Source organism: Cottoperca gobio, chromosome 21 (assembly GCF_900634415.1).
Source record: "Cottoperca gobio chromosome 21, fCotGob3.1, whole genome shotgun sequence".
NCBI lineage: Eukaryota > Metazoa > Chordata > Actinopteri > Perciformes > Bovichtidae > Cottoperca > Cottoperca gobio.
In genome coordinates this window covers 1,077,926-1,144,136 of record NC_041375.1, presented here as the reverse complement: position 1 = coordinate 1,144,136, position 66,211 = coordinate 1,077,926, and the positions used below count along the sequence as shown (strand labels likewise).

Here is a 66,211-nt window from a genome sequence, read left to right as displayed (position 1 = left end):
GCACGCACTGCACACACTGCACGCACTGCACGCACACACTGCACGCACTGCACGCACTGCACCCACTGCACCCACTGCACGCACTGCACGCACTGCCTGCACTGCACGCACATACTGCACCCACTGCACACACTGCACGCACACACTGCATGCACACACTGCACACACTGCACGCACTGCACGCACTTCACGCACTGCACGCACACACTGCACCCACTGCACGCACTGCACGCACTGCATGCACTGCACGCGCACACTGCACACACTGCACACACTGCACCCACTGCACGCACTGCACACACTGCACACACTGTTCTCATGTGTAATATAAACTCTGACCTCCATCGGACACAAAGTGCGGTTTATTACTCATCCTGTGTAAACATGTACCGTCCTCTGTGGCATCATTAGCACATCATTAGTTTGGGATTAACAGCTCAGTGCTCAGATGATTACTATTTATTTTTGTACCTTTCTTAAAACCCGCTGGTTGTGAGTCCTCCATCTTTAAAGAAGTAAAATACTAAATTGATGGACTACACCTTTAATACGAGTTTTCGATATCTGTGAATACACTTCCACGCTGGTTTTATATTCACTGTAGTGGTGACTTTGGTGTGTATAGTATGCAGTGCCTTTTTATTTTTTTCATGCTTCATGATGAACAATAGATTATGTATATTGTAGTTTTTAGTTACTCTGGTTGAAGTTACTTTAATAATCTATATGCATCTGCTTTTCTGTCTGGCTGCTGTAATATGCACTCATATTATTACATTATATTAATGATTTTAAATTACTATGAATTACCGTCAACAAACACCTTATCATGTCTAATACTTACAGTAAAGATTTAACAATCATAATTATATATAATACATGCTGATTTAGGATTCAAGACTTTTATTTGCCATTTGGTCAGGTACAGTCAAGTAAAAATACAATACAAATAAATACAGTAAATATTATACACATGGAAATGATAATAATAATTAATAAATAATCATATTCCTTAATAATATTAGTTTCAATGTTGTCAGATAAAATGTATCATGTACAAATAAATGTTATCTGAGATGTAGTCTAGTAACTAGACTGTTATACTGTTATACTTCCTCCATCACTGTAGTTTAACTAGACTAGTTAAACTACAGTGATGGAGGAAGTATCCAGAGCCTTTACTTAAGTAAAATACCACAACGTGTAAAAATACAACCAAAGGTCCTGCAAAGTACATTTTAATTAAGCAAAAGTTTGTACAGCAGTTTTTAAAATGGCCCTTTTGATATTATTGATATTTAACATATAATTGATGTATTGTACTGTGTTAGCTGGTTGGAGAGGAGTTTATTTCTTACACTTTTGAGTTGAACATATCCCTCTGAAATGTACGTATTAGAAGTCTAAAGTTGCAGAAAACGTAACTACGTGACAGTCGTCACAGACCGAACACTGACCCACCTGTATCCCATAGGAGAGCCCCTGCAGTTGGTACTGCACTAGACGCATACAGTCTAGAATAATAACCATTTACAGACCGATTTAACAAACATTGTAGTCCTGTATGCTCCACTGCTGAGTAAGATATTCAAAACAATGGCTCCATACATCATTTAGCTATCATCACGGGTATAAAAGTGACAGTTTGGCTGTTTAAAGTACCAGTGCAATCAGGGATACAACTGAACTCCAAAATGGGCAGAGTAAGTGACCACATTAATGCTGTAATGAAGAATCATTGTTATATTTCAGATTATCTGCCGCAGAGGAATAGTTTTAAAAATGTATTTTGTTTTTCAGATCATCTTCTACGAGGACAAGAACTTCCAGGGTCGCTCCTATGAGACCAGCAGCGACTGCGCTGAGCTGACCTCCTACCTGAGCCGCTGCAACTCCTGCAGGGTGGAGAGCGGCTGCTTCATGGTGTACGAACGTCCCAACTTCATGGGCCACCAGACGCTGGCGAGGAGGGGAGAGTACCCTGACAACCAGCGCCTGATGGGAATGACCATGAGTGACTGCATCCGCTCCAGCCGCATGATCCCCACGGTATAAACGTTGTGTTGTTGACTCATGAGGTTAAAGATGGAAGATACAGAAGGAAACTTTTCTTATTATCTTCTGTCTCTTCACGTGTGGTTTTGCAGCACAGAGGTCAGTTCAGGATGAAGATCTACGAGAGGGAGAACTTCAGAGGTCAGATGAATGAGGTGCTGGACGACTGCGACTCCATCCAGGATCATTTCCGCATGTCCGACTGCCAGTCTGCTCACGTGATGGACGGACACTGGCTGATGTACGAGCAGCCCCAGTTCAGAGGCAGGATGCTCTACCTGAGGCCGGGGGAGTACAGGAGCATGAGAGACATGGGAACGGGTCCCATGGACATGAGGATCGGATCCATGCGACGTATCATGGACTCCTGTTGAAGAACACAACAGGCTCCAGACTTGAAAATGTAATCAACACATTTGTAATAAAGAATTTCATCAATTTGTCGAGCCGGGAGGGAATTTCGGGCACAAAATTAGAGAATAAATGGCATGAATTATCAGCATCCAACTGTCAAAGGACAGTTTGGGCTGTAGTGAGTGCTGTTAATAACTGTATCCCAGAGCCAGGTCAACACTTCTTCTTCTTCTGCCTATGAAATGTTCTGTCATATATGATGCTCGTGACATTAAAGATGAAGATGAAATGAAAATGGTCGCTGTGAGCTTGATTTTCTACACATTTCCATGAAATCACTGCAAACACAGCACATGAAGAAAGAAGTGTTAAAGAAAATACAGAAAATAAATAGAAATATGGTATACCAGTGTTCAATTTTAAATGGTTATGTTATTGGCCCTCTTTTACAGCATACAGGACACTTGTGAAGTAATGCGTTTTATTTTCATTAAAGAAAACAAAATAGTTTTATTGCATAATGTTCTAAGACAGATTCAGTTGTGAACCATTTCTTTAATGTTTTATCATTAATGTTTATGTTTTATTTATCTGTGCTTCTGCTGTTATGACCAGTCAACTTGTTTACTGCAATATTATAGAAGATGTAAATATAAGACCAACACAATTATAGAAGATGTAAATATAAGACCAACACAATTATGCGTAAGACGTTTGTCAGGGTCATAATATCAAACATATTCAACTAAAAATAGTTCTTAGTATAGTTACTGTGACGGCCCCTGCTTTACCTGTCTTGTGTCAGTCACTGTGTGGTATATCTTTAAGGTGTCAGTGGAGCTGATGGCAGTATCCCGTCAGATCTGGAGCACCTGGGCGCAGCGCTCCTCAGGACAAGGCCTCGCGATGCTGCTCTCTCTCCCTGCCTGAGCCAGGAAACCCCGTTGTTTTGCTTTGTCTTTTGTTTCATGATTTGCACCTTACACCACATTATCCACACACATCAACATGCACATTACTGATCACTGATTATCACGTCTCATATTTTAATTTACTTTGCAATTTATGTTCTTTCTGTAAATAAATCTCTCATATATTTTGGCATTTCGTGTCCTTCCCGTGTTTTGTTATGGCCTAGAGCCTGGGTTATGACAAATTGGGGGCTCGTTCCGTATTGTTCCCGTTTGCGCCAAGCAATCTAGTTAAAAACGTTTATGGAATGGTTCAAATGTGTGGGGTAGCTCTCTGGCATATAATAACTAGTTGCGTGGTTAGCGTTGTTTGGTTACGAATCGTGAATAGTCCGGTGGCGCATTGAAGCTCGATTTAATGTTAATTGTGAGAATGTGACCCGGCTAATTCTATTGTTTGCTGTTCCCGGTTGCGGTTGAGGATCTGAATAAAGAATAATAAAAAAAGAGGAAGAAATTAATTAAATCATCTGACTTTTATCAACGACATGAATGCACACTGACTTGAAAAAAAAAAATCCAAAAAGAGAGCAAAGGTCAAGTCATGTGACAATGTTACGAGTTTCACACAAATTTATTTCATAAATTTCATTTGTTACATTTCTTTATTTAACTGTACTTTTTCCTGTCTTTATGCAGCTGCAACATTAGGTTAGTTCAACAAAGGCTTATTTTATTTTATCTAATCTTATCTTATTTTATTTTATTTTATATTTTATTTTATTTTATCTAATCTTATCTTATTTTATTTTATCTTATTTTATTTTATTTTATCTTATCTTATCTGCATCACTGCTTCATGGTACAACAGCCCACAGCACGAGTCTCTCACATCTCTCACCATCATCCATCTTTGATTTAGGATCACAGCTCACAGCTACACTGACATCAAACATATGATTTGATTGAACGAATTAAACTTTTCTGTGTCAGACTAGCATTGGGTTCCAATAGCTGGTTCAAAGTTGGTAAAATAGCTCACAGTCTAACAAATATTATCAAAACGTTATTTATTTCAATAAGTCCTCCAAACCTAAATTACATATAATTGTTTTCTGATCCGCCACATCTAAAGTTAATATTTGGTTATAACTCAAACTACTGTTTGAGCTGCAGTGCACACTATAAACTCTAACTTCTGTTGTGGTTATTCATACCTTAAGCCACTATAACAGGTTATAAAAGGTTATTAAGGTTATAAAAGGTTATTAAGGTTATAAAAGGTTATTAAGGTTATAAAGGTTATTAAAGGTTATAAAGGTTATAAGGTTATTAAAGGTTATTAAAGGTTATTAAAGGTTATAAAAGGTTATTAAAGGTTATAAAGGTTATAAAGGTTATTAAAGGTTATAAAGGTTATAAAGGTTATAAAGGTTATAAAGGTTATTAAAGGTTATTAAAGGTTATAAAAGGTTATTAAAGGTTATAAAGGTTATTAAGGTTTATAAAAGGTTTTAAAAGGTTATAGGTTATTTTCATAACGGTTATTAGGTATAAAGGTATTAAGGTTATAAAAGGTTATTAAGGTTATAAAAGTTTTCAAGGTTTTAAAGGTTTAAGTTATACAGGTTATCCCGGTTCTAAAAGGTTCTTCACGGTTCTTCCGGTTCTCACCGGTTTCGGTTTTCCACGGTTCTTCCGGTTCTTCCCCGTTCTCAGTTCTACCGGTTCTCCCAGGTTCTTCCCGGTTCTCCCCGGTTCTTCCCGGTTCTCCCCGTGTTCTCCGGTTCTCCCCGGTTCTTCCGGTTCTCCCCGTTCTTCCGGTTTCCCCGGTTCTTAGGTCTACCCGGTTTTACAGGTTATCAAGGTTTTACGGTTTAACCGGTATCAAAGGTTCTTAACGGTTATCCGCTTATCACGTTTTCGGTTATAAAGGTCCTATCATCTATCTCCACTGTATGTATCCAGTTTTCGTTTGTTGCCGTCACTTCAGCATTAGAGTCCAATCCTTACATTTACATTGCTGCTTTGTGATCTGATATTTTAATGTAAATTGAGTATTAAATTATATGTGAAGAACATATTTCTAATCATTTGGTAAGTGAAATATCCAGTACACTGTGAGAGATAGAGATAGCAGGCATATTACAGTTGGAAGCTTCTCTTTATATGTTGGACAATACTGTCTGTGTACAGTACATGCATTTCCACCAGAGCGTTATAGTGCTAGATAATAACCCTTTAGCACCCTGACTGCTCAGTAGGCTTCTATGGCATGTTGCTGGCTCAGGGATTTTCACAATAGAAGCCCTACATACCTTTTTTTCACATTGAACAAGTATAAAAGTAACAGTTACCACCGACAGGAATACACAGCAGCCACAGCTCAGTCCTGAGGACCAACCAAATACAATCATGACCATGGGCAAGGTAGGTACTGGGGATGATGCATCCATTTAAACAATCCAATCTGTCATTTAAAAAATCCTTCATTCATTTGCATTGGACAGACATTAAAAAGTGTCTGTGATCTCACTGATAAATGGTGCCAACTAAGCATTGTTGTGCTTTCAGATCATCTTCTACGAGGACAGGAACTTCCAGGGTCGTCAATATGAGACCAGCAGTGACTGCCCTGAGCTGACCTCCTACCTGACCAAGTGTCACTCCTGCAGGGTGGAGAGCGGCTGCTTCATGGTGTATGACCGTCCCAACTACATGGGAAACCAGTACTTCATGAGGAGGGGCGAGTACGCCGACTACATGAGCATGATGGGAATGTCCGACTGCATCAGGTCTTGCCGTACTATCCCCATGGTAAAGAAAGATATCCATTCTCGACATAGTATTTCCTTTAGATGTCTTTGAATGGTTTTCTGATCTTGTGTTTTCTTTTCTCAAATATGTCCTCTACAGCACAGAGGATCCTACAAGATGAGGATCTACGAGAGGGAGAACTTCGGTGGTCAGATGAATGAGCTGATGGACGACTGCGACAACATCCAGGATCGTTACCGCATGTCCGACTGCCAGTCCTGCAACGTGATGGACGGACACTGGCTGATGTACGAGCAGCCCCACTTCAGAGGCAAGATGATGTACATGAGGCCCGGAGAGCACAAGAGCTTCAGGGACATGGGCATGAGCGGCCAGAGGTTCATGAGCATGAGGCGCATCACCGATTCCTGCAACTAAATATTCACTAAATTCCACTAAATAAAATCCATTCTTCTATTTTGACTTCTTGTTTCACTGGTTGTTTTTAGACCTGGGCTGTACAGGAGGGGATGTCAATTGGGATGAAATGGGCATCATGAGGCACATGCCCATATGTGGTCCACTTTCATGCATATAAGAACTGAAAGTAAAGATTAGAATTTGTGCAATTTGTTTCAAGACTCTTGTTACACATTTTTGGTAAACACTGCATCTGTATCACTGTTTAAATTTGATCTCTTTGACAAAAAATTAAAAAGTGGCTTCTGAGACAATGGACAATGGTGGAGATCAGTTTTGCTTTATATAATTTCACTCAACAGTTTGAATACATTTTGCATAAACTTGGTGATCTACAAAAACAATTATACGTTATAGGCAGTAGCATTTAAAAACAGCTGTGTCATATCACCTGAGGAGTTAAGTCCGTTAGGGCTTGCAGACCACAAATGTATTACAGAAAGCCAAATGAATATGCTGTTGACTTGCATTATAGGAATAGCAGGATGCAGGTAGACCGACACGAGATCCAAAGGTCAGGAAGATACAGCATCTCAGTCTATGATGCACCAATTTTGACCATAATTAAAAAATTAAGCGTGATTCTAAATAGATATAGTACTATTAATAATCCAAGCGGAAGCGGTGGGGCTAGGGGGGCCGCGGTCCGCGGAACCTTTGGAGTCTGATATAATATTTTCATGAATAACTGAATTCTGATTGTTTTTGAAACAATTAGGCCTATTGCATTTAACTATACACAAGGTTTGTAATTTACTTCAGTGTTTCCACCCCCTCGCACGGATCTCCGACAGCACCCCCATAGTGAGAGAGAGATAGTGAGAGAGACAGTGAGAGACAGTGAGAGAGATAGTGAGGGAGACAGTGAGAGATAGAGATAGTGAGGGAGACAGTGAGAGATAGAGATAGTGAGAGAGATAGTGAGAGGGAGATAGTGAGAGAGAGATAGTGAGAGAGACAGTGAGAGAGAGATAGTGAGAGAGATAGTGACAGAGACAGTGATAGAGATAGTGAGGGAGACAGTGAGAGATAGAGATAGTGAGGGAGACAGTGAGAGATAGAGACAGTGAGAGAGATAGTGAGGGAGACAGTGAGAGATAGAGATAGTGAGGGAGACAGTGAGAGATAGAGATAGTGAGAGAGATAGTGAGAGGGAGATAGTGAGAGAGAGATAGTGAGAGAGACAGTGAGAGAGAGATAGTGAGAGATAGTGACAGAGACAGTGATAGAGATAGTGAGAGAGATAGTGAGAGAGATAGTGACAAAGATTGTGAGAGAGCGATAGTGATAGAGATAGTGAGAGAGAGAGATAGTGACAGAGATAGTGAGAGAGAGATAGTGAGAGAGAGATAATGAGAGAGACAGTGAGAGAGAGATAGTGAGAGAGATAGTGACAGAGACAGTGATAGAGATAGTGAGAGAGAGATAGTGACAGAGATAGTGAGAGAGATAGTAAGAGAGAGCGCTGCAAGCTGCAAACAGCTGTATCTGTGCAACTTTGTCAAACTACGATTGACAAAGAATCGTTCATAATTTCTAAATATATTCAGCGCTCTGATAGTGCTCCTATGTGAGTGCTCTGATGAATAAATGTGTTCTTAGATGTTTAAACATTAGTCTGATGTTTAGCCTTTTTTTCTGAGACTATTGCATGGTTAAATCAATTAAGTTTATTTTATGAAAAAATTGCACCTTCACATTTTTAACAGTCCCTTCATCCTGGCACTTGGTTTTAAAGTTTCCTGTAACTACTCAATACTCAGACATCAGTAATTTAGGCCTATGACTTTTTCAATGCATATGCCACCTCCCCCTCTGCATGACTTGAAATTATGGCCCCCCCATTGTTCAATTGCGTTCCGCAGTCCATGGACAGGCAGACGGCTACAATGGGCCACAAGTCAAAATGTTCAACTGTCAACTGAATTTGATGCATTACTGCAACTGTACACAACACAGAGGTGATTCATGATACAGTCTTATTTTTAACGCAGCAGGCAACACAAATCAAAGCTGCTGTGTTTCACCATATATAACTGTAAACCATACAGTACTTATACATAGAATCAATGACGATTGATGCTTTGATTTATTGCACTCTTGCACAGTGAGAGCCGCAGGAGGGACCATAACAAACTACCAGCACATGAGAGGAACTAGAATCAGGCAGACTCTGCAGGTGGATGCTGGGGTGAATAAATTATGCTTTCTGTGAGGACTTAGCTGCTAAAATGGAGCAAGAGTGTGATTTACACTTATTTTTGTTAAAAATCTTAATTTTATGACGTCTGCATGGTTGAGTGTTGTTAATGAAATAAAACTGGCTCTGGTTGAACTAACTGTCATTAAGCTAATGTTCAGTTTCATTGTTCTGGGCTGCAGCTCGCTACTTTTCGAGCGTATAAAGCCTGTCAGAGCTGTTCACACGCAGTAAATGATGCATTTTCTGACATATTCGTAGTACCACTTAATTAAATAATCAGCAATGACTTGATTAATGGGCAGCAGTTGAATAGTCAAAGAATACAATGTCCTATGGGCCTCGATGGAAAACATAATGAGGTCAAGGAAAGATGTGAAGGAGAATTTTTAAGAACTTAGGAAAACATGACGAAGAGTCGGACCGCACTTACACCGGGCTACATAAATATGCAATCATAAATATTATTGTCGTCACTTTTAATGTTGCTCCCGCTAGGAATGGGATTGTATTAACTCATTTCATTTTGTAAACAATGATCCAGTTTATCCGATGCTAAAGGGGATAGGAAAGGAAGCATTGAACCACCTTTCCTTTGCATTTAGAGAGTTCAACCGGCTGTTATCATGGCTGCCTCTTAGATACTTGCGGGTCATTTCAGTAAGTTAAGATCCTTGCAAAGCAAACAAAACCCAATTCAAGCGTAGCCATTGTGTATGTTCAATTTTGCAAAAGCTGATTCAAATAAATCACAGGCAGAAAAGAAGCCAAAAAGTAACAAGACGTAAGAGACAATCAATGTTTTCTCCAACCATTTTCTTTCACTGACTCAAGGGCAGCGTGTTATTTAGTAGTTATTACCCTTTTCAGATGACAATAAAATGATGTGCTTACCCACAAATGATGGTTGTTTGGCTTTGGTAAAAACGTAAGCTTACTTCCTATTGTTTTAGGGGAATTAAAAAAGTGCATCCAAGCTATAATTGAAGTAATTGTGGTTTTTAACTAGCACGTTAATAGAATCAGTAGTTGTATTGTTGTGCACCTTCCAGCAACCATTTTTAAACTGTACATAGAATACACATATAACCAAAATCCTGAACCATTTTGTCTCCATTCTTGTTAAAGGAAAATTCTGTTTAGAGGTTTTGACTGTTGGTATACTGTTGAGCAACTCAAAACTATAGGCTTCTATAGGAGGTTGCTGGATCAGGGCTTTGAACAATAGAGGGACACACAGTCTTTGTGTCTGGCCAGGTATAAATGTCACTTGTTCAGACAGGCAGAGTATCAGTTTAAAAACATTTTCCTGAGAGATCAGCAACACCTCCGCAATCAACATGGGCAAGGTAAAAAAAAGAAAATGAAATCAATGTTAATTTGCCAATCAATTTGTAATTTTGACTTTGGTTTCAAACTCTTTAATACTTTTTCAGATCACTTTCTACGAGGAGAAGAACTTCCAGGGCCGCACCTATGAGTGCATGAGCGACTGCTCTGACATGACCTCCAACCTGAGCAGGTGCCAGTCCTGCAGGGTGGAGAGCGGCTGCTTCATGGTGTACGACCGTTCCAACTACATGGGTCAGCAGCACTTCATGAGGAGGGGCGAGTACTCTGACTTCATGAGCATGATGGGAATGAGCAATGGCATCAAGTCTTGCCGCATGATCCCCATGGTAGGTATAAGACGCACCTAAAAAGGTGATCTTTGAGTGATACTTTTAAACTCTGACTGATTGTACTACATTTCTTTGTTTTTATTCTCTCCAAAAAACAGCACAGAGGTCAGTTCAGGATGAGGATCTACGAGAGGGAGAACTTCGGTGGTCAGATGAATGAGCTGATGGAGGACAGTGACAACATCCAGGAGCGTTACCGCATGTCCGACTGCCAGTCCTGCAACGTGATGGAGGGACACTGGCTGTTGTACGAGCAGCCCCAGTTCAGAGGCAAGATGATGTACATGAGGCCCGGAGAGTACAGGAGCTTCAGGGACATGGGCATGAGCAACATGAGCTTCATGAGCATGAGGCGCATCACCGATATGTGCTAATTGTACATTTTGAGTGCAATAAATGATGTAACTTTCTAAACTGTTGTGTCTCGGTATCTAATTCAAATAGTATAACCCCTTGGAAAACATTTGGTCCATCCCACAAGGTGCTTTATATCAAACTTTAAAAATACAGCGAGATATCTTCTAGAAACACATTTACAAAGCCAAAATAAATACATAAATCACAATATACTGCATATACATCTACATCATTTCACGTAACATATGCTTATGTACATAATTTCAAATGAATTGTAGGCGAAATTGCAGAATAAAGAAACTATGCTAGCGGCATGGCTCTCGGGATGGCATTGTCAGTCAGTTGGGCGGTTGCTCTACCACTTTGATCCAGATGGAAATATATCAACAACTGTTGAATGGATTGGTGATCACCTGCTTATTGTCACCATCAGGACCACATTTCGATTTAGCCAATAGCCTACTTGCTTTATGACCAAATACTTGCAGAACTAATGACATTCCCATCAGCCTTAGCTGCAGTTTTTTGATCATTAAAAAATGTTAGAATGCCAACATAATAAACTAAGTCGGTTAACATGGTAAACGTTATACCTGCAAAACATTGACATAGAAAAACAAATAAAACCTATTTTCTATACCACGGCAATTCAACTTCATTAGCAAGTGGGCCGAATAGGAAAATCACTGGGGGTTTGTGGGCCACACAATACTTTGTCAATGAATCACTACAAATAACTTACAGTAGTGTTAATAGTTACTAATACATGAAATGAACTAGTCACGTGCATCCCCTTTTTTCACTTTATTTGTATCACCTTTCATTACAGAAAGCAACCAGTCCATTCAAAACAGTAGGAAAGCTGTGGCTACAAGGCTTCACAAAAGTGCAACATGTTGCATCTTTAAAACCAAGGAGACATGAGTTGTTTTCCCAACAGGTCCATGTCCACTAATAGAAAGAAAGATGAATATAATAAAACAGTATTCACCACATTACCAGTAAGTAGCCCTGTTTATAATATCCTCAACCCTTCCAAGCATACATAAGGTGCTTTGAAAACAAGTCCATATCCATAAAATGAAATACTAAATGCAAATAGAACATAGTAAAACAGTAGCATCAGACTCACAATAACATACATATCTTATACATTTTTACAATTTAACAGTAAGTAGGCTTATTTGAATCTGTCAAACATAGATCTGTCTTTGCGTTTACACTCTGAATGCATTACATTAAGTCAGGTGATGTACTCCTATAGAACTACAAACATATCAGACTTCTGTCATGTTGAGCCTGTTTGAGTCAGTGAGAGAAATTACACTTTTTATATTCAGAACTCAATTTTCACATTGAACATGTGCTTATTAAATTATATGTATCTTGTTTATGTGCACGTTTCCGTGTTTACCGCGTTACTTTGCGCGTTCACATTCTCTCCTCTGCTTCGCAGAAAAATCTGGCAAAAAACGAGCCGTGACTTGACTTGTAGTATTCTTTCATCACGGAAATACATTCGTTGCACAATAAACACACCAGTTCTTTACTTGTTGCGGCTGGCAAAGTAAATATATATGTGTCCGTCCATTCGCTCTGGAAGTGACGATTTTCAGAATCAACTCTAGGTTTCTTTGGCTTGGAGAGAGACATATTTAAGCGTGTTGTTAGCGTGCCGAGCTAAAGTAAGGGAGTTACTTTCTCTGTGGCCCGCCAACCCAGTGTGCAGCGTGAGCTTGACTGAGCCAATGGCATGTGCGGACAGAGTGCGGTTTTTCCCGGACGTGGCTGCAGCTCGGAGTGGAATGGAAACACCTGCGTTTTCTCCGCATTTGGTGTGAATCAGGCTTTAGTTTTATTTATGCCATATATGCCAGCCCGATTTGCGGGCCAGAAAAAAGGCCTGCTGTATACCATTGAGAGAGGGCAAGTCAGTTTTTAAGTCTCTCAGTAATACAAAGAAAACAATTGACCTCTCGCTGTCTGAAACAAGCCCGGAGGAAATGTGCCAGGCTTTGAAGACAGTTTCCATGGTGCCCAACCCATGGAATTACAACTTTCGGGTCCATCACATGATGCCATTGGGCCCAAAAAGACTTTCCCACAGACCTACACTTAACATTCAAATCCAGAGTTATTTGCCATGGTAGAATGAACTACCGTTGGGAGGAGCTAAAATATGATGACATTAAAAATTAGAATTGCCCTAAAAATAATAAATAATAATAATAATAATAATAATAAAGTAACCTAAGCTTTAGATAGTTCTGCACGTTATTACATGTTAAAAAAAATTACATTTTCCATTAGATTTTTCAATCCATTTATTTGAGCATGTTCAATAAGGCTCACAATAAGGTAATGCAGTAAAAAAAACAAAACAATAAGGGTCTTATAAATAAATAAAACCCAGTGTCTATCACATCTTACAGAGGTAGAGGCCCACCCTTGGAAATCTATTTATTTAAATTGTAATATATTTGCGTACATCATTTTAAGAAATAGTCTAATATCTTTCTACATTCTGAAAAGTTCAATATAACAGTGGAATGAGAGTAAATTAATTGAATAAATTAAATTTAATGCAGAAAAATAAGCCAATTTTAGCCAGCTCTACTCTAGCCTTGCCATCCAACTGGGTCTACATTGGGTCTACTTTTCAAAAACAATGCACTTTACTCTCAAATCATTAATTGCCAAATCCAGCGGTCCCACACCCTCCAACTCTAAACAGATACGTGATTCCCAAACGTCTCACCAGTGCAGCTAAGGCAATGTTCGAGTTGCTGGAATACGTAGAGTAAATTAAGCATGATTGGGACATGAAGTCAAATGGGAGAGCATAAGTATAGAGTTTATTTTCTCGCCTGATGAGGGAAAATAAAAAAATGTTTTAGATGAACTCTAGCTGTGAAACCATCCATCCATCCATCGTCTACCGCTTATCTGGGGTCAGGTCGTGGGGGCAGCAGCTCCAGTAGGGAACCCCAAACTTCCCTTTTCCAGGCCACATCCGCCGACTGGGGGATCCCGAGGTGTTCCCAGGCCAGTGAGGAGATATAATCTCTCCACCGAGTCCTGGGTCTTCCCCCAGCTGGACGTGCCTGGAACACCTCTCTAGGGAGGCGCCCAGGTGGCATCCTTACTAGATGCCCGAACCACCTCAGCTGGCTCCTTTCAACACAAAGGAGCAGCGCCTCTACTCCGAGTCTCTCACGGATGGCTGAGCTTCTCACCCTACTTCTAAGGGAGACGCCAGCCACCCGTCTGAGAAAACCCATTTTGGCCGCTTGTATCCACGATCTCGTTCTTTCGGTCATAACCCAGCCTTCATGACCATAGGTGAGGGTAGGTACGAAAATCGCCCGGAGTAGCGATGAGATCATCAGGCCACCGAACTGCAACCCCTCTCCGCCACGACTACGCCTCAATATCCTGTCCATGAATATCACAAACAGGATTGGTGATAAAGCGCAGCCCTGTCGGAGGCCAACATCCACTGGGAATGAGTCCGACTTACTGCCGAGTATCCGGACACAACTCTCGCTTTGGGCGTACAGGGATTGGATGGCCATCAGAAGTGACCTCCCACCCCATACTTCCGCAGCACCTCCCACAGTATCACCCGGGGTACCCGGTCATACTGGACTAACTGGATTTTGCTAGCTGTTTTTACTAGCTAGCAAAACAGCTTGCAGAAAACCCCAAGTTTACCCTGATACACCAACCAGGACAAACATTAAATTTAGCCTTGACCTCTTGACCCATCCTCATTAATTCATTGCAGAATAGAATGGCACCAGTGAGACAGGTACAAGTTCTTGCCGCCCAATTTTCAGAAGCCAATGGAATAAAAGACTTTGCCCCTAAAAAGGTCATTAATGGTTTCAAGGATTTCTAAAGAGAAAGTTAGACCAAAATCACAAGTGCAACAAATGAGTTACATGAGCTAAACAACTATACATATCCACAGTAATGACCATTTTGGGAGGGCTAAGCTAGGTGTAGCATAAAATTAACTAACTACATTGCTTGGTGGGGTTATGTTACAAAAATTACTAATCAGAAGTACTGTATATTAATAAATGCTTCAAATGTCCTTCTAGCACTTCTAACCCTAACCCATGAAAACAGCTGATTTACCTTTTTCGTTATTTTTTATGTTTACTATATATAAAGCTGGATAAACAAGTTTTGTTCCTACAAATGTTCATTATAGACGGGCATGGTAGACTATTGTGGTCAGATAAAATGAAACTCATATCTATAAATTGTCAACTTACCAATCAAAGGGGGCCATACAGTGTTTTCAAATTTGTAAAAAGAGACTATTGTTTGTTATTCTGTATTGTTACAAAAAAGCTCATTGTATTGACCTCCCTATGGAAAAATCTGTTCTAAAGTCTTCTAGGGGATCCAGTCACATGGAAATGGGACAAATGCCTCTGAGCACTCTATAGGCCTCTATACCATGTTGCTTGGTCAGGGATTTACACAATGGGAGCCACAGATTCAGTGGGTTTTGTCAGGTATAAAAGTAACAGTTAGAACAGGACCAACATCAGTTTACCAGCAGCATAGTTATCTGAACTACTAACACTACAATCATGACCATGGGAAAGGTAAGCAAACTCACCCCACCAATACTTTTTTGATTGATTATCAATTATATCAATATTATTTTTAGCTTAAATCTCTATTATTTATATTTTGGCATTTTTCAGATCACCTTCTACGAGGATAAGAACTTCCAGGGTCGCTCCTATGAGTGCATGAGCGACTGCTCTGACATGACCTCCAACCTGAGCAGGTGCCAGTCCTGCAGGGTGGAGAGCGGCTGCTTCATGGTGTACGACCGTCCCAACTACATGGGAAACCAGTACTTCATGAAGAGGGGCGAGTACTCCGACCACATGAGCATGATGGGAATGAGAGACTGCATCAAGTCTTGCCGTATGATCCCCATGGTAGGTGTAAAGCAGCATATTTCATAATATGATTACTACGAGTGACAACCCCCAGAAACTTTATATAAAGATATTGATTTATTGTTCTTCTCTCCAAAAAAAACAGCACAGAGGTCAGTTCAGGATGAAGATCTACGAGAGGGAGAACTTCGGTGGTCAGATGAATGAGCTGATGGACGACTGTGACAACATCCAGGACCGTTACCGCATGTCCGACTGCCAGTCCTGCAACGTGATGGACGGACACTGGCTGATGTACGAGCAGCCCCAGTTCAGAGGCAAGCAGATGTACATGAGGCCCGGAGAGTACAGGAACTTCAGGGACATGGGCATGAGTGGCCAGAGGTTCATGAGCATGAAGCGCATCACTGATATGTAAAAACAGTTGCGTACAATGTTTCTAAATAAGCCAAAATAATAAAACTTTTTCAACAAAAATGTTTCTACCTGTTATGTCATTTAATATGAATTAAGTACATGAGTGGGCAGCCATTCCCTCTTCGTGTGACGAGGGCATTTCAGTGATTTTTAGCACACACCACTGACACACTTGGCATGTTTATTTATCTTTAACATCAGAAAAAATCTGTGAAACCTTACAGAACAGTTGTTGTGATACTGTCCTTGCAGCACGCAGTACATACATAGAATAACAGGTTCCACATTTGCTGATTTCTAATGCTCAGCGAACTATAAATATCAGCAGAGTTCAAGGTAACAACAGTAGTAATAGTAATAAATGTAATTTTGATTTGCTCAAAGTAAAATAAATGATGATGATGAAAGACGGGTTTATAAAGGTCATTTTTGTTGTAATGACAGTAGGGTAGACCATAACATATTTTTGATTGGAAAAATTGACCCAACACTATTACATCACTTATCACTTATTACAATGAACGACAGGAGTATCATCATAAACTCAACCAGAAACTTAACCCTGTTCTAGACTAAAAAACATTTTGACATTTGTATTGTAATATTAGCCCATGATATAAAACTCTGGCAAATTATATCATCATGGAATATACAGATTAATGCTTTTAAAGATCTTACTTTTTTTGGACTTGATTCCAATGATTTTGAATTCCTCTTGACCTTTACTCTAGCGCCGTTGCCAGTTCAAAACTTGCATTTCACTAACACTTTATATTGTCCAGTGAATGAATCCAAAGGCTTTTGTTGACCCTGACCTTTGCTGACCTTTTCTCTGGCACCACAATCAGTCAACACAAAATATTAAAATCTAATTGGTTGAGTACAACTATGCAACCCTCGGGGATGAACATTTTCCAAATGTGTATTGAAGTCTTTAAACTAATTGACTAGTGGCTATGACATTTGCTGAGCACCTTTATGCTCCAATGGATATCAACCCTTTTAATTTTGAAAATTCTATTACCACTTTCAGGAAAACTTTCAACAATTGTGTTGTAATGTCTTGTTTGTAACATTGTACTTTGAAGAGGTATTTATAGCTTCATGAATTTCACTTACATTAAAAGCAAAACCCATCATCGCCTTTTCTGCATTTGGGTTTCCAGTATTAGCCACTGTTGTGTTCTTTGTATTTGCAGTACATTTTTAAATCCTGTGTACAGTATTCATTGGCAAGCTGTTCATTTTCCACTTGCTTTTGATGTCTCAATGTGTTTGAGTTCTCTCAAGGAGCAGGCTGGTTAGTTATTTGGCTCTATAGGCTGGTGTTTGTCTTCCTGGACCTAAGTGCCTATAGCTGATAGTCAGTTTGTATACAACTTTAGTTTTATTTCTCAGATATATAAACCCAAAAAACACACACTTAACATACTAACCAAACAAAAAACAAAAAACACATATTACAAAACAAACAAGCTCATTATCTTAAAGCAATAATTTGACATTTTGGGAATTATCCATTTGCTTTCTGGCTCCCAAGAGGGAATAAGTACATTTTATAAAATGTAAAACAATTCCTTTTATATCTCATTATTTTATTAATGTACATAATACAGTGACTCATTTATGTAGATTGTCATTGGTTGTCACACAAACAACAAAATGTATAAACAAATGTTGAGTTAATTTATTTGGAAATCAGTTTTTCTCAAGTTTAATGAAAATAGGTCCTTGGCAGTACACACATTGAAGTGATTGATATGTGACATATAATATGAAACATTTGTCATTTATGTTCATCTTAAACAGTATGTCTTTGCATTTTAATATTATAAATGTATTTCATAACATGTATCCTATGACTCCAAGTGAAATAAAAATCCTAACTTTGTACTATATTCATCTCTGTTGTATAATTTAATCATTTATCAAACAGAAAATAAAATCCAAAAGTTATAATAAAACAAGTTTCTGTGTCTGAATGTTTCATTGAAGAACAAACACATGCTGTATTTTGAGAACACAGATTTATTTTTAAGAGCAAGTTACTACAAGCACTTCACCATCACTACTATCAATTTAAAATATATAAAAGTGGCTGCTGAAAAGTTAAACCATATTCTCACTATAACCAAATACAGAAAAGATATGTAATATACAGTTCATACAGTTTTTACTAGTCACTTGGGGCACCCTATTCACAAGCTCTGTTGGGAATGCACAGTTGCTGAAAAAATGGACGTAACCTCTGCATTCTGTTGGTTTCAATAGTAACTTGCTGAGTAAGGGGGTTCTCTGAGGGGGAGGGGTCACTGATTCTTTGCATTGGTTCGGTATAAAAGCAAAGGGTTAAACCAGGTAGGAGCAACAAACACATCTACAGCCAACATGAGCAACACCGGCATGAACATGAGGGGCAAGGTACTTTAGAAATCTTCTACTATTAAGTATAAATTACTGTCTGTAAAATTAGATCACTATATTTAACTAGCTGCGTTATTTCTAACCATTACAATTCACTTCTTTCAGATCACCTTCTACGAGGAGAAGAACTTCCAGGGTCGCTCCTATGAGTGCATGAGCGACTGCTCTGACATGACCTCCAACCTGAACAGGTGCCAGTCCTGCAGGGTGGAGAGCGGCTGCTTCATGGTGTACGACCGTTCCAACTACATGGGAAACCAGTTCTTCATGAAGAGGGGCGAGTACTCCGACCACATGAGCATGATGGGAATGAGGGACTGCATCAAGTCTTGCCGCATGATCCCCATGGTAGGTGTAAAGCAGCATATGTCATAATATGATTACTATGGGTGACAACCCCCAGAAACTTTATATAAAGATATTGATTTATTGTTCTTCTCTCCAAAAAAAACAGCACAGAGGTCAGTTCAGGATGAAGATCTACGAGAGGGAGAACTTCGGTGGTCAGATGAACGAGCTGATGGACGACTGTGACAACATCCAGGACCGTTACCGCATGTCCGACTGCCAGTCCTGCAACGTGATGGAGGGACACTGGCTGATGTACGAGCAGCCCCAGTTCAGAGGCAAGCAGATGTACATGAGGCCCGGAGAGTACAGGAACTTCATGGACATGGGCATGAGTGGCCAGAGGTTCATGAGCATGAGGCGTATCAACGATTCCTGCAACTAAATGTTCATTGAATGTATCAAATGCTAATAAATAATTCCTGCACTATTTTAACTTCTGCGAAGCTTATTGTCCAACTTTCACAATGACATATTATGAAGTATTAAACCTAAAAAATATAAGTCATGAAATTAAATATATCTCTTTTTATTAAAAAGCAAGCTGCTGTTAGCGAGCAGATTTTCTTCCTAAAGTGTTTTAAATCTGATGAGAAATTTGACCCAACAGTCAAAGTCTTGAAATATTGAAATATTGAAATATTGAAATATTATTATTCTGGTTGTAACAATTCGCAGTCATTACAGGCTATGGATAAGCAAAAATGAAACATGGAAATTTGAAATAACGCTATTACATCTTCCAAGCAATGTAAAAATTGTATTTAGTATTACATAATCAACTGTGCACACATTAGGACAAACATTAATTTACGAAATAATCTATTTACAGGTGTTGCTAATAAATGCAAGTCGCTCCTTTATTATTCTGGCTAAAGTATTTATAGGTTTTAAACCTTACATCAACACTTGTACATCATATGAAACAAGTAAGGCACTCCAGACTTTAAAAACTATCTGATAGGAGGTGCAATCGCGGTCAGCCTGGGACGCAGTTAGCATATAGCCACTTAAGGTAGCTAATGTTAGCTAATCTTTGTTGTTTTTGCCACTTAGTAAGATTTGAGATTTGAATTATTACTTTAGTTATGCCTTGTTTCGCTGGTTAGTTCACTTAAATTCTGGGTAAATGTTAGATGAATTAAGCAATTATGGTTCAGTGTTTTGAATGTCGGCTGAGGCTCAAATGGGTATCAGTTATTTGGAGCCATTAACCAAACTAAACTGATGGAAATAACAAGCCTTCTCATTTGGAATCATTACAATGAATGTTCATAACACAAACCTATAGTATTGTTAAATCAACCAGGAGACTCTTTTGTTTCTATTTAGAACAAACATTGAGAATGTTATTTTTAAAAACGTCCCAAACCACCAGGCCTTCCTTTATTAACTTTGAAACTTCATAAGGTGGGGGGTTGCGTACACAAAATTACACTTCAACATTTACAGCAGCCTGTGGTCGCAGTTCGGTACCATGACATTGTTCCGGAGGCCCATTATTCCAGAACCCCAAAAGTCCCAAAAGATTTCCCATTCTACCGCAAGTCGATCTAATTTGTGCGACATTATCCTCAAAAATAACGCCTATTGTTTCGAAGACCCATTGCTCCGAAAATACACACTCTCCCTACAGCAAACAGAAGCACATGGCACATTGTTTTAAGGTCAATCTTTATTACTGTGGGGTTTTTTTAGCCTATGAATAAGTTTGATGAATTGTAGGTTTCCAGAATTATTATTTTTTTACGTTTTCTGATCTACTTCAATTTTTACGTTCAAACTACAGAATATAATCGTCTGTTAAATTGATCGATGTGTCAGATTAGGCGATTATAACGTGATAATATTCTTGCCGTGACTCGGCTAAGAGATATTGGCCCCAAAGCAATCATAGCTTTTAGTCTTTCACGACCTATGTGATATCATCAGACATGAGGTGCTAGGGACCAACTTCCGAGAACAATAATGTAAGCCAACAATTTAATCCAAAGCGCTCTGTTTGATACTGTGTGATGCTATCTTGTTTGGAAAAGTCTAAAAAAAGAAAGAAAAGATGACTGACCTTTCCTCTGTTTCACAGTTCCAACTAGCAACACCCACATAATTCCTCTTCTCCATGTATACAGTTCTGTGCTCCTATTGGTCAACGTCATGAAAGACATGGCATTTGTCATATTTTGAGAAAAAAGACAAAGAAAACACGAGTCTTTTTGTCAGTACGTCGTGAGACATCACAGATGCAGCGTCAGCTGTCGTCCACCACGTGGTAGGCCTACTCAGTCCCTGAAAAAATGTACGAAATCTCTGCATTCTGTTGGTTTCAATAGTAACTTGCTGAGTAAGGGGGGTTCTCTGAGGGGGAGGGGTCACTGATTCTTTGCGTTGGTCAGGTATAAAAGCAAAGGGTTGAACCAGGTAAGAGCAACAAACACATCTACAGCCAACATGAGCAACACCGGCATGAACATGAGGGGCAAGGTACTTTAGAAATCTTCTACTATTAAGTATAAATTACTGTCTGTAAAATTAGATCACTATATTTAACTAGCTGCGTTATTTCTAACCATTACAATTCACTTCTTTCAGATCACCTTCTACGAGGAGAAGAACTTCCAGGGTCGCTCCTATGAGTGCATGAGCGACTGCTCTGACATGACCTCCAACCTGAACAGGTGCCAGTCCTGCAGGGTGGAGAGCGGCTGCTTCATGGTGTACGACCGTTCCAACTACATGGGAAACCAGTACTTCATGAAGAGGGGCGAGTACTCCGACTACATGAGCATGATGGGAATGAGGGACTGCATCAAGTCTTGCCGCATGATCCCCATGGTAGGTGTAAAGCAGCATCAGTCATACTATGGTTCTACTATGGGTGACAACCCCAACAACACTCGATATTAGGAATTAATTTTCTTTTATTCTCCCAAAAAAAACAGCACAGAGGCCAGTTCAGGATGAAGATCTACGAGAGGGAGAACTTCGGTGGTCAGATGAATGAGCTGATGGACGACTGCGACAACATCCAGGAGCGTTACCGCATGTCCGACTGCCAGTCCTGCAACGTGATGGACGGACACTGGCTGATGTACGATCAGCCCCAGTTCAGAGGCAAGCAGATGTACATGAGGCCCGGAGAGTACAGGAACTTCAGGGACATGGGCATGAGCGGCCAGAGGTTCATGAGCATGAAGCGCATCAACGATTCCTGCAACTAAATGTTTACTGAATGTATCAAATGCTAATAAATAAATAATTTCTGCACTATATTAACTTTTGTCATGCTTATTGTTCAACTCTCACAATGAGATATTATCAAGTATTAAACCCAAAAATATCATGAGTTATGAAATTAAATATATATTTTTTTAAACAGGAAGCAGCTGTTGGCAAGCACATTTTTCATCCTATATTGTTTGAAATCTGATGAGAAATGTGACTATATATTTTATTGTTAAACCCAACAGTCACAGGCTCACCATTGATTTTGAAAGAAGGAATATTATTATAATATTCTGGTTACAACAATTCCTAAACATTACACGCTACGGATAAGCAAATATTAGACAAGGAAATCACAATGAGAGTATTACATTTTCAAAGCAAGGTAGAAAGTTATAGTTTGTATTAGGCTACATAATCAACTGTGTAGGCTGCACATTAGCTCACAGCCTATAGTAAATAACCTGCTTGCAGGTGTTGCTAATAAATTCAAGTCACTCCTTTATTATTCTGGTAAAAGTATTTACAGGTTTTAAACTTTACATCAACACTTGTACATCGTATGAAACAAGTAAGGCGCTCCAGACTTTAAAAAAATATCTGATCGGAGGTGCAATTGCAGTCGGCCTGTAACGCAGATAGCATATAGCCCCTTATGGTAGCTAATGTTAGCTAATCTTTGTTGCTTTTGCCGCTAAGTAATATTTGAGACGTAAATTATTACTTTAGTTATGCCTTGTCTCGCTGGTTAGTTCACTTAAATTGTGGATAAATGTTGGATGAATGACACAATTACGGTTCAGGGTTCTGAATGTTTGCTGAGGCTCAAGTGAGTATCAAAGTTATTTGGAGCTATTCACCAAACTAAACTGATGGGAAAAAATGGTCTTTTCGTTTCAAATCATTAAAATTGATGACCATAACATAAACTTGTAGTATTGTTAAATCACCCAGGAAACTCTGTTGTTTCCATAGAGAACGAACATTGAGCATATTATTTTATAAAAACGTCCGAAACCACCAGACCTTCCTTTACTAACATATAAACTGTATAAAGTCGGGGGGTTGCGTACACAAAATTAAAGTTCAACATTTACAGCAGTCTGGGTTGACAGTTCGGTGCCATGACATTGTTCCAACGGCCCAATATTCAGAAACCCCAACAGTCCCAAAAAGTGTCCAATTGTACCAAATGCCAATCCAATTTGTGCAACAGCCTGTTATCCCAAAAACAAGCGCCGATTGTAGCGGAGACCCACTGCTCCGAAAATACACACTCTCACCACAGAAGGAAATGGCAAGAAAATTTAGGTCAATCTTTATTACTTTATTTTATTAGCCTTTGAATACGTTTGATAAATTGTATGTTAACAGATTGTTTTTCGATCACTGTATCAGAATAGGCGATTATAGAGTAACAAAATTCTTGCGGTGACTTAGACATGACAGACTACATGTTGACCAATCATAGATTGCCGTCTTTTATGACCTACGTGATATCATCAACAATGAGGTAATAGGGACCGACTTCTGAAAACAAGAATGTAAACAAACAATTTAATCCAAAGCGGTCTGTTTGAAATTGACTATCTTGTTTGGAAAAGCCTAAAGAAATTAAGAAAAGATGACTGACCTTTTCTCTGTTTCACAGTTCCACTTAGCAACACCCACATAATTCCTCTTCTACGTGTTTACAGGTCTGTGCTCCTATTGGTCAACGTCACAAAACACATGGCATTTGTCATATTTAGCTAAAGAAAGGCAAATAAAACATTAGTCTTATTGTCAGTATGTCGAGACACGCCACAGATGCAGCGTCAGCTGTCGTCCACCACGTGGTGCCTAGTCCATGAATTTTTTTTCAAAATCTCTGCATTCTGTTGGTTTCAATAGTAACTTGCTGAGTAAGGGGGTTCTCTGAGGGGGAGGGGTCACTGATTCTTTGTGTTGGTCAGGTATAAAAGCAAAGGGTTGAACCAGGTAAGAGCAACAAACACATCTACAGCCAACATGAGCAACACCGGCATGAACATGAGGGGCAAGGTACTTTAAAAATCTTTTACTATTAAGTATAAATTACTGTCTGTAAAATGAGATCACCTATATTTAACTTAGCTGCGTTATTTCTAACCATTACAATTCACTTCTTTCAGATCACCTTCTACGAGGAGAAGAACTTCCAGGGTCGCTCCTATGAGTGCATGAGCGACTGCTCTGACATGACCTCCAACCTGAGCAGGTGCCAGTCCTGCAGGGTGGAGAGCGGCTGCTTCATGGTGTACGACCGTTCCAACTACATGGGAAACCAGTGCTTCATGAAGAGGGGCGAGTACTCCGACTACATGAGCATGATGGGAATGAGGGACTGCATCAAGTCTTGCCGCATGATCCCCATGGTAGGTGTAAAGCAGCATCAGTCATACTATGGTTCTACTACGGGTGACAACCCCAACAACACTCGATATTAGGAATTAATTTTTCTTTTATTCAACCAAAAAAAACAGCACAGAGGTCAGTTCAGGATGAAGATCTACGAGAGGGAGAACTTCGGTGGTCAGATGAATGAGCTGATGGACGACTGCGACAACATCCAGGAGCGTTACCGCATGTCCGACTGCCAGTCCTGCAACGTGATGGACGGACACTGGCTGATGTACGATCAGCCCCAGTTCAGAGGCAAGATGATGTACATGAGGCCCGGAGAGTACAGGAACTTCAGGGACATGGGCATGAACAACATGAGGTTCATGAGCATGAAGCGTATCAACGATTCCTGCAACTAAATGTTTACTGAATGTATCAAATGCTATTAAATAAATAATTTCTACACTATATTAACTTTTGTCATGCTTATTGTTCAACTCTCACAATGAGATATTATCAAGTATTAAACCCCAAAAAATATAAGACCTGAAATTGAATATATTTGATTATGTTTAGACAACAAGCAGCTGTTAGCAAGGATTTTCTTCTAAAATGTTTGAAATCTGATGAGAAATGTTGCTCTACATTTTACTATTAAGCCGATCAAAGGCTTACCATTGATCTTGGAAGAATTAATATGTTGGGTTAACAATTCCTGAATGTAATTTCAAAGCAAGGTAAAAATTGTATTTAGGAGCTATTACATGGTCCAATATGTACACATTAGCAAAAACATTATTTAGCCCAGAATCCTTATGCAGGTGTTTCTGGTAAATGCAAGTCGCTCCTTTAGTACTTAAAATACGGCTTAAGTATTGTGAAGTAAATAACTCCCGATTGTATTAATCCACACTTGATGACTATGTATTTGTCTACCTCAATCAATATGGATTTCTGCACAATATGTATAATGAGCACTATTAGATATGAATGTAAAACACATTAGGTACGCTTCTCCTTTAAGTGCGACAGGACAACAGCCGTCTCATCATAACGCTGCTCTCCAAGGGGCGTGTACTCGCCTGCCACGCCAACGTGGACCAATGAGTGAAGACTACGCCCTTAGAGAGTTGAACTAATCAAAATGTTTCCGAATGTGTCAACACACTTCTTCTGATCCAAAAGATAGTTAACCGGTTGAGTTCGGTCTGTGGCTTGGAGAGGGAGAAAGTGTCCTTGGCTAAGACGTATTATCAAATGCTGTTATTATCACTTTAAATAAATACTATACGAACATTCAGAAGTTTACTGGATTGATTTGTTGCAGTCATTACGTCCTCCACAACATTTAATACCAACAGTATTTACACATTTCAAAACTTGAGTGAACACCTGTACGTCATATGAATAACGCAGCTAACATATAGCCACTCAAGGTAGCGAACGTTAGCTAATGTTTGTTGTTTAAGACATTAATTATTACTCTAGTTAGGCCTTGTCTTGCTAGTCAGTTCACTTGAATTTTAGTAAAACGTTAGATGAATTAAGAAAATATGGTTTCGTGTTTTGTTCCTGACTACAATAATGAAGCATTGTGAATGTGCCATAACATTAGCTCTGATTCCTCTCACTGGCTCTGTCCATACAAATAACGGCTGAGGCTCATGTGGGTGTCAAAGTTATTTAGAGCCATTTGCTGTACTAACTTATTGTCTTTTGTAAAGCACTTTGTAACATTGTAAAGAAAAGTTCTTTATATAGTTTATATTATTATTATTATACTTAACTGAATCAAAAAACATATCTTCTCGTTTGAGATCTTTAAAATTAATGGCCATAACATAAACCAATAGTATTGTTAAATTATTCAGGAGACTCTTCTGTTTCTATGTCGAAGGAACATATCTTATTAACAGAAAATGTCAGAAACCACCGGGTCTTCCGTATTTAACTTGGATACTTTATATAGCTGGGATGTTTTGTACAGAAAATTACAGTTCAACATTTACTGCATCCTGAGTTCACAGTTTGGTGCCAAGACATTGTTCTAATATTGCCCATATTTCCGAATTCCAACAGTCAGTCCCGTTATCCCGAAAGCAAATGCCCATTGTTCCGAAAACACACTCTCTCTGCAACAAACATAAGCACCTGGCTAATTATATGAGGTCAATTTGTACTACTGTGTTTTATTAGTCTTTGAATAAATTGGATGAATTGGATGTTTGTTGAATAATTTCATTTCAGTTTTCCGGTCTACTTCAACTCTTACGTTCACACTATACAAGATGGTCACTGTCAGATTAGGCGATTAGTTTACAGAGTCATATATTCTTGCCTTGACTCAGACATGACAGAGTACATGTTGGCCCCAGAACAATCATAGCTTGCTGTCTTTCACGTAATGTCATCAAGATTGAGGTCCTAAGGAACAGCTTAGAAAAACAAGAATGTCACAAACAATTCTGTCCAAAGCGGTCTGTTGGATGTTGGCTATCTTTTGTTTGGAAAAGCCTAAAAAAAGAAAGACAAGATGACTGACCTTTCCTCTGTTTCACAGTCCCAACTAGAAACTTCCACACACTTCCTCTTCTACTGTTTACAGTTCTGTGCTCCTATTGATCAACGTCATGAAACACATGGAATTTGTCATATTTGGCAAAAAAAAAGAGGCAGAAAACAATTGTCTTTGTATCAGGACGCCGAGACACGTCACAGATGCAGCGTCAGTTGTCGTCCACTACAAGTACCTTGTCCCTGAAAGAATGAACAAAATCTCTGCATTCTGTTGGCTTCAATAGTAACTTGCTGAGTAAGGGGGTTCTCTGAGGGGGAGGGGTCACTGATTATTTACGTTGGTCAGGTATAAAAGCAAAGGGTAAAACCAGGTAGGAACAACAAACACATCTACAGCCAACATGAGCAACACCGGCATGAACATGAGGGGCAAGGTACTTTAACAATCATTTTGTAATAACTAGAAATTACTGTTTACAAAATGAGATCACCATATTTAACTTGCTGCGTTATTTCTAACCATTACAATTCACTTTTTTCAGATCACCTTCTACGAGGAGAAGAACTTCCAGGGTCGCTCCTATGAGTGCATGAGCGACTGCTCTGATATGACCTCCTCTCTGAACAGGTGCCAGTCCTGCAGGGTGGAGAGCGGCTGCTTCATGGTGTACGACCGTTCCAACTACATGGGAAACCAGTACTTCATGAGGAGGGGCGAGTACTCCGACTACATGAGCATGATGGGAATGAGGGACTGCATCAAGTCTTGCCGCATGATCCCCATGGTAGGTGTAAAGCAGCATCAGTCCCATTAGAGTATGTTTCTACTATGGTTGACATACTGGGACTGAACTCCAGACCAGGAATTTGAGATTTAAAGGCCCAATATACGAGTTCCCGAAGGGAGTGAGCCAAAACTTTTGGCAATAATTTTAACAATTATATCGATTTTGTGGTATAAAGAGAATCTGTTGATGCTGAAGACTTTAAGACAAATTAGGATGTTTTACTGACATCTGCCTCATCAGTTTGCATAAGCTCGTCACCACTGCACAGAATCAAAGCAAGACCTGCCAGGCAAGCCTAGATGAGCTGGAACACTAAGTCCCAGTATACTGCCAACTACTGCTAACTTCTATACCAAAAACTACAATGCCCTCACGATGAAAGTGACAGCTAATCAAATTTGAACAAAAAATGAGAATCATTCCAAATTCAGAGGATTCGCTCGTACCCCTCTTCAATATTAAAATAATTAGATTGGCCCAGTCAGACAGGCAGCTTTCCGCTTTGTGCTGTCTGCGGCTGTGAGGGCAAGGCTGACCGATGCCACGGCCAAGGACCATACAGTAACTATTAACATTAGAAATTAAAAGATAAAAAATGACTACCGGACGGTTCGGCCTGGAATGGATCGGCCATTCCGGAGTCTACCGGGACTACCCGATGGCCCGTCTGCCCCTGGTGACAACCCTCACAAAACTTGATACATAGACATTAATTTGTTTTTATTCTCTCCAAAAAAACAGCACAGAGGTCAGTTCAGGATGAAGATCTACGAGAGGGAGAACTTCGGTGGTCAGATGAATGAGCTGATGGACGACTGCGACAACATCCAGGATCGTTACCGCATGTCCGACTGCCAGTCCTGCAACGTGATGGACGGACACTGGCTGATGTACGAGCAGCCCCACTTCAGAGGCAAGATGATGTACATGAGGCCCGGAGAGTACAAGAGCTTCAGGGACATGGGCATGAGCGGCCAGAGGTTCATGAGCATGAGGCGTATCACCGATTCCTGCAACTAAATGTTCACTGAATGTATCAAATGTCACTAAATAAATAATTTCTCTCTAATTTAACTTTTGTCAAGCTTTTTGCGCAACTGCCACAATGACATATTATGCTATACCAAATATATATATATAATGGGTTATGTAATTTATTTGAATTGTAATTTGAAAACTACATTTTCATTCTTAAGTGTACTAAATCTGATGAGAAATTTGGCTCTACATTTTACCCAACAGACAAAGGCTTATTGATCTTGAAACTATTCATATTCTGGGTAATCAACAACGCTTCAATGCACTACGAATAATCACAAGTTTAACAATGAAATCAAAATAAGAGTTTATTTATTTTCAAAGCATGGACATTTTTATTTAATATTACATATTCTACTGTTTACAGGGGAGGCATCTAAATTGTCATAGTAAAAAATAAACGAACCAACGATAGCTACTTAAGATAGGTAATGTTAGCTAATGTTTATGCCACAAAGTTTTAGACAACAAATATTACTCTAATTTTGCCTTGTTTTGCTTCAATTTGTCAGTTTGTTCAGCTACAACTTCCAAAGACACCTTTTGTAAAACACATCAAATAACTCAGAGCCTAATTGTCCTCCACTAGCAGCAAGTGATTACAATTCAGTAATCTAAAACATTTAAAGTCAGTACACTTTAATTCTGGTTAAATGTTAGATGAGTTCAGCAATTAATGCCCAATGTTTTGTTCCACAATGATGAAGCACAATTAGCTCTGATGCACGTCTGTAACTGTCTCCTTCTGTGTATGAATGTTGTCTGAGACTCTTGAGTGTATTAAAGGGTCTATATTCATATTTGCCATATTAAACTGATGGAAAGAACATGATTCTCATTATTATGATATTGGATTATAATTATTGATGCATGAAGAAAACAAGAATGTAAGGAAAATGGTGGCTGAATTTTAAATTGTATGACTTGCATCTGTTCTTCATCTACATACTGTATGTATATGAAAATCATATATATGTGTAAGAGAATTTCCACCAATAAAGAATATTAAGCAAGAACAAAAAGCCTTGATGCATTAATGTCTTCATCACTTTATTCTTGGATCTGGTAAAGTAGGAGCTGTTTTCATTTATTTTTAGTAAACTGCTGAGTAGCTTGTCTGTTATACCAAATAATAATAATAATAATAATCTTTATTTGTATAGCACCTTTCATACAAGAATTGCAGCCCAAAGTGCTTCACAGCAAAAACATAACAATTAGTACAAGATTAGACAGAATAAGAGCATTTACAGTACAATAATCACAGTGTTGATGTAAATGAGTCTGAAGTACCATTATAACAATAGCAGATAAAATAGCAGAATTAAAATAGTAGATAAAATAGCAGATAAATGTGTCAACAAATGATCAATAAAGTTTATCTTAACCAATAATAACACATGATAAATTATTGGTTGATTATATTTTATATTATTAATCTAAATCTGAATTTTCTAAGTAACTAGATTTATCACAATAAAAGTACAATATTTTCTGAATTGTAGTGGAGGGAAGTATGAAGTAGCAGGAAATGGAAATACCCATTTACAAGTACCTCAAAAATGTATTTAAGGACAGTACTTGAGTAAATGTACATAGTGACTGTCCAACACTGTAGTTCAATATTTACTACAGTCACAGTCAACTTTAACTGTAATGTGCGGTGCAGATTACACACATTTTTTTGTCTATTAATATGGTCACTGTGTCAGATTATAGATTATAGAGTCATAAAATTCTTGTTGTGACTCAGCTAAGAGATATGACAGATAACACGTTGTCCCCAGAGCAATCATAGCTTGCCATTTTTCGCGACCTACTTGATGTCATCGGAATTAGGGTGCCACAATTTCCTCCGAATTAGTGTGTTTAAATATTGGCTATCTTGTGTTCAAAAAAGCCTAAAAATAAATTACAAAAAATGACTTTCCTCTGTTTCACAATTACACATAGCAGCATCAACAAAGACATTCTTCTTCACCATGTTTACAGTTCTGTGCTTGTATTGGTCAACGCCACGAAAAACGTGAAAATCTCTCGTACTAGCCGAGAGAAGACAAGAAAACACTTTATGTCGGTATGTCGTGAGGTGTCATGAATATAGTCAGGTGTCATCCACTGCAAGGTACGCAGTCCCTGAAAAATGAACATGACCTCTGTATTCTGTTGGCTTCAATAGTAAGTTGCTGAGTAGGCGGGTTCTCTGAGGGGGAGGGGTCACTGATTCTTTTCGTTGTTCAGGTATAAAAGGAAAGGGTTACCACGGAGAAAGCACGGTCAACACCAACAGCACATCTACAGTCAACATGAGCAACACCGGCATGAACATGAGGGGCAAGGTACTTTAAAAATCTTTTTGTAATAACTAGAAATTACTGTCTGTAAAATGAGATCACCATATTTACCTTGCTGCGTTATTTCTAACCATTACAATTTACTTTTTTCAGATCACCTTCTACTGAGGAGAAGAACTTCCAGGGTCGCTCCTATGAGTGCATGAGCGACTGCTCTGACATGACCTCCTACCTGAGCAGGTGCCAGTCCTGCAGGGTGGAGAGCGGCTGCTTCATGGTGTACGACCGTTCCAACTACATGGGAAACCAGTACTTCATGAAGAGGGGCGAGTACTCCGACCACATGAGCATGATGGGAATGAGGGACTGCATCAAGTCTTGCCGCATGATCCCCATGGTAGGTGTAAAGCAGCATATGTCATATACTGTGACAACCCCAACAAAACTCGATATTAGGAATTCATTTATTTATATTCTCCCAAAAAAACAGCACAGAGGCCAGTTCAGGATGAGGATCTACGAGAAGGAGAACTTCGGTGGTCAGATGAATGAGCTGATGGACGACTGCGAAAACATCCAGGAGCGTTACCGCATGTCCGACTGCATGTCCTGCAACGTGATGGACGGACACTGGCTGATGTACGAGCAGCCCCAGTACAGAGGCAAGCAGATGTACATGAGGCCCGGAGAGTACAGGAACTTCAGGGACATGGGCATGAACAACATGAGGTTCATGAGCATGAGGCACATCATGGACTCCTGCAACTAAATGTTCACTGAATGTATCAAATGCTATTAAATAAATAATTTCTGCACTACTTTAACTTTTGTCATTCTCATTACCTAACTTTCACAATGAAACATTATACAGTACTTTGTATCTTGAACATTTTACTGCTAAACCCAACAGCCAAATGCTTGCAATTGAACATGAAAAAAGGATTAATGCTCTGGTTATTTAACAACTTGTAATATTACAGGCTAATTCAAATTAGGCTGTTACATTTGCATTACATTATATTTTCAAAGCAAAGTACAAATTTAGTACCTTATTTAGTATTCTACACATTTACATACATTATTTGTACATGTGGAAAATAAATTGACATACTGTACAAATGAAGTATTAAATTGGTTATAAAAGGATCTTCTGGGAAGGAGTTCTGGTAAAGCTGAAGTTTATATACAAACGTGAACAAATAATAGCACAATAATTAATAAACTAACTAACCTGCTCACAGGTTTTGCTGATACATGGCAGTGACTCCTTTATGACTTACTGTAAGTGGCAGCAAAAGTAGTTAAAGGTTTCAAACCCTGAGTGAACATCTGTACAGTGTATGAAACGCAGAAGGTGCTTCTGACTTTAAAAAACATCTGATCAGAAGCAATTGCAGTCGACCCGTGATGTAGCTAACGGTACTAGCCACTTGAGCCTAGCTAATGTTAGCTAATGTTTCTTGTTTATGCCAAATAGAGTGGAAATATAACTCAATGACTTCTCTCGCTAGCCATTTGATGGTTTATATGGCTACAACTCCCAACAACAACTTTGGTAAAACACGTTTAAACACTGAGCTTAAAATTATGTTATGTGCACCGCTATCATCGTGAGCTAAAGTTTACTTTGTAGTGACCTTAAACAGTTAGCAGTTAAAGTCAGTTCACTTAAAGTTTGATTAAATGTTGAATGGATGCAGCAATTATATTTTGTTTTTTTTATTGATGATGCACATATATATAGGCTTAAACTTAAGTCTCATTCGCGCCTCTTACTGACTCCTTCAATGTTGGCTGAGGATCATGTCAACAAGAATGAAATCAAACAATGGCATCAAAGTGGTGTGTGTGACAGACCTACTGGGTGTCTTGTGTTTGGAACAACCTAAAAGAGAGAGAGAAAATCTATGACCTTTCCTTTGTTTCACGGTTCCACCTTGCAGCACAAACAACATCATTCCTCATTTGTTTCACCTTGTTTTGTTTTTTTGTAGGCATTTATTGCCTTTATTTGATAGTGATAGTCGAGAGAGACAGAATATGTGCGGAAAGAGAGTGTGCCATGTCCTTTTTTAGACGGCCCATTGTTCCGAAACCTCAATAGTCCAAAAAACCTCCCATTGAAGCGAAAGCCCATTTGTCTGAATGCCCATTATCCCAAAAACAAATGGCCATTGTTCCGATGGTCCATTGCTCCGAAAATACATACCCTCCGTGCAACAAACACAAGCATGTGGCTGATAATTATGCAGAATAACGTCATTGACCTTTACGCTCACAATATTTTAAACTAACCCTAACCGATCTCGCTCCTCATGCCTAAATTTAACCAACCAATCAACAAATACTAGCAAATCAGAGCCAGAGTATGTCTTCGTCATAGTAGAAAATATAGGTCCAATGATGTCATTCTACATAAGAGCCTGATTAATGGGCCTTTGGCCTTCTGGTTTTTGGAATAATGCACTGTCAGCCAAATAGGCTTTCGAACCAATGGGACATTTTTCGGACTATTGGAGTGTCTGAATAATGGGCTGTCTAAACAATGGGCAGACCCCAAAAAGGGTAGGGGTATGACCAGAGGTGGACAAAGTACTCAGATCATTTACTTAAGTAAAAGTAGTAATACTTCAGTGTACAAGTAAAAGTCATGCATTCAAAATCTTACTTAAAGTACCAAAAGTCCTCTTTCAGAATAATATATATGATAGTTCTGTAATATAATTATTGATGCATTACTGTGTTGCGGCTGGTAAAGGAAAAGCTTCTTCTTCTTCTATATATATATATATATATATATATATATATATATATATATATATATATATGTATACACACACTGCCAGGTAGCTTGTGAATTTCACCAATGGATCAAATATTACATGATAAATTATTTGTTGATTATATGTTGTAATCAGAATATTCAAAAAGTAATTTAAGTTAACAAGTAAATGTAGTAAAGTAAATCTGCCTAAAATTTAGTGGAATAGAAGTATAAAGTAGCAGGAAATGGAAATACTCAAGTAAAGAACAAGTAGCTCAATAGAGTACTTAAGTACAGTACTTGAGTAAATGTACCTAGTTACTGTGCACCACATGCGTATGACAGCAAAGGGTCTGGCCAGCCAGGAAACAAACTGGGGACTCGCTGCTCAGGCCATATGCCCATGTGGTATGCACCCTGACGCCTATTGTTGTGTTACCTGGTTGAAAGGGTAAAATTTCTAAAGTCTTCGACCGCCCAGTCATGTGATTATGAAACACAGTAACACAGGCCTGCGCACCATAATGTACCATGTTGCTGGGTCAGGGGTTTAAACAATGGAGGCCCACTAACTCTGTAGGGTTTGGTCAGGTATAAAAGCAAGCGTTACACCAAACAGGACAGCAGTAGCAACAGCAGCAGTTCATCTACAAGTATGACCACCACCGACATGAGCATGGGCAAGGTAAACTCCAGGATCATTTCAAACATAAAACACAAATATTGTAATTTATACAGAATATACAGCAGGTTTGCTAGATCAAATTATGTCTTACTGTCAACTCAAACTAAAAACTAAAAAGCCTTCTTGTTTTCAGATCACCTTCTACGAGGAGAAGAACTTCCAGGGGCGCTCCTATGAGTGCATGAGCGACTGCGCTGACATGACCTCCTACCTGACCAGGTGTCACTCCTGCAGGGTGGAGAGCGGCTGCTTCATGGTGTACGACCGTTCCAACTACATGGGAAATCAGTTCTTCATGAAGAGGGGCGAGTACTCCGACTACATGAACATGATGGGAATGAGCAATGGCATCAAGTCTTGCCGTATGATCCCCATGGTAGGTGTAAAGCAGCATCAGTCATACTATGGTTCTACTACGAGTGGCGATCCCCACAATACTTGATATTAATGCATTTTTATTCTCTCCAAAAAAACAGCACAGAGGTCAGTTCAGGATGAGGATCTACGAGAGGGAGAACTTCGGTGGTCAGATGAATGAGCTGATGGACGACTGCGACAACATCCAGGATCGTTACCGCATGTCCGACTGCCAGTCCTGCAACGTGATGGACGGACACTGGCTGATGTACGAGCAGCCCCAGTTCAGAGGCAAGCAGATGTACATGAGGCCCGGAGAGTACAGGAGCTTCAGGGACATGGGCATGAGTGGCATGAGGTTCATGAGCATGAGGCGTATCATGGACATGTGCTAGACTTTATCTTGAATAAAAAATGAAAGATAAAACAAAAACTTGAGCGTGTGATTTTCATTTCCTGTTTCATATCTACAATAAAATGTGGATTTTATGTAATACACTGAATAAACAATGAGGATTACTAATGACGATCAAGATATAAAGAGGTGCCCAAAAAATAAGAATTTTCACAACATCAATGTCATTTTCCCGTTGGATAACCATGAAGAGAATAACAAATAAATGACACCACATACCCAACACATTGCAAAAAAGCATACATTATCACATAAACATTGATAAGTAAATAAATTATTATTTGATGTGAAAAAATCCTGAACATTTAAAAAACAAACATTTGTTTACATGAAACCAAATTAAGCAAATCAGAATTACATTTCAGAGGCATCAGGAATGTCATTAAAAATGTTTATTTTATTTTATTTCTTTTTAATGTATTTTATTAATTTATTTTATTAATTTATAAAAATAAAAATGAATTATTGTAGTTTTTAAAATATTATTATTATATATATTTTATTTTATTTTATTATTATTATTTATTATTTTATTATTTTATTATTTTTTACCAAGTAAAAGTCTCAAAGTGACTGAAATTATAGTTTCAACTTATAGTTAGGGCTGGCTCAGGCTTGCCTTGGACCAAGCCCCTAGTTATGCTGCTATAGGCTTAGACTGCCGGGGGACACCTCCTGCTCTCCTCCTTCTCTTCCTCTCTCCTCCCCTCCCTCTCCCCTCCTTTCCCTCTCTATCTGTATGCATTTATGTAAATGTATGTTACTAACTCATCATCCGGGGCATCATCCCCAGAGTTTCTGTGTCTCATGTGGCAGGTTGTCACTGATAAAGTTTACGTCAGGATCAGTAATCGTGGCTGCGCCTGCTGCCCTGGTCCTACTGGACACCGGGAAGCCTTTTTGACATTATTCTGGATTCATCCAAACTTTCTCTTTTTCAACACAACATCATTTCTGTCAAATGTTGTATTGTATATAGTCTATATAGTAGATGAGATTTATGGGTGTCGACAGCTGAAAAATTGAAGCAGCGGATTTAGCCATCTTAACTGACATATTTGTTTGCAGTCATTGGTCCTGAAAGGTCCTGGGATGGGGGGGTGGGAGGGTTTATATATATATATATATATATATATTTTTTTTTCTTCCTTAGTTTTGTCCTTTTGTCTGATTGTTCTTATTGTTTGTTATTTCTGTATTTTTTGTAATTTGTGTTGTATCGGTTGTGATTGTACGTTGTATTTTTCTAAATGTGTATGAATAAAAAAAGGAAATGTGATCCAAAAAACAAAATGTTGTATTTGTACTATGTTGTTTATCCTGTACACACGACATCTGTGTCCTGGGAGAGGGATCCCTCCTCAGAGGGTCTAAGGACAGAGGGTCTAAGGACAGAGGGTCTAAGGACAGAGGGTGTAAGTACAGAGGGTCTAAGGACAGAGGGTGTAAGGACAGAGGGTCTAAGGACAGAGGGTCTGAGGACAGAGGGTGTAAGGACAGAGGGTCTAAGGACAGAGGGTCTAAAGACAGAGGGTCTAAGGACAGAGGGTCTGAGGACAGAGGGTCTAAGGACAGAGGGTCTAAGGACAGAGGGTCTGAGGACAGAGGGTCTAAGGACAGAGGGTCTAAGGACAGAGGGTGTCGTATCCTGTACAGTCTGTAAAGCACACTGAGACAAATGTATAATTTGTGATATTGGGCTATATATATAAATTTGATTTGATTTGATTTGATGTGATTTGATTTGATTTGAAAGTACTTAACAACACAGAGCTGGCCAAGAAGGCATCATACAATACAATACATGATATAAAGAGTATAAACAACAGTTAAGATGCATTAACAAATATGAGTCTCCATCTTAAATCAAATAAAAACAATACATTTAGATATAGTTCAGTATTTACTGGGTGTGTTTCTTTGTAGTGGTGTGTATGATTCCCCTACTACACTCAAATGATTCCACCATGTAATGTAAAAAGTATATTGAATCGCACTATAAATTGTAACCGCATTTAAGCATACAATGTTAAATAAGGTCAACTACTGTAATCATGCAGCTGATAACATGTCGATGTTGTGTGTGTATAAAACAATCAGATGATATGTTATAAAACAAATAGTGTTCATAAATCAAACAGGTATTTGCTTCATCCTTTATAGAATTAATGCAAACATTTACAAGCGGCAGCACCTTTGTATGAGCACTTGAGATGATTGACGTGCAAGGTATCATTATTGTTACAGTTTGTAGTTTTACTCCAGCATGAACTTCTGTGATAACACATTTTACACTATACCTTAAAAATGACTATTTTTTCAAATCTTTTTACTGTTACTTAATGTTACTTCTACACCAAAAAGAGTTGAATCATCCTGATAATATTTAAAGTAATCACGACTGTAAACGACAGATACAGAAGCTGTTTGATCTAGAATGATAGAGCCTGTGGGAGGATGCATAATAACTCTTTCCCATCAGCATTCACAAACAGAGGGTCCAACATCGCATGCTGCTGACTAGTGGATTCTATACAATGGTGCCATTGATTGTTGGGATGCCACGTTAGGTATAAAAAAGGTTTCAATCCAGTATAGGATTGCTATAGCATCACTCAGTGTATCAGCCACCATGCACGGAAAGGTGAGTGTATCATGGATACTCTACTAGAACTATTGCTCTTACGATGTTTGCACACTTTCAGTTCTTGTCTTTGCTTTTTTGTATTTATATGTTGTACAGTATTGTGCAAAGAAAGGCTACATCGTTATGACATCTTTATTTAAGGGTGGTCATACTGCCAAAAAGGATGCATCTACCTTTTTGGCAGTATGACCAACCTGAAATAAAGATGTCATAACGATAGCTGTTTACATCAGGGTGGACATCCGTTACCATCCGTCCTTATGTGTAATGCTGAACTTCTTCTGTTGGATTCTAGATAATCTTCTACGAGGACAAGAACTTCCAGGGTCGCTCCTATGAGACCAGCAGCGACTGCGCTGACATGGCCTCCCACCTGACCAGGTGTCACTCCTGCAAGGTGGAGAGCGGCTGCTTCATGGTGTACGACCGTCCCAACTACATGGGTCAGCAGCACTTCCTGAGGAGGGGCGAGTACTCCGACTACCAGCGCATGATGGGTTTCGGTGACTGCATCCGGTCCTGTCGTAATATCCCCCTGGTATGCTATCAAGAAATACTGCATATCTGAAATGACTGCTAACAGGAGTTTTCCTTCTAAATGACTCAATATGTATTTACTCTTAACAGCACAAAGGGTCCCACAAAGTGAGGATCTACGAGAGGGAGAACTTCGGTGGTCAGATGAACGAGGTGATGGAAGACTGCGACAACATCCAGGACCGTTACCGCATGTCCGACTGCCAGTCCTGCAACGTGATGGACGGACACTGGCTGATGTACGAGCAGCCCCAGTTCAGAGGCAAGATGATGTACATGAGGCCCGGAGAGCACAAGAGCTTCAGGGACATGGGATACGATGGAATGAGATTCAGCTCCATCAGACGCATCACTGACTCCTGTTAACTTTAATTCATCTGTTTTAGTTTGACAAAACTCAGAAATAAAACATTTTGAATATTCAACATGGCACACGTAATCTTTATTGTTGGTTCTCTATTAATTAGATTTAATTGTGTATATTGTATAACTTCAATGCAATATTTGAATACATAATAGAACGCATTGATTGGTTCTGTTATCTTCTATATCCTTCAGTTACAACCTCATATTTTCACCTAAAGAAATATTAATTATTAATTAATTAATTAATTATAATAATGGTTATTTTAAGTTAATGTATAAATGCTTTTGAAAAAGTATATATTACATATAAGAAAAAAAGGATGAGCAAAAGATTTATTGTTGACATAGTTGTTACTGATTTTAAGAATAAATAAGTATAGCTTGGAGTATTAAACCATGAGATTAAAGAGGTTAGAGGTTTAACATAAAGTATCACATACTGTGAGTAAATAATTCAGCACAGTTTCTGTTATATAGCATTTCACCATTTGACTGATTCTTTTGTTTGAAGCACAATCACTGAGTGGTGCAGCACACATTCCCACACAACAGCAGAGACCACACAGACATGTGGATCCAAAGAAGGATGAACGAGTGGAGACCATGTGGACTCTACTGAAACGCTGCAGCACATGTTTTTATTCTATTTATTTATTTATTTTTTATTATGTTTTATTTGATTGTTGCCTGTTGTCTGTTTAGTGTCCTCTAAGTCTGTAACTTGTACTGTTACCATCTGATCAGGTCTCTCTTCATTATCTGTTATTATCTGTTAGTATCCGTTATTATCTGTTATTATCCGTTATTATCTGTTATTATCCATTATTGTCTGTTATTGTCCGTTATTATCCGTTATTATCTGTTATTATCCGTTATTATCTGTTATTATCCGTTATTATCCGTTATTATCCGTTATTACCCGTTATTATCCGTTATTATCTGTTATTATCTGTTATTATTTGTTATTATCCGTTAATATCCGTTATTATCTGTTATTATCCGTTATTATCCGTTATTATCTGTTATTATTCGTTATTATCCGTTAATATCCGTTATTATCCGTTATTATCCGTTATTATCCGTTATCAGTTATTATCCGTTAATATCCGTTATTATCCGTTAATATCCGTTATTATCCGTTATTATCCGTTATTATCTGTTAGTATGTTAGTATCTGTTATTATCTGTTAGTATCTGTTGGTATATGTTAGTATCTGTTAGTATCTGTTGGTATCTGTTATTATCTGTTATTATCTGTTAGTATCTGTTATTATCTGTTAGTATCTGTTAGTATCTGTTATTATCTGTTAGTATATGTTGGTATCTGTTATTATCTGTTAGTATCTGTTGGTATCTGTTATTATCTGTTATTATCTGTTAGTATCTGTTATTATCTGTTAGTATCTGTTAGTATATGTTAGTATCCGTTATTATCAGTTATTATCCGTTATTATCTGTTATTATCTGTTAGTATCTGTTATTATCTGTTAGTATGTTAGTATCTGTTATTATCTGTTAGTATCTGTTAGTATCCGTTATTATCAGTTATTATCCGTTATTATCCGTTATTATCTGTTATTATCTGTTAGTATCTGTTATTATCTGTTAGTATCTGTTATTATCTGTTAGTATCTGTTAGTATCTGTTATTATCTGCCACCTCTTCTTTTAGTGGTTTAAGCAGTTAAATGGTGTGTCAGTCTCTGACACTCAGTGCTTTTTTGTGGTTTTCCCTGTGCAGGCTGCCTGCAGGTGGAGACGGGTGGAGACATCTAACTTGATGTCTTGCACCTGGACAGTCTTGTCTCCATCATCTACACTTTTGCTTTTGCTATCAGAACACCACACACGCAGCCACCACTGATTTCTCATGTTGTTCTTGTCTTAGTTTGAAATAAATATTGTTTAAGTTTCTAAATCTTTTGTAGTCTCTCTCTTTTTCCAGTTCACTCTGCCTAGGCTATGACAATACTTGTTTTTTCAATATCAAATAGCTATATAATCTGCACCAAATGCATAAAGTGCATGAGTGAAACACAGAGTAATAATCCCTATCACAGAGATAAATATATTATCAGATATCTGCCCCTGTATATATATTGTGGATCTACTTTTCCACAGCTTTCAAACCCATAGAGTTGAAGTCAGAGTTTGTTTTATGCAAGTCATTACAGCAAAGTAGCAAATTAAAGTATCAAACACTTGTTCTGATGCTGATTTGTAAATGCAAACTGTTCTGGGTTTTTAATAAATAATCGGTTTTATAGTCAAACTTGATCTATTTCATTTAAAGCAATAGATTAAGTGGTTACTTATAGAAACCTTCTAATCAGTTGTTTGTAAAGGAATAAACTCACTAATTCATTTGTATTATTATTATTGTTGATATTGTTTTTATTACTATAAAACAGAACGATGTATGTCATCAATTGTATGCCAGATGTGAAAAGACAAATTAATGTAGATATTAATTAATTAAATGTCAAATATTTGTTTGAATAAAATGCAAGCATACAATACATAAAAAATAAAAGACTGTTAAAGTAAGTTGGTTTGGTATTACTGTGATAATGAAGACTTTTTCATTTGGAAATATAAAAAAAAACGTATATTTACTGGTGTATTATTGTTTAAAATCTGTTTAATTACATTAATTTAATTTAATCAACGTGTTTTATTTGGCTCCTGCAGTTAATTCTGCTTCTTGTTCATTTCTATCGATATAAACAGATAGAGGTAACATATTTAATGAGCCCTTCAAAACAAAGTACAGTACTTTGTTTGTGGAAATCCGTCCTCTGTTGTTCAGCAGCACAGCCAACACAAAGCGGGGCCTCTTTCCATAATTGCAACCGCCGCAAATCACGACCTGTAGAAGGTCACTTTGAGTTGAACCGTACACGGGGGCCTCCGCTCCGTGTTGCTCAGTCAGGAATTTGAACAATGGGGTCATGTATCCTTTTGATGCGAAGTCAGGTATAAAAGCAACGGTGGGACATGGAGAAAAGTGTGCAGTCCCTTAGAGCCAAAACACCAGTAAACTGTAACCATGACCATGGGCAAGGTGTGTACAACTTTAGCTTTGGAAAAAAAACATTTATTTGATTAGGTTTTATGATATAATCTTTTGCATTTTATACAATCCCTGATATACTGACTTCATAACGATTACTCTTTTCAGATCATCTTCTACGAGGACAGGAACTTCCAGGGTCGTTCCTATGAGACCAGCAGCGACTGCCCTGACATGTCCTCCTACCTGAGCAGGTGTCACTCCTGCAAGGTGGAGAGCGGCTGCTTCATGGTGTACGACCGCCCCAACTTCATGGGAAACCAGTACTTTGTCAGGAGGGGCGAGTACTCCGACTACCAGCGCATGGGCATGAGTGATTGCATCAGGTCTTGCCGCATGATCCCCATGGTACTTGTTTATTTTTAACTATACATTAGATTACATTATATGACAAATATTTTAACCTTATTACGGTATTCGAAGGAGGATTTCAGTGTCTCATGTTCACTCATGTCATTTTACAGCACAGAGGTCAGTTCAGGATGAGGATCTACGAGAAGGAGAACTTCGGTGGTCAGATGAATGAGCTGATGGAAGACTGCGACAACATGATGGATCGTTACCGCATGAACGACTGCCAGTCCTGCAACGTGATGGACGGACACTGGCTGATGTACGAGCAGCCCCAGTACAGAGGCAAGCAGATGTACCTGAGGCCCGGAGAGCACAAGAGCTTCAGGGACATGGGCATGAGCGGCCAGAGGTTCATGAGCATGAAGCGCATCATGGACTCTTGTTATTAGACCAGCACTGTAAAAAAAAAAAAAAACAAGATTTAAAATAAAATCTAGTGATTCTCTTTTAAATGAATTTCTCGATTACTTATTATTGAGTGGTCTGAAACTCAAGGTACGCTCACGGTACAGAGGTTGACACACGGGAAATATATACACACAAAAAAACACTTTAAATACTAAATCCAGTAGAACAAGTGATGTTTTAGGGTCATTACATTGCACACCATCAGATGGCAGCACAATACCATTTTTAAAGTTATCCAATGTTTACAGTGTGATTCTGGGTTAAGCAAAAACATCTGACAATTATTTAATAACATATTTTAAATATTCTTTATTTACAATATACCTCAACACAGATAACAAAGAATATTTAAAAGGTTATTTGTGGAGACATCATTGATGCTGCTCTTGATTATTCTGTGTCATCATTTACTTAAAAAGTAAAACGCAGACGTTGATAACAATAATGGGCATTCATTAGAATAAATACAATGAATTTACAATAATACACCAGGTGTTATCATTGATAAGTGCAACTTTAATGGCACATTGTGGCCTCTCTGTACTAAATACAGTCAGTAAGTTATAAACATTTAATGCACGCTTACACATAATATTTGTATATATTTAGAAGTTTTAGAAAATGAAAGTATAGAGCATAAACAGTGTTTATTTAACCTGTTTTAATACATGGGATTCTTTTAAAATAAACATAATTATCTGGGCAATAACACTTTGTTCATGTCTGTCACACTATTAATTGTCTTATAAGATTATATACAGACTAAGTGCAGCTGTGATGAAGTCATAGTTAAACACTAAATCATTGAATTATAGTAAAAACATTTATTTTGAATAAATGAAAAGTTACATATATATACATTATATACAAATATGTAAATGTTAATACTATTTAATAAGTAATACTTGAATACTTTATAATTACGTATGTGGAGCTGATTAACAGGAAAATAATCGGCAACTGTTTTATAATCGATGAATCATTAAAGTCATTTTTCATGCAGTTTTTAGCCTCTCAAATATGGAGATTTTCTGCTTTTCTCTGTTTTACAACATATTAAAGTGAATATCTTTGGGTTTTAGACGGGAAAAAACGAGATATTTAAAGATATCGCCTTTAAGAAACTGGAATGGACATTTTTCACTCTTTTCTAACATGATTCATCCGATAATCAAGAAATAATAATAATATATAATAACAGAATAAACGTTTGTTCCAGCCCTACTAATGAATGTTCATTATAATGTAGATTATGTTCTGTACGAAGTAATTAACATCACAAATGTACACATATATAAGTTGTTAAGAGGGAAAACATGCTCAGCTTTAATTCTGCTTTTTATTTATTTATTTATTTATTTATTGGTCTGTCTCACTGTTAAATTAAAACATGAACATCTTTTGTAATTTGGAAGCCATACAAGCTTTTCAAAAAGGCTGACGTTCAAAACAATTGATTAACATCACAATGTAGTATTCTAAGAGAATGTAGAAGAGCTACGCTCGGCCACCAGTCACATTGTGACCAACAATGGGGAAAGGTACTTTTGTTTTGCTTGTCTTTTTGTCACCAGAGTTCAGTTTGTTGGAGTTACAAGAGTTGTCCGACAGTAAACTAACTAACAAACTAACAGCATCTTCTTCACATGTTTAACAGTCCAGTGTAAAGTGTCTGTACCACCTTTTAATTATTAGCAAAAGATGCTAGTGGTTATTATATAAGATAAACTTGTATTACTGTTATTAGCTTCCCGTGTGAGGATGTACAGATACTTTGTGGCCACATGAAGCAGATTTCTGGTGCCTGCAACATAATTGTGAGTATTGCATGCTATGGATAATGTTGTATAGATGGTATTAATGTTGAGTTTATTATGTTAGCCGTTATAGTTAGCCTTTACAGTATGTACTCAAACAGTATGACTGCACACCATTGTTTCTACCTGTTAACGCTGCTCTTGTCAATTGTAACGTGCATTGTTTGTTTGATGTTAAAAGACCATTTCTTTTGCTTCGTGAACAAAGCGATAAAGTTTTATTATTTGTGAGAAAACTTTATCCATCTTGAGCTGAATGTCATGCTGGACAATGTCAAAATTTATTAATAAAGTACTGGAAACCAGTAAGGTGGCACTCATACTTGTTTTTAACCACATGTCACACTTTGATGGACATCTGTCGGCTTAGCTAACATAATGTAAGTCAATAATTAGCTAGTTGCAGTAACACTTTCCAGAGTTACGGGTAGAGAGAAATGAGCTGCGTGTCTTCCAAACTATCAATGAGCAGCATGACTCTCAATCGTGAGCGTATATGACATTCTTGTTGTTCGCAAGTTTCACGAGTTCCCTCGTTCTGGATATTATATTTGCAAAGTGAGCATCAAAGTCTTGTTGTTTCCTCAAAATATACAAGACACTAGATATGTTGTTGACATATTAGATGACTGCAAGAAGAATGTCACTAACAAAATAACATATCAATACAGAATATAACAAGTATTTATCAGCCACGCAGGAAACGAGACTCTCACACTGAAGCTCTAACAGCAACAAGGTTCATGGAGCTTGACAGGCTTGTTTAATATCCATGAAACACTCAGTAGTTGTGTAGTTTAGGTGCAGAACTCATAGCTAATAGCTAATTCTCCACTCTGTTTTCTTTGAGAAAATGACTAAATATGGATAAATACATTTTAAATGTCTTTGACTTTGAGCAGCAGACATGAAAAGCTGTGTAATTATGAATAAAAAGCTCTGTCTGAAATGTTTATATTTATTTTTTATTGTAAACATGTTTTAAAATGTTTAGTTTCTTATCTGTGTTATTTGTATGTATTTTATTAGAGAGTTTTTAGACTAATGTTATTAAATCTTAGGACAGGGTTAGAATATTTTGTTATAAATTGCAACCTGTCAATGCTGTGTGTAGATGGGATTTAGTTAGTTATTTAATTATTTTAAAGACTAAAGACAAACCACACAAAGGAAGCCAATGCTTGACAAACATGGTTATGAATTACACATTGTTTTTATTTACTTAAGTTGAATACAGAAGTCTAGCACATATCGGTGATGCGCCTCATGCTCATGAACCTCTGGCCGCTCATGCCCATGTCCCTGAAGCTCCTGTACTCTCCGGGCCTCATGTACATCTGCTTGCCTCTGAACTGGGGCTGCTCGTACATCAGCCAGTGTCCGTCCATCACGTTGCAGGACTGGCAGTCGTTCATGCGGTAACGGCCCTGGATGTTGTCGCAGTCGTCCATCAGCTCGTTCATCTGACCACCGAAGTTCTCCTTCTCATAGATCCTCATCCTGAACTGGCCTCTGTGCTGTAATACAATACAGGGGAAAAAGGTTTGACTACACATTTAAAAACTAAAACATTTGTAAAAATCAAAGGGATGTATTGATGAGTTATTTTACATAGGGGATCATTCTGCAGGATCTGATGGAGTCGAACATCATTCCCATGCTCATCATGCGCTGCATGTCCTGGTACTCGCCCCTCCTCATGAAGAACTGCTGACCCATGTAGTTGGGACGCTCGTACACCATGAAGCAGCCGCTCTCCACCCTGCAGGACTGGCACCTGCTCAGGTAGGAGGACATGTCAGAGCAGTCGCTCATGCACTCATAGGTGCGGCCCTGGAAGTTCTTCTCCTCGTAGAAAGTGATCTGAAATGGAGAACAGAGGGCTATGTTTAGTAGTCGAATAGCATTCATAACAGTAACTGTAAATGTTGAAGGATTTTGCTGTGTAGAAATGTTTTTTAAGGAAGCATCCCATTACCTTGCCCATGATGGTGGTTTAGGTGGTTCCCAGTGGATGGTTCAACTTACTCTGCCAACTCCATGACTCCAGGGCCTTTTTATACAAAAGCTGGAGAGCCATGTTGTGTTGTTATTCAAATGTACAAAGCTGATGATTTAGCAGTATAACTTTTGCTGAACGGGGTTTATAAACGTGTAACAATGATTCTCCATCCATACATTTCTGGCAGCCGTCATCTGCATTGTCTATTAAAAGCATGAGCTTTGTTTGTGTTCCATTCTCAGTCAGAAGCTTCTCCACATATGGTCTGATCATCACTGATGGAAAGAACGTGACAGCCAGTCACTTCTGTGACAAACCCAAGAGAAAACCCAGAACCTGTACAAATATTCACTTCGTATAAAGAATTAAACATCCTGACTTTGTATTTTTCCCCCAAACTGATAACAAACCCTGTGTAACTTAAAAACATGTTGTTTCATGCAATATTATGTGAATTAACTTAATTTAAAAGGCAATTCGTAACAGCATGAGATAACGTTATGGTCTAAAACACAGCAATCACACTGCTCATTTCGTAGGATTTATAAACTGTTCTTATTCGAACTAATGCACATTACTTAAAATTAAATGTGTTTGTGAATGTGAATGCAACAATGAATAAAAACCAGATTTACCGATTGTGGTTGTATGCCTTGGCCAACCAGTCAAGTTGCAGTTTACATCCAACTCTGTCCAAAATGTCATCAGCTCATCCTGGAGTCCAAGTGGACGTTTATGCCAAATTTGAAGAATTCCATGAAGGCGTCCTGAGATTTTCGTGTTCACAAGAATGGGAAAAGTCTAATCAGTGAATACCATAAATAAACATATATATCTGTATATTGTCTCTTAATGATTGCTGTGTAGTTCATGCAAGTTATTTGTATGAGGAGTAGTAATGTATAAATGTTAGTGAGGCTTATTGTGTGTTTAAAAGACGTTTATTTGTTGTTTTATTGGCTGATTCTAAAGAAATAAATCAAGAACATAGCAGCAGGATGAAGAGGTCTGCTTTTTTATTACAGCTTTAATATGTCGACTGTATTGGGAATTTATCACATTGACTATCCAGGGTGTCTATATGAGAACATTCAAATGATAAAAACTAATTTGATTGGTTTATTAACTTTATGTTAAATATTAAACATGAATTTTTTAATTACTTGTTTGCTGAACTATTTAATAAAACCTTTAGTTTACGGATTGAATTTACGAACACACCCATATTTGGACAAGAGGGTAGAGCTGGAGCGGAGTGACGCCCAAGCTAGCTAGGTCTAGTATTAGCTAGCAAGGTGCATTAGCTAGCTAGGTCTACCGAGTTGTTCAGCGTTTGCTTGAACTAAAAGGGAGTTGGCTGTTAAATTTTCCAGGTAAGCATGTTTTTCAACAGCCAAAATGCACCTTGCTCTAGGCCTAGCTAGCTAGTTAGAGCAAGGTGCATTTTGGCTATCACAATGTAACTACGGTCTAAAGCATACGCTGCTTTATGGGCTATTTTACTCTTAATGGGATCATAATTTACAAATTGAGCATTGTCCTGTATTGAAGAAGACTTGAAACTAGCAATTGAGGCCATTAGGAAAATGTTTAGCTTATAAATCAAGTGAGGTAATTTTCTCATAGACATCTATAGAATAGAGGCTACACACATGATGTCATCGTAGGCAGAAGTCCCTGCAGTTACGCCCACTGAGTGGCAGTGTTAGCGTTCAGCTGGAATGTCACTAAAACACCAAAAAAGCATCTAAAATGGGAAAGGGCTGTTGTGCAATTAACTTCTTTTTGGAGACCGACTAAAGCTAAAGAAAAGTGAAGGCAATGGATCGCTGCGTTTCGCTGAAACAACTGGAATTTACTTAAATTAATTAAACTAACACACATGAAACATGGCTCAACAACAACAACAACGTTTAACAACAGTATGATTCCTGGTCAGATGTCAACATCCATGGACCGCTGGTTCTTTGATAAGTTGTTTGGATCGCTGTCAAGTCCAACTGCCTTTGATTTAAGCAGATAATCGTTTGGTTTACTCCCGTGTTCACAGTTTCGCCTACTAACGGCAGCCATGTTGGAGGATGCAGTCGCGCTATCGAGGTCCCTCCTGCCCAAACCTATCACGATCTGAGCACAGCCGCCGCTTGTTTAACTATAATTAACCATAATATCACTATACATTTTAGATTAGATTAGCAAACATATACACCAAACTCTTAATATGTGTATATGCAAGTACACGGTAAATAAAATAAATTGGCTAACCTGATACCCTACTGGATCATTAGAGCCACCTACTGTTTATCTCAACGTCCCCGAGACCTAACATTCACAAAACACGAGTGGAAACGCTTATTAATAAATTTGTATTCTTTGTTACAACAATGTTGCGTCAACCATGGCCGTAATAACCGCTAGTGCTGCTTAGTATGTGTTGTGGAAGTCCAAGGTATGTGAATTTAGCAAGTCACACTGAATTAATCTGAGTAGGAACCTGAAATAAACAGATTTGCTGTGATTAGATTGCAATAAATAAATCAAAAGGAGGCTGAAATAACTACAGAATGATACCGATTTGCTGAATTTATGCTTTTCCAGGTGTGACCGCAAGACGACAAGCAAACAACTTTAAAAATGCTTGTTGTCTGAATGGAGTTTGGATTGATGATGAGTAGGCTAAGCTAAGCTAAGCTAAGCTAAAATAATAATAATAATAATAATAATGTAATCTAGGCATAAATACGGCAGAACAGTTATTATTTATATCACAGACAGTCTGTGGTTTATTCACATACATGTATAGACATAGATTTTAATTTGAGAAATCAACGCTGATAGGCTTTCGAGATATAGCGTCAAGGGAATTTCTCGCCAGCCTTGCGCAAATTTGAGTCTATTCAAAACGTTGTTTTTGCATTTGGTGTGAACAAACCATTATATTGAGCAATATTTAAAATACACTGTCGGTGCAACTGAACGTTGTGATTGAGAAGCAGGTGAGTGATCCTGCACCAGCAACTCTAGTTGAACACCTGCATGAAGGAGGGACCAGGGGGAGGAAGCATAAACCACCAGCTGGAAAGAAGTCGGGGTCGACGCCATTTTTCTGCAGGACTCCAGGGTGCAACTTTCCGAACATTTTAAACAGCCTGCGTTCAGCTGTACAGTGTCAGAGGGTAAATAACTTATTTATACAAGATCATTGTTGTTATCATTGGAATATAACTACTATAATTACATTTTAAACACTTTTTAATGGCATTACATTTGGGAGAAAGCACATTATGACTTCATGAGTCAAGTTTAATATCAATATTTTAATTAATAATATCAATACCATAATTTTGAGGACTTTATTAAGTAATTATTACATGTTTTTAATAATAAGTTTGGTTTATTTTGGTCATTTTTAACATATACAACTCAAATACATTAAATATAAATAATAAGTTATTACTTGTGAATTAGTGACAAACCAAAGCAAACTATTACTGACTGAAAAGTAGGTTATTCCACCTACCCACAGTAGTACATGATATAAAAGTATATTACGATAGTATTTAATGATAATAAAAGTATCACAGAAGAAAAGATTTAACAAGTGTTGTCCACTTTCATGGGTCGTTTATTTGCTGCAGTACAGTTATGTACTTGTTCATGTAGTTAAGATTAAACAGAATAAAAATAATAATCACAGTAATTACAAAGTGAGCACACAAGATCTATAAATCACAGAAAGTGTCGGCGGCCATTTTATCGTCTTCGTAAGTCTCTATTTATTTTCTCGAGGACAGACAACAAAATCCACAAATGAATGAAAACACATTCACAAAGGAGATTAAAAATTCAACATCTTTTTAATAAACAAAGTGTTTGATATTTACAGCAAGGTTTCGCTCAATGGCTAGAATTCAGTGACCCTCCTGAAGGAGCCGACGATGGCGCAGGTGGCGCACCAGTCGCGGTACCTGCGGTACTCCCCAGGTCTCAGGAAGTACTGTCTGCCTCTGTAGTTGGGGTACTCATAGAAGATCCAGAAGCCATTCATAACATTACTGGAATAGACGTGGCGGTGATGGAAACGGTCAGACACACAGGGACAGTCATCCATGAACTCCATCATGTGACCGCTGAAGTCGGGCTTCTCGTAGATGCGCAATCTGTAGGAGCCTCGATACTGTGGGACCAAAGGACATGATGTCTTCTGTAACCACAAGTTTGAATCAAACTAAAACACAAAGATGCTCAGGTGGCAGAATTTGTACTCTTAAGTCATCCTGACCTTTTTGAAATGATCTCAGACTTTAAAGCAAAATGTTATTTTCGTCTTTTGTTGTTTTCTTACCAGTGGAATCATCCTGCACGAGCGGATGCAGCTACTGAAGCCCATCCACCTCTGGTAGTCGGGATACTCTCCCCTCCTCATGAAGTACTGGTGGCCCATGAAGTTGGGTCGCTCGTAGATCATGAAGCAGCCGCTCTCCACCTTGATGGAGTTGCAGCGGCTAAAGTACGAGTGAAGGTCCGTGCAGTCATTGCTGCACTCGTGGCTCCGACCCTGGAAGTTCTTGTCCTCGTAAAAGATAATCTGGTGGAGAATCAAAGTGTCACGAGCCATCGATGTTTCAAAGGATAAGAATTCAACATTAAACATGCTGAGAGCAAATGGAAAAGCTTTGTATTAACTTACATTTAATGTGAGCAGAGAGAAACAAACTGTACTTACCTTGCCCATGGTCTCCGTTGGAGAGATTCCCCATGTTTTCAGGGCTTTTTATACTACCTCTTGACAAACAAAGTATTGTTATTCAAATTCTCTGGTAGTTATAATTGAAGGCTACTGGCACATGTTTACCTTTTTGTTGGAGCACAACATTGGGTCAGAAATATGGATTTGTATTTGAAAAAAAAGGATAAATAATTAACTGGTTTGGTGTTTTGACATTCATGGACAAAGGAAAAGACTAGTATGGTATCCACACGTCCAGTGGACAATGGTTGCAGAACAATATGGAACAGCCCTTTCGCATTAAATATGTTGCATAACAGAGCAGGAAGCCATTCACTGTCACTAACGCTCTACCTGAGCAACCCCACTGTATGCAAATCAGTCAGTGGACACTGTGCTGTTGGTCGGTATGCTGCACTAAAGATTTTATTAGTTTGTTCATTGTTACCATGTACTGTGTGTGTGTGTGTGTGTGTGTGTGTGTGTGTGTGTGTGTGTGTGTGTGTGTGTGTGTGTGTGTTTAGTACTTCAGACCATTGGGACTTGGCTTGGGAACCAAAGTGTGGACGTGCCGAGGTGCCCTTGAGCAAGGCCCTGCACCCCCACACTGCTCCCGGACGCTGTATATAATAGCTGCCCACTGGGTTGGGGGGTAAATGTCACCGTGTGTGTCGTGTACATGTGTGATGACTTTCTTTTAAAGATTTCCTTTTTTACTATCTGACAGTTTTGACTTAATGGACTACAACTCCCTTGATGTATCACAGCCATGTTTGTCTTTTTGAAGACTCCCCATATAATAATAATATAATAATTATAATAATAATAATAATAATAATAATAATAATAATAATAATAATAATAATAATAATAATAATAATACACTGAAAAATAGTTTTTGGTCTCAAATTATTTGCTACAGATATAGCAAATAATTCCTATTTTTTAATTTCATGAAGTTATTTATATTGTGTGTTTTAATTACATATAATTATTATTATTATGCATCTATTCCGGGAGATACTCTCCATGGTGTCATGATACATATTTGGTGGCATATAGATGAACAACTATATACTGGATACATTTATAGACATCACAACATCTGATGATTCTCTAAAGGATATTTTAATTTCATTTAAGCAAACTTTCCTCCTGTATGTGAACACACACTGTTAAAATCTTAAAGCGTGAACATATATTTATATTTAAAAGTTATTTAAGTGGGTACTGATGTTTTATCTAAACATTTGATCTTATTTAGTTATTTAAAAGAATAAATATGACTAAAGTAATGTTATTATGACAAACATCTTTGGTGGATAGAAATGACATTTTGTATGAATTTATGTTTTTTATTTATTTATATTTGTCATGAAATATTGTTCTTTAAGACGACTATAAACAGAACATGTAGGATTCTCATATTTATATTTTAGGATATATTAAAGTTCTGGTAGCTACATGAGAAGATAATAAAAATGTAATATGACGTTCATCATCTTAAGTCAATGTTTATTTCTGAGTGCGGCTGTAATTGTTTCCATGCGGTGCATTTTCAATATGTGCTTATATTATTATATATACAACTTCCTGCTTTACCAGAGCCATCCTGATCTTTCACTACTTGAATTATGTATTTGTGACATATTTGACATTTTCATACCAGCCTGTGCTGCTACTCTATATTCAGTTTAGTATGTAACACTAATCATGTGTCATCAGGGGGCACAAAGTGGGAGAGTATGGTGGACTAAGTACAGAGCCGATTAAACTAGAAGCAGAGAAGATGTACAAATCTACTGGAAGAACAAATCTGCACCCACAAATGTAACAAAAAGTTAATTAAACTTTGTTGTAAATGATCAATTAAACGGCCACAGCTGAGAACTGGTAGACAAACAGAATGCAACGTGAATGTTTTATGAAGCTGTTGAAGTTTATTGGGGGAAACAGACGGTTAAACTCGAGGAAAGATGCGTTGAAACGAAGCTCGACTTCAGTTCAAGTCAGTGATCCTCCTGAGGGAGCCGACTCTGGGGCTGACGCCTCCCCAGTCGCTGTACCTCCTGTACTCTCCGGGCCTCAGGTAGTACGATCTGCCCTTGTAGTTGGGTTGGTCGTACAGCAGCCAGTGGCCGTCCATCACATTAGAGGAGTTGAAGTCGGACATGCTGAGGCGGTCCTGGACGTTCGGGCAGTCTTCCACCAGCTCGTGCATCTGGCCGGACATGTCGAAGCGCTCGTACAGCCTCACCTTGTAGGAGCCTCGGTGCTGGCACAGGATGGAAAACTCTGTTACTATGTGCAGCGTAATGGTCTCTCACCACTCAGGTACTTCATTACTGACATACAACAAGCATGTAAGAGCAAGAAACTAAAACACAAGTGGTCTGTTAGGGATATTTGTTACAGCAGCTTTAAATAAAACCTCAAACAAAGTCTTTCTGACCGACCTGGGGGATCATACGGCATGATCTCACACAGTCGTTGATGCCAATTGCACGCTGGTTGTCGGAGTACTCTCCTCTCCTCAGGTAGAACTGGTTGCCCGTGTAGTTGGGCCGCTCATAGACCATGAAGCAGCCGCTCTCCACCCTGATGGAGTTGCATCTGTTGAAGTAGGAGTGGAGGTCGGCACTGTCGCTGCTGCACTCATGAGAGTGGCCCTGGAAGTTTCTGTCTTCGTAAAATATGATCTGCAAAAAGCAATCATTGCACATGCACAGAGAGTTTGCATCTTTAAGACAAAGAGCCGTGGCTGTGTAGTTCAGCAGAGGTGTACAAACTCAAAGGATGAATCAGTGAGTGACGAAAGTGTTGATCAAAACTCTACCTTTCCCATGGTTACGGTGGCTTCAGACTGCGGTCACTGCTGACCCTCAGCCAAGCCACTGAGCTTTATAAAAAAAAAGACAGAAAGGGCAGCTGTGTGATTGCACAGCATAAAGCATTGTCATTTAAATATATCCCTCGCAGCGATGATGGATCAGGGGAGGGGGGGGATCTGTTTATGTATAGATGACTCTTGGTGTGTGATGAGTTATTGTTCTTTCCTCCATGTTCATCACAATTTACCTCCAGAAAATGCCGCTGTACAATAGACCGATGTGTACTGCACGGCATCAGCAACATTAAATGGTAAATTCAAATATATTTAATACGGCCGACACAATAATCAGTACAATCTGTCAACTAAAGAGATATTTAGAGATGTTGTTTCTTTAATCTGGATGGAACATGCCAACAGTCATTTCTGAGGGGGAGTGAGTGTTACTTCATATGAACGACTGTCTCTCGACGCTCATGGATCAGATACAATCTTTGTTACAGTCGTTTCAATTCATGCTGTGTTTTTAAATGTTTGAAGGTCCAGCTCACAACTCAATGCACTATGAAGACATTTTGCAATAACTTTATTACGATGGTGAGTGATCAACAGTGAAAGGTTGTTGTTTGTGCTCTTGGTAAATGCTGAGAGTCCAATTCTGATTAAGATTAATGTTTCAAAAAGCTTCTCAAGATCAAACATGACCAGAGAAAGGTCACACTGAGCGTCACGTACACTACTTTGTACTTTCTAAAGTCTTGTTGGTTATTATCTGAGCGTGAAGACTTTCCAAAACCTCCATGCAGCTCTGGGATCCTGCAAAACAGATCAATATTCCAGGATGCGTCTGATGGAGCCGACCCTGGCGTTCCTGCCGCCCCACTCGCTGAACCTCTTGTACTCTCCAGGCCTTATCAGGTACATCCTGCCCCGGAAGTCTGGGTGCTCGTAGAAGAGCCAGTTTCCTTTGCTAACGTTGCAGGAGAAGATGTCGTTCCTGTGGAAGCGTTCCTCGACGCTGGGACAGTCGTCCGCCAGGTCCATCACCTGACCTCCGAACTCGGTGCGCTGGTACAGGCGCATGCTGAACGAGCCGGGCTCCTGGTTTGAAATGGGAGCGAGGAATCATTTAGTAAAGCAGAAACATATTATACGTTATAATATGTAATATGTTAGTTTAGTCACTTATATATGTTTATACAATACACACTGTTGCAATAATATCTATAATCATGTGATGTTGTGATTCAGAATCCTGATTATTGTGGAACAACTTCTCATGAAGCTTGTTGTGAAGGTGAAGCGTGGGCCGAGGGAGAACCCGTTACAGCGGGTCCAATCACATGGCGGACACACGCCTGATGGTCCGGACTTGGCAGAAGTTCCCATCAGCCTCAGCTGTACTGTGTGTTGTTGTTGGACTAAAGTTAGCTACACATTTTGTCTTGCACTATTTCCAAAATAAAAATAACTTTAATATTTAATAATGTTTTTGTTGTAAATAATTTTGTATTTAAATATAAAATAAATCATCAGGCTCGTTTTCACTTTGTGCATTAAGAACCCTGAAGGGAAACTCAAAACATCGGCAAAAGGAGTTAAATGCACAATAAGTGCAACGGAAACAGACTAAACTAATACATCTTGATGTAAATGAAACATGTGACGTAGTTTTTGTCGCTGCTGTTTACATTCCTCCTGACGCAAATTGAAAAAACGCACTCCAGGAAGTCTCCACGTTCTTTTGTTCTGTTGTCTTATGTCATAACTGTTTTTCTGGCGTAGCATAGACTAATCTGTGTTGCAGAAAGGCAACATATTGCATGTGTGTAACTGTTTTGTGAGCTCACCATGGGGATGAGGCGACAGGAGCAGACACAGTCTCTGACGCCCATCCAGTGGTGACAGTCCGGGTACTCCCCTCTCCTCAGGCAGTACTGGTTCCCACTGTAGTTGGATTGGTCGTAGATCATGAAGCAGCCGCTCTCCACCCGGATGGAGTTGCAGTGCTTCAGGAGGCACATCAGATCTGTACAGTCATAGTTGCACTCAAAATGTCGCCCAGAGAAGTTCTTGTCCTCGTAGAAAATAATCTAGACGAAGAAAAAGAAAAGGTTTCGTCCAGAGATTGATTTTTAAACCCCCGAAATATTCAGTAAAACCTTAAAACCATAAAACAATAACAATAACAACAATAACGAAGCTCAAGACTTCAAAAGAAAAGCCTGGAGGCCTGTTTGCACTTTGTTTACTTCACAATAAAAGCATGTTTTCCCATCGCACATGAACATAAACAGTGTAGCGTCATCCCCCCCTCCCTGGGAGCTGTGTTTACCTTCCCCATGTTGACCTGTTTGCCTTGTGCCATGCCGTGTGATCCCTCCAGCTCTTTGAAGACTCCCACCTGTCACATATATAGTGAATGTGAAATGCAGACTCTGCACGTGGCATTCATATTGTAATAGCCAGGAATCTTTGGCCTTTGTGTGGCGGCGTTACCCTGAAGAGATGTTTCGGAGTTACGTGTGTGCAGGTGAGCGCTGTTTCATGAGGTTTGTGTCGTCGTTGAATCGGTGCTTTGTTTTTTTATACCGCTCGTATAATTATTCTTTTATTTTGGAGTTTTTAATCATAGCTGCTCATGGATGGATGGTTTCTGGCACAAGTGGAGTTCTTGGTGTGGATTTTATTCTTTCCTTTTACCCTTTTTCTTTTAAATAAGCGGAAACTAACATTTCCAGATTGACTCTTTTGCAACTTCATTTTCCAACGTTAAGTTTCCCTCACTGTGTCACATTACACCAGCTTCTTTCTCTTTCGTTGTTTTAAAGACACGTGTTGCAACATGTCATTTGAACAGATATCAATATTATTTACAGATCATATATATGTGTTGATGAAGCTGTGTTTGAAGATGAAGATATCAGCTAATTTAAATTCTCTCATTAGTTTTGTTGGAGACCTTCAGTTTGATGTCATGTAGGTTTCATCTTGTGTTACCACTGCCCTCTAGTGGAGAGGGTTCGTCTCTGTTCATTGAGCAGCTATTCTGGAGCTTTCGATCATATCACATGATCCTCTTCAGTGAGGACTTTCAGGGTTTAAAATTCACTCTGGACTTTCCATTACAACTACCTGCTGATGAAGATCATGTGTTATGATGTAAAGATCCAACGCTGCTACTAAATGGACCTTTTGGTGAGATCGTATGAAGAGAAGTTTCAGTTGTATCATTTATGTTAAACTGTATTATTTAAGTGTGCGTGTAAAGAGACAGACAGACTTTCCTTCGCTACAATAGATAACGCTTGAGTCTCGGTGTGGTTAAGTGTCAGCGCTTGCAGGATTTTATTCAGGCCTCTGATGAGAGTCGGGATGTCAGGCCATGACCCCTCCACATCCTCATGAGAAAACATGCCCTCCAAACGCAGAGAGCAAGAAAGAAACCGAATACAATTGAGCACTGACGCCATTTTATTCAGCGTGTGAAACAAGGCAAAGAGCAGACATTTGACAAGAACCGTTCTTCTGTCTTTAGAGATCCATGAGACGCCTGATGGAGCCGATCCTGGAGGTGTTGCCGCTCCACTCGTTGAAGCTCTTGTACTGGCCGGGCCTCACGTAGTAGTGCCGTCCCCTGTAGTTGGCCTGGTCGTACAGCAGCCAGTGGCCGTCCATCACGTTGCAGGAGTTGAAGTTGGACATGTGGAAACGGTCCATGAGGTTGGGGCAGTTGTCTGTCAGCTCCATCATCTCACCTCCCATGTCGAAATGCTCGTACAGCCTCATATTGAAGCTGCCGTTGTGCTGCAGAGGGCGGGAAGGTCAAAGGTCACATCTCAACAAAGAACACACAGAATTATTCATCTTAACGTGAAAGATAATTATGCCTCATTAAAAGCAAAAGGAAAGTTTGGGGTTCCCTACTGGAGCTGCTCCCCCCGCGATCCGACCCTGGATAAGCGGTGGACGATGGATGGATAAAAGCAAATAGTGTTTTTTTTTCTAGAGTAACAGCTCAACATTGTAAATATTACACTTATTTGCATTGTCAAGAGTTAGATGAGAAGATTGATACCACACATGACTATATATTTAAAATAATTAAGACAGCAAGAGCAGCTAGTTAGCTTAGCTTAGCATAAAGATTGGTAAAACAGCTAGCTTGGCTCTGTCTAAAGGTAAGACAATCCATAACAGAGAATTAAAAGATATAAAGTGTTGATTACAGAGTACTGATGGGGGTGCTGGTATTTCTGAACTGTGGAAATGTAGCTCAATAAGAGAAAAAGTTCATTAAAAGTTAATTTGTTATTTCTACATTTACAAGCTGTTTATCATCCAATTCAGTTGTTTCAGGTTATTTATTCTGAGCATAGTTCATTTCCTAATATGAAAGGTTTAGAGGCAGTTTGAGGTAAATAATTTAGGGATGTGATGATTTCTATCCTACATCCTTTAAATGATATATGACTTTACAGGAGGCCTCACCATGGGGATCATGCGGCAAGGACCTGACACAGTCGTTCATGCCCGTAACGCCCATGTAGTCGGAGTACTCTCCCCTCTTCATGAAGTACTGGGTCCCCGTGTAGCCGGGGCGGTCGTAGATCATGAACATGCCGCTCTGCACCCGGATGGAGCGGCAGCGGTCGAACATGGAGTGCAGGTCGGCGCAGTCGTTCATGCACTCATAGTGCTGGCCTCCAAAGTTCCTGTCCTCGTAGAAGATGATCTGACGGAGCAGAACAATCACACTCAGTGGTTCTCAGAGAGCCTGCGGTGCGCCTGTCTTCTCTCGACATACCGTTTATCATTTCACATCCCAGTAACAACACAGGTCACGATTTAACACGTCTTCTGGTAAGTCAATAACTAAAAAGTCTTTATAAAATAACCACATGGTAAAGCGTTGTGTAGATTCTTGGGTCAATTAAATACTTGACAAATGAAAAGTATTTTCTCATTTAATTAAGAACTTGAGTGCACAATGAACAGCTTCAAGTGATATTATATATATAAAAATAATATAACGGTATAACAACTTCCATCAACAAGCAGTAATTAGGAGGTTGCCGAGGCTAGTAGTTGTAGAATATGGACATTAATAAGTGCTTTATTATGACTAACAATAAGCAACTCATTCATGTTAGATTTTGTACCTAAATATAAAGTTTTAACGAAAAAATATATATTAATTATTTCGGCCAAATGGCTTTTTTCTGAACCATTTAGTGAAATCATGTATTCATGAACACACTAGTTGTAAATTGCCTGAGAGGCAATATAAAGATTAATTGTTGAGTCATTGTCCTAAAACGATATGATTCCATTGAAAGATGATAAACGATCATGTTGACTGATCTTCTTTTACAAAGTAAATCTGGACACAAACCTTTCCCATGATGGCTGCTGTTGTTGGTCAAACTGCTTCCTGTGTTTTTGTTCAGCGAAGGCAGCGTCCATCTTTATATACGTTCCCCCGAGCGAGCCGCCGCTGCCGTGTGTTGTTATTCTAAAGAGGCCTGGTGTCAGCAGAGACCCTACAGGAGTCTTCCTCTGTCCCGGTGACACTGTGGAGCTTCTAGCACGAGCCACAGGCTGGAACAGTGTTTCACACATCTTCTGTGAGGATCCTGTGCATTCATGTAAAGCTACGGACGATGTGTGTGAACACGGGGGATATATACACCAGTAAATAACCGTACAGTGTTTTCTAAATATTGAATTTATTTGATTGTCCCACCGTGTGAATCTCATAAACAAGAAATAATCCATCATTTAATAATAATAAAACCAACAATAAATACTAAAGTGCCTCCTTTTTGTTATTTTAAAGTATGTGTGGTGATTGTAAATAGTGTTAAGGTCAAACATTATGTGGTAATTATTACTGCTTATTGACATTAAGTTCGGACGTTGTTGGACATGATATTATGCTCTGCTCAGAATGCTTTATAAGCTGGTCGTTCTCCCATAATAACACTTATTAAATATGGTCTATTCTATTATAACAAGTGTTAATAGTGTTTAAATAACTCTAAATTAAGTCTTTATATCAGAATATACTCCTCATTCTCAAGTGAGGTCTGGAAAAAAGCCCAAAGAATCATCTTAAAACAAAAACCCTGTAAAATATAAAACTGCACAAGATCAAGTTTACAGTCACCAGTGAATTATGATTATAACACTAGTGTTTGTTACAGAATGTATTATTATTATATGAAGCAGTCGATCACACAGTATGTATTCACAAGCAGAGAAAATAGTTTATAATATATTTATTTAGTTATTTAAAACAAAATCATTTTGATATTCCAGGTCAACAAATCCCACTCCTTATTTGACCACATATCGTTTTAACATTAACCCTAATAGATGTCTTATAAAGGAGAAAATGGGTTTTAGATCAATAAAATCACTAGTATCAAATTAAAACTCTGTGATTCTGCGGAAGGACCCGGTGGTGGCGCAGGTGGCCCCCCAGTCGCTGAACTTGCGGTACTCTCCGGGCCTCATGAAGTACTGCCGGCCGCGGTAGTTGGGGTGCTCGTAGAGGGTCCAGTAGCCCTCCAGGACGTTGCAGGAGTAGATGTCACGGCTGCGGAAATGATCCTGCACTGACTCGCAGTCATCGCTGAACTCCATCATCTGACCCTGGAAGTTGGGACGCTCGTAGATGCGCATGCGGTACGGACCCTCGCTGGTCTGAGGAGCACAGGGAGGTCAAATACAAAGTCAGAACAGGAAGCGCTCCACAGCCCCGTGTGTGTCTGACCTGGCTACTAATCATTATCCTTCATTCAGTTTCCACAATTTATATCAAATTCAAGGACTTTCCAGGCCCAATTCCCTCAGATTCAAGGACTCAACACAGCATAGTTTGACACACAGACACAGACAAAGCACAATGACCCATTCAAAGACTTTCAAGGCCTTGTTTATCCCCTTGAATTCAAACACTTTCAAGGTGTTTTAAGAACCAATGGGAACCATTCAAATCATATTTTCTTCTCAATATATTTTCTGGTTAATCACTTTTCTCCAGATCCTTCCATCTCGTTTAGTTAAGGAGGAAATATATAATATATTTATTATACTTTTAAATACGCACGCACACAAACAGAAGAAAGCTCACATGTAGGGAGTTGAAGTTTCCTCTCTAACAGTTGTGCACATGATATCCACTCACATAAGAGAAGGTGCGGCAGGAGCGGATGGTGTCGTTGTAGCCCATCCAGCGCTGGTAGTCCGGGTACTCCCCCCGGGTCAGGACGTACTGGTAGCCGGTGTAGTTGGGCTTCTCGTACAGCACCCAGCAGCCGCTCTCCACCTTGATGGAGTTGCAGCGGCTGAAGTGGGGGTGCATGTCAGGGCAGTCGGTGTCGCACTCATGGGAGCGACCCTGGAAGTTTCTGTCCTCGTAAAAAGTGATCTGAGTCCGGGAGAGAAAACACAGCCACGGTGCGGAGTAACAATCATCGAATAATCCAACACACGGGACATCTTATACAAACTTTGCTTAGAGGCAGAACACATACCTTACTACTCATCCTGCAAAGAGTGCTGCAGCCAGTCACAGAGGGGAAATGGTGTCTCACAACGCAGCAGCAGAGCAGCGCTATATAAACCTCAATCAAAGCGTTAGCAGATCCCACTTTAGCTGTTTGTTCAATGAGTCGGGATTTAACGCGCTGGCATGGCTGCCAAAGGTCTTGATCCTGGGCATAGAGCAAAAATCCCTGAATCATCAATGCAAAAGTCCTACCAGGCAAATTACTGCCCCACGGTGCCCTCTTTATTGATATGCACATCAGAGACTTTTGATCAAGTGGATTAATCAGAGGTCAGAGGTCATCACAAAACAGCACGGCTTTGAAAACCTTTGTTGAGATCTGAATCTGTGAGACCTACAAATATATAAGATGTGAATATCTGCAGCTGTTGCTTTGGTACATTTCTAAAGACTGCTTGTTCAGCCTCCTCGTCTGTGTGCTTCATAACAGCAGTTTCTCATTCTGTTTCCTACATCATCATTATTATTGCTCATCACAAGCCAAAGGGTTGCACCAGTTGTCAAACATATTTTTATTTCACATATATTTCTTTTCTTTGTTGTTGTGAATTGATGACTTGCTGATTGACTTTCACTACTATAATAAACCAGATCTCTATTTATACAGATGTACATCTATAACTGTTTATTTATGTTTTGCAGCGTCACAGCGGCTCAACAGAGGATTACTGAGCCACACAGTAACTCTGCTGTTGACTTGGATACATGCCGTACAGAAGAAGTGCACTCTGGTACATTTTCCATCATCGTCATCAAAACCGTCGTCGTAGTTTACATCAAATGAACTAAAAAGATTACGTTGTTATAATAACAAGTGAGCGTTATGAGATAAAGTGTTTTCTCACTTTAGACCTTGTTCCCTAAATGTTTCAGCTGATTTGATATATTTTATTATTATTATTATTATTATTATTATTATTATTATTATTATTATTATTATTATTAAAGGAGTTCTGATGTTTTGCTTGATGTTGTTTCGCAGCTCCATCATTATGTGCTCTCAGCAGGAAGCGTTACGATGCAAGAAGGTAGTTCTGCAGTAGATGTTATATACGATGTGCTCATTGGATGGATGGGTGCCGATACAGATCAAGATGTCAGCAGTGTTTTAGAGCTCTTGTATTAACGGGTATGTTCATCATTCTGATGCTTGCTCGGTTCAGCTCCCCCTGTGCTTTCAGGTGGTATGTTCCAGTCAGGTGAGGCCGAGCAGGTAACATCTTCATCAGTCAGTGGTATGTTCCAGTCAGGTGAGGCCGAGCAGGTAACATCTTCATCAGTCAGCGGAGAGAGAGGAGGCTGCTCCACTATAATTATAGTTGTGTTGCAGCAGCTGTGCATAGATGCATCGCTACATGTGAACACAGACATCTCAAGTTCTTAGTAATTACTCACTAGTTTCAACGAGTGTTTTATTAAATCTAGTTGCATTAACTTCTGTAACACAGTCCAACCAAAGAGAAACCAAACACCTGTCCAACCTTCAAGGAAATAGAGTTTGCACAGTATTTGTATTATACACGTCTACATACGTGGATAAATATTCATGCAGTTTAAGAACAAAGGTCTCATCAGCAAGAAGTATCAAACGTTATAGTTCTGCCTCCAGATGCTCTGATTTAAAGACGGTCAGTCAGTCGTGCAGAGACTCCAGTGAGCCCTCGTAGTGCTCAGCTCCTTCCTCGTGGCGGTCACTGTTTTCCTGAGAGGGGGGGGGTAATGTGTGTTTAGATCCACAGGGGGGCAGTAGAGACCTTTCATGCAGGTTTCAAACAAACGCTCTGAAAACCTTCTTTTATCACAACAGCCAGATTCAGTCTGAAATGTTGTGGATTATAGAAAATGATTGACAGTTAATGTTAATTACTACATTAGGATGCTGTGGATACTCACGCTGAGGAAGGAGTGAGAAGAGGAGGAGGAGGAGGAGGGCGCTGACACTGCAGGCGGGGCACTGGCCTTCATCCTCTCAGACAGCCATCTTTTCAATTTTTGACCTATGAGACATTTTTAAGAACTTTAAAATAACTGACTGGTTCCCAACATGAGGGTCGGGACCCCCGAAGGATCACAGGATAGATCTGAGGGGTCTTGATAATACAGTAGATTTACTTAAGATACATGAAAGCATGAGCTTTAACAATCAAATAATGTAATATATAATAATATATAATAATAATAATAATAATAATAATAATAATAGTAAATAATAATAATAATAATAATAATTTAAAAATAATAATAATAATAATAGAAAATAATAATAATAATAATAATTTAAAAATAATAATAATAATAATAAAATAAAAAGAATAATTGTATAATATAAAAAAGACAGTGTTTGTATAGCGTCATCTAAACATGTAACACGTAACTAAAAATAAGAAGACAAATGATTTTTAATCATGATAATGTTATTTCAGAAGGAGCCCTAAACCTGAATAACCTAATACTCTCTGTCCAAAGGTTTTTCTGCCTGTAGAAGAGAAAAGCAGTTTTGTGTTATAATAATACCTTTAACTACACATTGTGATATATTTCTTCACTCACTGTGTTTCTTGGAGTGGGACACGGCCTTGTAGGAGCCGAGCATGGCTAACGGATGGTAGGACAGAGTGAAGGGATACACGAGCGCGCCCTGGTAAAACAAAAAAGAGAAATAAACATTTCTATGTTACCAAAATGATGCAATGAAAAGGTGTGCTAATTAATTGGACGCTAACTGTGATAGTGTGATGCATGAGCCTGGATACTTGCACCTTGGATTGCTGGCTGGGGTATGAAGCAGCCGGTTTACAGCTGTACAGAGCCAAGATTTCCTCCACTGGCAGATTATTCTGAAGCAGGGAAATGCTGCAGAGGTTAGCAGCGAGCAAATCACAAAACACAGCTTCTAGAGAGTTGGATTTAAGGCTTTTTTAATGCTCCTTGAAGTTAAATTCAAGACCAATTATATGCACATTTTTGTCGTTATTTGCGTGACGTTAGTGCATTGGGTAAATTATTTATAAGAAATAGAATTAACATAATATGCATCATAACTACACACAAAGATACCCCAGACACGCCCTTCTTGGTCCTTCTCTTATGTTAACCATACTGGGACGTCAGGGTTAAATAAAAACTGCATTCATGTGGAACTCACCATAATAATTCCAGCAAAGGACGACAGGATCATGGCCTCCCGCTCTAAGTGATTTGGGTACCGGGCGCTTCCTAAGCTGCTTGTTGCTCCACTGTGAGAGGAAAGTTTCCTTTAAAACAACCCGTGCAGTATTTCTACACCAGGAGATGGAGGCTTCTGCCGCAAACTGAAATACTCTAGATGTGTGCATTTATATATATATATATATTTATATATATATATATATTTATATATATATATATTATATATATAGATATATAAAGATATATATAGGATATATATTATCATGATGATATAAGAGATATAGTATATAATATAGTATTTATATATATATAATATATAATATATTTATATAAATAGATATATATATATATATTATCTATTTTAATATAATATATATATTATAATAGATATAATAGTATATATATATATATATGATATATATATATATTAATATAAATATATATATATAAATAAAAAATATATATAATATATATAAATATAAAAAATATATATATATAAATATATATATATATATATAAATATATATATAAATATATATATATATTTATATATATATATATATATTTGGTAGCTTAGGAAGTAAAAATAAGACTCATTTATATAAGTGCATATAAGTATAAGTGTTTCTGAGGCAAACTGGTTCCAAATCTATAACTGCAGTTGTTGGTGGAAAGTAACTACATTAGAAAGTAGTGTATTCACTCAAGTGTTGTACTTAAGTACAGTTTTGAGGTACTTGTACTTTGCTTGAGTATTTCTATTTTAATCTATTTGATTCTTGTACTCCACAGTTCAGAGGGACATGTTTGTACTTGTTACTTCACTACATTTATTTTATATATTTAATTTGCAGATTAATAATAGGAAATATAATTAATAAAGTATGACGTATTATTAGAGTTGAAGATAAAGTAAATTCACAAGCTCCTAAGAAGATAAAGTATTTACCTTTACAGGCTGCAACATTAATTATATTTCAATAATATAATTATAGTAAAAACATAACGAGTACTTTTTTAATTAATTTGATACTTTTGTACCTTTTAGTTAAATAAGTGTGAATGCAGGACTGCTCCTGGTGATGGAGTATTTCTACACTATAATATATTAAATATAAATAATATATATATAAACTTTAGTGTATAAAACACAAGCGTCTCACATGATGTCTGCGTCGAGCACATCCCGCCCCTCGTCTCTGTCCAACCACCAGAGGGCAACCGTGATGGCCAGGTCATAGTGAGCCTGTAAACACACACACACACACACACACACTTAGTTGATAATAAGTGTCTGTTGTGCTGCTTCAGGTGTGATGTTTGTACCAGCTCGTCCAGCATCGTGCAG

The 66,211-nt window shown here is 38.6% G+C and overlaps 17 protein-coding genes and 2 pseudogenes across 20 annotated transcripts in view; 12 read left to right on the top strand and 7 right to left on the bottom strand.

Moving 5' to 3' along the window:
- The first annotated feature begins 1,694 nt into the window (after window positions 1-1,694).
- LOC115025972 (gamma-crystallin M3-like) lies at window positions 1,695-2,429 on the top strand. The gene is made up of 3 exons (XM_029458407.1): window positions 1,695-1,703; window positions 1,801-2,049; window positions 2,148-2,429. The coding sequence occupies exons 1-3, from the start codon at window positions 1,695-1,697 to the stop codon at window positions 2,427-2,429; spliced, it is 540 nt and encodes a 179-aa protein (XP_029314267.1).
- Window positions 2,430-5,735: 3,306 nt separating this feature from the next.
- LOC115025973 (gamma-crystallin M3-like) lies at window positions 5,736-6,515 on the top strand. The gene is made up of 3 exons (XM_029458408.1): window positions 5,736-5,750; window positions 5,895-6,137; window positions 6,237-6,515. The coding sequence occupies exons 1-3, from the start codon at window positions 5,736-5,738 to the stop codon at window positions 6,513-6,515; spliced, it is 537 nt and encodes a 178-aa protein (XP_029314268.1).
- Window positions 6,516-10,085: 3,570 nt separating this feature from the next.
- On the top strand, window positions 10,086-10,813 carry LOC115025974 (gamma-crystallin M3-like). Its single transcript, XM_029458410.1, has 3 exons — window positions 10,086-10,106; window positions 10,194-10,436; window positions 10,538-10,813. The coding sequence occupies exons 1-3, from the start codon at window positions 10,098-10,100 to the stop codon at window positions 10,811-10,813; spliced, it is 528 nt and encodes a 175-aa protein (XP_029314270.1). The 5' UTR covers window positions 10,086-10,097.
- Window positions 10,814-15,397: 4,584 nt separating this feature from the next.
- On the top strand, window positions 15,398-16,142 carry LOC115026172 (gamma-crystallin M3-like). Its single transcript, XM_029458847.1, has 3 exons — window positions 15,398-15,418; window positions 15,521-15,763; window positions 15,870-16,142. The coding sequence occupies exons 1-3, from the start codon at window positions 15,404-15,406 to the stop codon at window positions 16,140-16,142; spliced, it is 531 nt and encodes a 176-aa protein (XP_029314707.1). The 5' UTR covers window positions 15,398-15,403.
- A 2,378-nt stretch (window positions 16,143-18,520) lies between these two features.
- LOC115026192 (gamma-crystallin M3-like) lies at window positions 18,521-19,298 on the top strand. The gene is made up of 3 exons (XM_029458881.1): window positions 18,521-18,562; window positions 18,671-18,913; window positions 19,020-19,298. Exons 1-3 carry the CDS (start codon window positions 18,530-18,532, stop codon window positions 19,296-19,298), a joined length of 555 nt encoding a protein of 184 aa, XP_029314741.1. The 5' UTR covers window positions 18,521-18,529.
- Window positions 19,299-21,352: 2,054 nt separating this feature from the next.
- LOC115026189 (gamma-crystallin M3-like) lies at window positions 21,353-22,131 on the top strand. The gene is made up of 3 exons (XM_029458879.1): window positions 21,353-21,394; window positions 21,503-21,745; window positions 21,853-22,131. Exons 1-3 carry the CDS (start codon window positions 21,362-21,364, stop codon window positions 22,129-22,131), a joined length of 555 nt encoding a protein of 184 aa, XP_029314739.1. The 5' UTR covers window positions 21,353-21,361.
- Window positions 22,132-24,136: 2,005 nt separating this feature from the next.
- LOC115026212 (gamma-crystallin M3-like) lies at window positions 24,137-24,918 on the top strand. The gene is made up of 3 exons (XM_029458908.1): window positions 24,137-24,178; window positions 24,289-24,531; window positions 24,640-24,918. The coding sequence occupies exons 1-3, from the start codon at window positions 24,146-24,148 to the stop codon at window positions 24,916-24,918; spliced, it is 555 nt and encodes a 184-aa protein (XP_029314768.1). The 5' UTR covers window positions 24,137-24,145.
- A 2,490-nt stretch (window positions 24,919-27,408) lies between these two features.
- LOC115026185 (gamma-crystallin M3-like) lies at window positions 27,409-28,824 on the top strand. Its single transcript, XM_029458866.1, has 3 exons — window positions 27,409-27,450; window positions 27,559-27,801; window positions 28,546-28,824. Exons 1-3 carry the CDS (start codon window positions 27,418-27,420, stop codon window positions 28,822-28,824), a joined length of 555 nt encoding a protein of 184 aa, XP_029314726.1. The 5' UTR covers window positions 27,409-27,417.
- A 2,324-nt stretch (window positions 28,825-31,148) lies between these two features.
- Window positions 31,149-31,924, top strand: LOC115026200 (gamma-crystallin M3-like; annotated as a pseudogene).
- Window positions 31,925-34,546: 2,622 nt separating this feature from the next.
- LOC115026180 (gamma-crystallin M3-like) lies at window positions 34,547-35,337 on the top strand. Its single transcript, XM_029458858.1, has 3 exons — window positions 34,547-34,585; window positions 34,719-34,961; window positions 35,062-35,337. The coding sequence occupies exons 1-3, from the start codon at window positions 34,556-34,558 to the stop codon at window positions 35,335-35,337; spliced, it is 549 nt and encodes a 182-aa protein (XP_029314718.1). The 5' UTR covers window positions 34,547-34,555.
- Window positions 35,338-37,961: 2,624 nt separating this feature from the next.
- On the top strand, window positions 37,962-38,913 carry LOC115026177 (gamma-crystallin M3-like). The gene is made up of 3 exons (XM_029458853.1): window positions 37,962-38,001; window positions 38,300-38,542; window positions 38,632-38,913. The coding sequence occupies exons 1-3, from the start codon at window positions 37,990-37,992 to the stop codon at window positions 38,905-38,907; spliced, it is 531 nt and encodes a 176-aa protein (XP_029314713.1). The 5' UTR covers window positions 37,962-37,989; the 3' UTR covers window positions 38,908-38,913.
- Window positions 38,914-41,955: 3,042 nt separating this feature from the next.
- On the top strand, window positions 41,956-42,722 carry LOC115026163 (gamma-crystallin M3-like). Its single transcript, XM_029458828.1, has 3 exons — window positions 41,956-41,970; window positions 42,088-42,327; window positions 42,444-42,722. Exons 1-3 carry the CDS (start codon window positions 41,956-41,958, stop codon window positions 42,720-42,722), a joined length of 534 nt encoding a protein of 177 aa, XP_029314688.1.
- Window positions 42,723-45,799: 3,077 nt separating this feature from the next.
- Window positions 45,800-46,545, bottom strand: LOC115026174 (gamma-crystallin M1-like). The gene is made up of 3 exons (XM_029458849.1): window positions 46,537-46,545; window positions 46,170-46,421; window positions 45,800-46,075 (listed from the first exon to the last, which is right to left on the bottom strand). The coding sequence occupies exons 1-3, from the start codon at window positions 46,543-46,545 to the stop codon at window positions 45,800-45,802; spliced, it is 537 nt and encodes a 178-aa protein (XP_029314709.1).
- Window positions 46,546-50,464: 3,919 nt separating this feature from the next.
- LOC115026179 (gamma-crystallin M2-like) lies at window positions 50,465-51,295 on the bottom strand. 2 transcript variants are annotated; one of them, XM_029458857.1, is made up of 3 exons: window positions 51,278-51,295; window positions 50,906-51,148; window positions 50,465-50,737 (listed from the first exon to the last, which is right to left on the bottom strand). In XM_029458857.1, exons 1-3 carry the CDS (start codon window positions 51,293-51,295, stop codon window positions 50,465-50,467), a joined length of 534 nt encoding a protein of 177 aa, XP_029314717.1. The 2 variants fall into 2 exon arrangements, with proteins under 2 accessions (XP_029314717.1, XP_029314716.1); XM_029458856.1 differs by lacking the exon at window positions 51,278-51,295 and having other exon boundaries at window positions 50,906-51,178.
- Window positions 51,296-53,288: 1,993 nt separating this feature from the next.
- On the bottom strand, window positions 53,289-54,134 carry LOC115026147 (gamma-crystallin B-like). 2 transcript variants are annotated; one of them, XM_029458791.1, is made up of 3 exons: window positions 54,126-54,134; window positions 53,742-53,988; window positions 53,289-53,557 (listed from the first exon to the last, which is right to left on the bottom strand). In XM_029458791.1, exons 1-3 carry the CDS (start codon window positions 54,132-54,134, stop codon window positions 53,289-53,291), a joined length of 525 nt encoding a protein of 174 aa, XP_029314651.1. The 2 variants fall into 2 exon arrangements, with proteins under 2 accessions (XP_029314651.1, XP_029314650.1); XM_029458790.1 differs by having other exon boundaries at window positions 53,289-53,564; window positions 53,746-53,988.
- Window positions 54,135-54,947: 813 nt separating this feature from the next.
- LOC115026434 (gamma-crystallin S-1-like) lies at window positions 54,948-56,463 on the bottom strand. Of its 2 annotated transcripts, none has more exons than XM_029459277.1 (3): window positions 56,455-56,463; window positions 55,970-56,212; window positions 54,948-55,220 (listed from the first exon to the last, which is right to left on the bottom strand). In XM_029459277.1, the coding sequence occupies exons 1-3, from the start codon at window positions 56,461-56,463 to the stop codon at window positions 54,948-54,950; spliced, it is 525 nt and encodes a 174-aa protein (XP_029315137.1). The 2 variants fall into 2 exon arrangements, with proteins under 2 accessions (XP_029315137.1, XP_029315138.1); XM_029459278.1 differs by having other exon boundaries at window positions 54,948-55,217.
- Window positions 56,464-57,653: 1,190 nt separating this feature from the next.
- Window positions 57,654-59,585, bottom strand: LOC115026442 (gamma-crystallin S-1-like; annotated as a pseudogene).
- Window positions 59,586-60,493: 908 nt separating this feature from the next.
- LOC115026063 (gamma-crystallin M2-like) lies at window positions 60,494-61,705 on the bottom strand. Its single transcript, XM_029458654.1, has 3 exons — window positions 61,661-61,705; window positions 61,312-61,554; window positions 60,494-60,827 (listed from the first exon to the last, which is right to left on the bottom strand). Exons 1-3 carry the CDS (start codon window positions 61,670-61,672, stop codon window positions 60,552-60,554), a joined length of 531 nt encoding a protein of 176 aa, XP_029314514.1. The 5' UTR covers window positions 61,673-61,705; the 3' UTR covers window positions 60,494-60,551.
- A 1,623-nt stretch (window positions 61,706-63,328) lies between these two features.
- c9h2orf80 (chromosome 9 C2orf80 homolog) overlaps window positions 63,329-66,211 on the bottom strand; it is a 3,124-nt gene continuing 241 nt past the window's right edge. Inside the window, exons 2-8 of the mRNA XM_029458653.1 lie at window positions 66,190-66,211; window positions 66,027-66,109; window positions 64,841-64,931; window positions 64,455-64,532; window positions 64,246-64,333; window positions 63,589-63,692; window positions 63,329-63,397 (exon numbers count right to left, since the gene is read on the bottom strand). The exon at window positions 66,190-66,211 is cut by the window's right edge and continues 60 nt beyond it. Of these exons, the coding sequence (XP_029314513.1) occupies window positions 63,329-63,397; window positions 63,589-63,692; window positions 64,246-64,333; window positions 64,455-64,532; window positions 64,841-64,931; window positions 66,027-66,109; window positions 66,190-66,211 (535 nt within the window). The remainder of the gene's footprint in view (window positions 63,398-63,588; window positions 63,693-64,245; window positions 64,334-64,454; window positions 64,533-64,840; window positions 64,932-66,026; window positions 66,110-66,189) is intronic.

Excerpts from the sequence above, each read along its gene's own strand:
- LOC115026177 (XM_029458853.1), top strand. Across the intron at positions 38,543-38,631 it reads CCTGTCGTAATATCCCCCTG|CACAAAGGGTCCCACAAAGT; the intron begins GTATGCTATCAA and ends TACTCTTAACAG.
- LOC115026174 (XM_029458849.1), bottom strand. Across the intron at positions 46,076-46,169 it reads CCTGCAGAATGATCCCCTAT|CACAGAGGCCAGTTCAGGAT; the intron begins GTAAAATAACTC and ends ATTGTATTACAG.
- LOC115026063 (XM_029458654.1), bottom strand. Across the intron at positions 60,828-61,311 it reads CCTGCCGCACCTTCTCTTAT|ACCAGCGAGGGTCCGTACCG; the intron begins GTGAGTGGATAT and ends TGTGCTCCTCAG.
- LOC115026192 (XM_029458881.1), top strand. The coding sequence starts at position 18,530 with ATGAGCAACACCGGCATGAACATGAGGGGCAAG. Across the intron at positions 18,563-18,670 it reads GCATGAACATGAGGGGCAAG|ATCACCTTCTACGAGGAGAA; the intron begins GTACTTTAGAAA and ends CACTTCTTTCAG. Across the intron at positions 18,914-19,019 it reads CTTGCCGCATGATCCCCATG|CACAGAGGTCAGTTCAGGAT; the intron begins GTAGGTGTAAAG and ends CAAAAAAAACAG.
- LOC115026179 (XM_029458856.1), bottom strand. The coding sequence starts at position 51,178 with ATGGCTCGTGACACTTTGATTCTCCACCAGATTATCTTTTACGAGGAC. Across the intron at positions 50,738-50,905 it reads CGTGCAGGATGATTCCACTG|TATCGAGGCTCCTACAGATT; the intron begins GTAAGAAAACAA and ends TTGGTCCCACAG.
- LOC115026180 (XM_029458858.1), top strand. The coding sequence starts at position 34,556 with ATGACCACCACCGACATGAGCATGGGCAAG. Across the intron at positions 34,586-34,718 it reads CCGACATGAGCATGGGCAAG|ATCACCTTCTACGAGGAGAA; the intron begins GTAAACTCCAGG and ends TCTTGTTTTCAG. Across the intron at positions 34,962-35,061 it reads CTTGCCGTATGATCCCCATG|CACAGAGGTCAGTTCAGGAT; the intron begins GTAGGTGTAAAG and ends CCAAAAAAACAG.
- LOC115025973 (XM_029458408.1), top strand. Across the intron at positions 6,138-6,236 it reads CTTGCCGTACTATCCCCATG|CACAGAGGATCCTACAAGAT; the intron begins GTAAAGAAAGAT and ends TGTCCTCTACAG.
- LOC115026434 (XM_029459277.1), bottom strand. Across the intron at positions 55,221-55,969 it reads CCTGTCGCCTCATCCCCATG|GAGCCCGGCTCGTTCAGCAT; the intron begins GTGAGCTCACAA and ends ATTTCAAACCAG.
- LOC115026147 (XM_029458790.1), bottom strand. Across the intron at positions 53,565-53,745 it reads CATGCCGTATGATCCCCCAG|CACCGAGGCTCCTACAAGGT; the intron begins GTCGGTCAGAAA and ends ATCCTGTGCCAG.
- LOC115026189 (XM_029458879.1), top strand. The coding sequence starts at position 21,362 with ATGAGCAACACCGGCATGAACATGAGGGGCAAG. Across the intron at positions 21,395-21,502 it reads GCATGAACATGAGGGGCAAG|ATCACCTTCTACGAGGAGAA; the intron begins GTACTTTAGAAA and ends CACTTCTTTCAG. Across the intron at positions 21,746-21,852 it reads CTTGCCGCATGATCCCCATG|CACAGAGGCCAGTTCAGGAT; the intron begins GTAGGTGTAAAG and ends CAAAAAAAACAG.
- LOC115026163 (XM_029458828.1), top strand. Across the intron at positions 42,328-42,443 it reads CTTGCCGCATGATCCCCATG|CACAGAGGTCAGTTCAGGAT; the intron begins GTACTTGTTTAT and ends GTCATTTTACAG.
- LOC115026212 (XM_029458908.1), top strand. The coding sequence starts at position 24,146 with ATGAGCAACACCGGCATGAACATGAGGGGCAAG. Across the intron at positions 24,179-24,288 it reads GCATGAACATGAGGGGCAAG|ATCACCTTCTACGAGGAGAA; the intron begins GTACTTTAAAAA and ends CACTTCTTTCAG. Across the intron at positions 24,532-24,639 it reads CTTGCCGCATGATCCCCATG|CACAGAGGTCAGTTCAGGAT; the intron begins GTAGGTGTAAAG and ends CAAAAAAAACAG.
- LOC115025974 (XM_029458410.1), top strand. Across the intron at positions 10,437-10,537 it reads CTTGCCGCATGATCCCCATG|CACAGAGGTCAGTTCAGGAT; the intron begins GTAGGTATAAGA and ends TCCAAAAAACAG.
- LOC115026172 (XM_029458847.1), top strand. Across the intron at positions 15,764-15,869 it reads CTTGCCGTATGATCCCCATG|CACAGAGGTCAGTTCAGGAT; the intron begins GTAGGTGTAAAG and ends CAAAAAAAACAG.
- LOC115026185 (XM_029458866.1), top strand. The coding sequence starts at position 27,418 with ATGAGCAACACCGGCATGAACATGAGGGGCAAG. Across the intron at positions 27,451-27,558 it reads GCATGAACATGAGGGGCAAG|ATCACCTTCTACGAGGAGAA; the intron begins GTACTTTAACAA and ends CACTTTTTTCAG. Across the intron at positions 27,802-28,545 it reads CTTGCCGCATGATCCCCATG|CACAGAGGTCAGTTCAGGAT; the intron begins GTAGGTGTAAAG and ends CCAAAAAAACAG.
- LOC115025972 (XM_029458407.1), top strand. Across the intron at positions 2,050-2,147 it reads CCAGCCGCATGATCCCCACG|CACAGAGGTCAGTTCAGGAT; the intron begins GTATAAACGTTG and ends GTGGTTTTGCAG.